Source organism: Triticum urartu, chromosome 4A (assembly GCF_056163025.1).
Source record: "Triticum urartu cultivar PI428250 chromosome 4A, HENAU_Tu73, whole genome shotgun sequence".
Classification (NCBI taxonomy): Eukaryota; Viridiplantae; Streptophyta; class Magnoliopsida; order Poales; family Poaceae; genus Triticum; species Triticum urartu.
The window spans coordinates 15,489,872-15,561,960 of record NC_141876.1 but is presented as its reverse complement, the minus strand read 5'-3'; the positions used below and the strand labels follow the sequence as shown (position 1 = coordinate 15,561,960).

The 72,089-nt window shown below is 47.7% G+C and overlaps 1 protein-coding gene and 1 pseudogene across 1 annotated transcript; both read left to right on the top strand.

Annotated features, from left to right (window-relative positions):
• Positions 1–20,353: 20,353 nt before the first annotated feature.
• LOC147974467 (uncharacterized) lies at positions 20,354–52,498 on the top strand (annotated as a pseudogene).
• Positions 52,499–58,683: 6,185 nt separating this feature from the next.
• On the top strand, positions 58,684–62,627 carry LOC125554514 (protein FAR1-RELATED SEQUENCE 5-like). The gene is made up of 6 exons (XM_087519480.1): positions 58,684–59,559; positions 59,915–61,492; positions 61,663–61,797; positions 61,963–62,070; positions 62,234–62,275; positions 62,407–62,627. The coding sequence occupies exons 1-6, from the start codon at positions 58,725–58,727 to the stop codon at positions 62,625–62,627; spliced, it is 2,919 nt and encodes a 972-aa protein (XP_087375606.1). The 5' UTR covers positions 58,684–58,724.
• The last annotated feature ends 9,462 nt before the right edge of the window (positions 62,628–72,089 follow it).

The following is a 72,089-nucleotide window of genomic DNA, read 5'->3' as shown; positions in this document are numbered from 1 at the left end:
GATTTGATCGTCGGTATCTCAATACCTAGTTAAATCTCATTACCGGCAAGTCTCTTTACTCGTTATGTAATGCATCATCTCGTAACTAACTCATTAGTCACATTGCTTGCAAGGCTTATAGTGATGTGCATTACCGAGAGGGCCCAGAGATATCTCTCCGACAATCGGAGTGACAAATCCTAATCTCGAAATACGCCAACCCAACAAGTACCTTTGGAGACACCTGTAGAGCACCTTTATAATCACCCAGTTACGTTGTGACGTTTGGTAGCACACAAAGTGTTCCTCCAGTAAACGGGAGTTGCATAATCTCATAGTCATAGGAACATGTATAAGTCATGAAGAAAGCAATAGCAGATTACTCAACGATCGTGTGCTAAGCTAACGGAATGGGTCAAGTCAATCACATCATTCTCCTAATGATGTGATCCCGTTAATCAAATGACAACTCATGTCTATGGCTAGGAAACATAACCCTCTTTGATCAACGAGCTAGTCAAGTAGAGGCATACTAGTGACACTATGTTTGTCTATGTATTCACACATGTATTATGTTTCCGGTTAATACAATTCTAGCATGAATAATAAACATTTATCATGATATAAGGAAATAAATAATAACTTTATTATTGCCTCTAGGGCATATTTCCTTCAGTCTCCCACTTGCACTAGAGTCAATAATCTAGATCACATCGCCATGTGATCAACATCAATAGTCCACATCATTATGTGATTAACACCCATAGTTCACATCGCCATGTGACCAACACCCAAAGGGTTTACTAGATTCGGTAATCTAGTTCACATCGCTATGCGTTAACACCCAAAGAGTACTAAGGTGTGATCATGTTTTGCTTGTGAGAGAAGTTTAGTCAACGGGTCTGCCACATTCAGATCCGTATGTATTTTGCAAATTTCTATGTCAACAATGCTCTGCACGGAGCTACTCTAGCTAATTGCTCCCACTTTCAATATGTATCCAGATTGAGACTTAGAGTCATCTAGATTAGTGTCAAAACTTGCATCAACGTAACCCTTTACGACGAACCTTTTTGTCACCTCCATAATCGAGAAAAATATCCTTATTCCACTAAGGATAATTTTGACCGCTGTCCAGTGATCTACTCCTAGATCACTATTGTACTCCCTTGCCAAAATCAATGTAGGGTATACAATAGATTTGGTACATAGCATGGCATACTTTATAGAACATATGGCTGAGGCATAGGGAATGACTTTCATTCTCTTTCTATCTTCTGTCGTGGTCGGGTTTTGAGTCTTACTCAATTTCACACCTTCTAACACAGACAAGAACTCTTTCTTTGACTGTTCTATTTTGAACTACTTCAAAATCTTGTCAAGGTATGTACTCATTGAAAAAAACTTATCAAGCGTCTTGATCTATCTCTATAGATATTGATGCTCAATATGTCAACAGCTTCACCGAGGTCTTTCTTTGGAAAATTCCTTTCAAACACTCCTTTATGCTTTGCAGAATAATTCTACATTATTTCCGATCAACAATATATCATTCACATATACTTATGAGAAATGTTGTAGTGCTCCCACTCACTTTCTTGTAAATACAGGCTTCATCGCAAGTCTGTATAAAACTATATGCTTTGATCAACTTATCAAAGTGTATATTCCAACTCCGAGATGCTTGCACCAGTCCATAGATGGATCGCTGGAGCTTGCATATTTTGTTAGCACCTTTAGGATTGACAAAACCTTCTGGTTGTATCATATACAACTCTTCTTTAATAAATCTATTAAGGAATGCAGTTTTGTTTATCCATTTGCCAGATTTCATAAAATGCGGCAATTGCTAACATGATTTGGACAGACTTAACATAGATACGAGTAAGAAACTCTCATCGTATTCAACACCTTGAACTTTGTCAAAAACCTTTTTCGACAAGTATAGCTTTGTAGATAGTAACACTACTATCAACGTCCGTCTTCCTCTTGAAGATCCATTTATTTTCTATGGCTTGCCGATCATTGGGCAAGTCAACCAAAGTCCATACTTTGTTCTCATACATGGATCCCATCTCAGATTTTATGGCCTCAAGCCATTTTGCGGAATCTGGGCTCATCATCGCTTCCTCATAGTTCGTAGGTTCATCATGGTCAAGTAACATGACCTCCAGAATAGGATTACCGTACAACTCTGGTGCGGATCTTACTCTGGTTGACCTACGAGGTTTGGTAGTAACTTGATATGAAGTTACATGATCATCATCATTATCTTCCTCACTAATTGGTGTAGGAGTCACAGGAACAAATTTCTGTGATAACTACTTTCCAATAAGGGAGCAGGTACAGTTACCTCATCAAGTTCTACTTTCCTCCCACTCACTTCTTTCGAGAGAAACTCCTTCTCTAGAAAAACTCTGAATAAGTCTTGCCTTCGGATTTGTGATAGAAGGTGTACCCAACAGTCTCCTTTGGGTATCCTATGAAGACATATTTCTCCGATTTGGGTTTGAGCTTATTAGGATGAAACTTTTTCATATAAGCATCACAACCCCAAACTTTAAGAAACGACAACTTTAGTTTCTTGCCAAACCACAGTTCATATGGTGTCATCTCAACGGATTTAGATGGTGTCCTATTTAACGTGAATGCAGCTGTCTCTAATGCATAACCCCAAAACAATAGTGGTAAATCGGTAAGAAACATCATAGATTGCACCATATCTAATATAGTACGGTTACGATGTTCAAACACACCACTACACTGTGGTGTTCCAGGTGGCGTGAGCAGTGAAACTATTTCACATTGTTTTAATTGAAGACCAAACTCGTAACTCAAATATTCTTCTCCATGATCAGATCGTAGAAACTTATATTTTCTTGTTACGATGATTTTCCACTTCATTCTGAAATTATATGAACTTTTCAAATGTTTCAGACTTTTGTTTCATTAAGTAGATATACCCATATCTGCTCAAATCATCTGTGAAGGTCAGAAAATAATGATACCCGTTGTGAGCCTCATATTCATCGGACCACATACATCAGTATGTATGATTTCCAACAAATCTGTTGCTTGGTCCATTGTTCCGTAGAACGACGTTTTAGTCATCTTGCCCAAGAGGCATGGTTCGCAAGCATCAAGTGATTCATAATCAAGTGATTCCAAAATCCCATCAACATGGAGTTTCTTCATGCGCTTTAGACCAATATGACCTAAACGGCAGTGCCACAAATAAGTTGCATTATCATTATTAACTTTGCATCTTTTGGCTTCAATATTATGAATATGTGTATCACTACGATCGAGATCCAACAAACCATTTTCATTGGGTGTATGACCATAGAAGGTTTTATTCATGTAAATAGAACAACAATTATTCTCTAAATTAAATGAATAATTGTATTGCAATAAACATGATCAAATCATATTCATGCTCAACGCAAACACCAAATAACACTTATTTAGGTTCAACACTAATCCCGAAAGTGTAGGGAGCGTGCGATGATGATCATATCAATCTTGGAACCATTTCCAACACACATCATCACTTCACCCTTAACTAGTCTCTGTTCATTCCGCAACTCCTGTTTCGAGTTACTACTCTTAGTAACTGAACCAGTATCAAATATCGAGGGGTTGCTACGAACACTAGTAAAATACACATCAATAATTTGTATATCAAATATACCTTTGTTCACTTTGCCATCCTTCTTATCCGCCAAATACTTGGGGCAGTTCTGCTTCCAGTGACCAGTCCCTTTGCAGTAAAAGCACTTAGTCTCTGGCTTAGGACCAGACTTGGGCTTCTTCACTTGAGCAGCAACTTGCTTGCCGTTCTTCTTGAAGTTCCCCTTCCTCCCTTTGCCGTTTTCTTGAAACTAGTGGTCTCCTCAACCATCAGCACTTGATGTTTTTCTTGATTTCTACCTTCGTCGATTTCAGCATCACGAAGAGCTTGGGAATTGTTTCTATTATCCCTTGCATATTATAGTTCATCACGAAGTTCTACTAACTTGATGATGGTGACTAGAGAATTCTGTCAATCACTATTTTATCTGGAAGATTAACTCCCACTTGATTCAAGCACTTGTAGTACCCAAACAATCTGAGCACATACTCACAAGCTGAGCAATTCTCCTCCATCTTGTAGGCAAAGTACTATCAGAGGTCTCATACCTCTCGACACGGGCATGAGTATGAAATACCAATTTCAACTCTTGGAACATCTTATATGCTCCGTGGCATTCAAAACAATTTTTGAAGTCCCGGTTCTAAGCCGTAAAGCATGGTGCACTGAACTATCAAGTAGTTATCATACAGAGCTTGTCAAAACGTTCATAACGTCTGCATATGCTCATGCAATAGGTCCGTCACCTAGCGGTGCATCAAGGACATAATTCTTCTGTGCAGCAATGAGGATAAACCTCAGATCACGGATCCAATCCGCATCATTGCTACTAACATCTTTCAACTTAGTTTTCTCTGGGAACACATATAAAACATAAACGGGGAGTAACATCGCGAGCTATTGATCTACAACATATATAAGCTAATACTACCAGGACTAATTTCATGATTAATTAAAGTTCAATTAATCATATTACTTAAGAACTCCCACTTAGATAGACATCCCTCTAATCCTCTAAGTGATCACGTGATCCACATCAACTAAACCATGTCCGATCATCACGTGAGATGGAGTAGTTTCAATGGTGAACATCACTATGTTGATCATATCTACTATATGATTCACGCTCGACCTTTCGGTCTCAGTGTTCCGAGGCCATATCTGTTATATGCTAGGCTCGTCAAGTTTAACCTGAGTATTCCGCGTGTGCAACTGTTTTGCACCCGTTGTATTTGAACGTAGAGCCTATCACACCCGATCATAACGTGGTGTCTCAGCACGAAGAACTTTCGCAACGGTGCATACTCAGGGAGAACACTTATACCTTGATAATTTAGTGAGTGATCATCTTATAAAGCTACCGCCGAACTAAGCAAAATAAGATGTATAATAGATAAACATCACATGCAATCATAATATGTGACATGATATGTCCATCATCATCTTGTGCCTTTGATCTCCATCTCCAAAGCATCGTCCTGATCTCCATCGTCACCGGCATGACACCATGATCTCCATCATCTTGATCTATATCAATGTGTCATCACATGGTCGTCTCGCCAACTAATGCTCTTGCAACTATTGCTATCGCATAGCGATAAAGTAAAGAAATTATTTGGCACTTGCATCTTATGCAATAAAGAGACAACCATAAGGCTTCTGCCAGTTGCCAATAACTTCAACAAAACAGATCATCTCATACAACAAAATATAGCATCATGTCTTGACCATATCACATCACAAAATGCCCTGCAAAAACAAGTTAGACATCCTCTACTTTGTTGTTGCAAGTTTTACGTGGCTGCTACGGGCTAAGCAAGAATCGTTCTTACCTACGCATCAAAACCGCAACGATAGTTTGTCAAGTTGGTGTTGTTTTAACCTTCGCAAGGACTGGGCGTAGCCACACTCAGTTCAACTAAAGTTGGAGAAACTGACACCCGCTGGTCACCTGTGTGCATAGCACGGCGGTAAAACCAGTCTTGCGTAAGCGTACGCGTAATGTCAGTCCGGGCCGCTTCATCCAACAATACCGCCGAACCAAAGTATGACATGCTGGTAAGCAGTATGACTTATATCGCCCACAACTCACTTGTGTTCTACTCGTGCATATGACATCTACGCATAAAACCAGGCTCGGATGCCACTGTTGGGGAACGTAGTAATTTCAAAAAAAATCCTACGCACACGCAAGATCATGGTGATGCATAGCAACGAGAGGGGAGAGTGTTGTCTACGTACCCTCGTGGACCGAAAGCGGAAGCGTTAGCACAACGCGGTTGATGTAGTCGTACGTCTTCATGATCCGAACGATCAAGTACCGAACGTACGGCACCTCCGAGTTTAGCACACGTTCAGCCCGATGACGTCCCTCGAACTCCGGTCCAGCCGAGTGTTGAGGGAGAGTTTCATCAGCACGACGGCGTGGTGATGATGATGATGTTCTACCGACGCAGGGCTTCGCCTAAGCACCGCTACGATATTATCGAGGTGGATTATGATGGAGGGGGGAACCGCACACGGCTAAGAGATCAATGATCAATTGTTGTGTCTTTGGGGTGCTCCCCTGCCCCCGTATATAAAGGAGCAAGGAGGAGGGGGCCGGCCAAGGGGAGGAGGCGCGCTCAAGGGGGGAGTCCTACTCCTCCTTTCCTCGTTGGAGTAGGAGAAGGGAAGGGAGAAGGAGAAAGAAGGAAGGGGGCGCCCCCCTCCCTAGTCCAATTCGGACCAGCCCATGGGGAGGGGTGCGGCCACCCTTTGGGGTCTTTTTCTCCTTTCCCGTATGGCCCATTAAGGCCCAATACGAATTCCCGTAACTCTCCGATACTCCGAAAAATACCCAAATCACTCGGAACCTTTCCGATGTCCTAATATAATCGTCCAATATATCGATCTTTACGTGTCGACCATCTCGAGACTCCTCGTCATGTCCCCGATCTCATCCGGGACTCCGAACTACCTTCGATACATCAAATCACATAAACTCATAATATAACCGTCATCGAAACTTTAAGCGTGCGGACCCTACGGGTTCGAGAACTATGTAGACATGACCGAGACACGTCTCCGGTCAATAACCAATAGCGAAACCTGGATGCTCATATTGGCTCCCACATATTCTACGGAGATCTTTATCGGTCAGACCGCATAACAACATACGTTGTTCCCTTTGTCATCGGTATGTTACTTGCCCGGGATTCGATCGTCGGTATCTCAATACCTAGTTCAATCTCGTTACCTACAAGTCTCTTTACTCGTTTTATGTAATGCATCATCTCGTAACTAACTCATTAGTCACATTGCTTGCAAGGCTTATAGTGATGTGCATTACCGAGAGGGCCCAGAGATACCTCTCCGACAATCGGAGTGACAAATCCTAATCTTGAAATACGCCAACCCAACAAGTACCTTTGGAGACACCTGTAGAGCACCTTTATAATCACCCAGTTACGTTGTGACGTTTGGTAGCACACAAAGTGTTCCTCCGGTAAACGGGAGTTGCATAATCTCATAGTCATAGGAACATGTATAAGTCATGAAGAAAGCAATAGCAGATTACTCAACGATCGTGTGCTAAGCTAACGGAATGGGTCAAGTCAATCACATCATTCTCCTAATGATGTGATCCCGTTAATCAAATGACAACTCATGTCTATGGCTAGGAAACATAACCCTCTTTGATCAACGAGCTAGTCAAGTAGAGGCATACTAGTGACACTATGTTTGTCTATGTATTCACACATGTATTATGTTTCCGGTTAATACAATTCTAGCATGAATAATAAACATTTATCATGATATAAGGAAATAAATAATAACTTTATTATTGCCTCTAGGGCATATTTCCTTCACTGTCATCGGTGGCGACGTATGGCACCAGCGGTTAGGGCACCTGAGCAATAAAACTGTTTCCATGTTATCTAGTCATTTCCTTCCAAACTGTAATAAGGGTGTATCAAACACTTCCGTTTGTACGGCATGCCAACTGGGCAGGCAGCCACGGCTGCCTTTTCCTCATTCACATTCCTTTACTAGTGCCCCCTTTCAATTAATACATTGTGATTTGTGGACCTCTCCTATTAGTAGCTTTTCTGGTTTTCAATATTACTTAGTGATATTAGATGACTACTCACACTACTCCTGGACGTTTCCCCTACGCCACAAATCCGACACCGTCGACATGCTTCACTGCTTCCATGCATACGTCCTCACCCAGTTCCACGCCTCCATACAATGCATGCAATGCGATAACGGGGGTGAATTCCTCACCACCTCCCTCCGTGATCTCTTCTCTCGCTATGGTGCATCCTTCCGTCTATCGTGCCCCCATACCTCCCCACAAAACGGCAAGGCCGAGCGCCTCATCCGCACCACCAACGACATTCTGCGCGTCCTCCTCATCCACGCCAATCTACCCCCCACATTCTGGGTCGAGGCCCTCCACACTGCCACCTACATCCTAAACCGGCGGCCGTGCTCTTCCATTGCATCCGAGACGCCCTATCATCGTCTCCTCGGCAAACATCCTACCTACGATCACATGCGCATATTCGGGTGCTTATGTTTTCCCAACACCGTCGCAACCAGCCACCACAAACTCTCCCCTCGCTCCTCCCGGTGTGTTTTTCTTGGCTACCCCCTCGAACACAAAGGGTACCGATGCTTGGACCTCTCTACGCGCAAAGTCATCATCTCACGTCACGTTACCTTCGACGAACACGTCTTCCCATATTTCTCTGGCGACACACCATCTACAGCCCCGCGTCGCACGTCCACAGAAAATCCCAGGCTAGATATCTTTCCCAGATCCCGAACCGCGCCTACCTCGTACCAGCTTCCTCCACTTTCGGTGGCAACCAATCGGCGTGAACCCGCTGGACCCGCGCCTTCCAACCCAATCCCACCACCCGCTCCGGGATCCCCGCCCAATTCCGCCCGCTCGCCGCGCGCGCTACCGGCCACCGCTCCCCGACCCCACGCGTCCCCCACGCGCTCCCCGCTGCATGCCCGTACGCCACCACATGCACGTACGCCATCGCCCGCTCGCACGCCCCCGCCCATCTCTGCGTCCCCGCACCATGCAGATCACGCGCCCCCCAATACTAGCGGCCCCACGCCACCAACCTCCCATGCAGACTCCACGCCTTGCACGTCTACAGTACCCACGCCACGCCAGTCTCCTGCCGCTCCGCATGTACCCGCGCTGCCTCCTCGTGCCATCCCAGTTAGGCCTCCGGTTAACCTTCACTGCATGCGCACGCGAGCTAAAACCGGGTTTGCTCAGCCCAAGGCTCTCACCACCTCCTCTCCACCCCCGACCACCATCAGTCCCATCCCATCTTCCTTCCGGGTAGCTCTTCGAGTCCCCAATTGGTACAACGCAATGAAGGAAGAATATGATGCACTGATGCGGAATAACACTTGGAGTTTAGTGTCGCGCCCTGCAGGTACCAACGTTGTCATGGGCAAGTGGATCTTCCGCCACAAGTTCCACTCCGACGGCTCGCTTGCTCGCTACAAGGCGCGATGGGTACTCCGTGCCTTCACTCAGCGCGCTGGCGTCGACTACGACGAGACTTTCAGCCCCGTCGTCAAGCCGGCGACCATCCGCACGGTTCTCGGTCTCGCCACCGGGAAGGGTTGGCCTATCCACCAGCTGGACGTCAAGAACGCCTTCCTTCACGGACATCTCGCGGAGACAGTCTACAATGCCCAACTGTCCGGCTTCGTCGATGCTACATCACCCTCGCACATCTGTCGGCTGAACCGTTCCCTCTACGGCCTCAAGCAGGCGCCGAGGGCATGGTTCTTGCGCTTCACCACGTACCTGCGCTCCATCGGCTTCGTCGCGTCGCGGGCGGACTCGTCGCTGTTTATTCTCCGCCGTGGCGGGGAACTCGCCTACCTCCTGTTGTACGTGGACGACATCATCCTCACCGCCAGCACTGTCGCCGTTCTCGACTCTGTCATCCAGGCGCTCCATCGCGAGTTCGCGATGACTGACCTCGGCGCGCTCCACCACTTCCTCGGGATCAACGTCACCACCTCCTCATGCGGCTTGTTCCTTTCTCAGGAGCAGTATGCGTTGGAGATCCTCGACTGTGCCGGGATGCTCAACTGCCGGCCACTCTCGACGCCCGTGGACATGCTCGCCAAGCTCTCCGCCGACTCCGGGCCTCTTTTCCACGATCCATCACTCTACCGAAGCCTGGCCGGCGCGCTGCAATACCTCACGTTGACACGCCCCGATCTCTCTTACGCCGTCCAACAGTGCTGCTTATTCATGCATGTGCCGCGTGACTGCCACTTTCAGCTTGTCAAACGCATCCTCCGGTACCTGCGAGGGACGACGCACCTCGGGCTCCAGCTCCATCGGGACACCTCCACCGAGCTCATTTCCTACTCCGACGCCGACTGGGCAGGTTGCCCCGACACACGCAAGTCGACCTCCGGCTTCTGCGTCTTTCTCGGCAGCAACCTTCTCACATGGTCGTCGAAGCGGCAGAGTACCATCTCCCGGTCCAGTGCCGAGGCCGAGTACCGCGCCGTGGCAAACGCCGTCGCCGAGACGGTGTGGCTACGACAACTACTGGGCGAACTCCATTAGCCTCCCGCGCGAGCTACGGTGGTCTACTGCGACAACGTCAGCGCCGTCTACATGTCCAGCAACCCGGTGCAGCACCAACGAACGAAGCACATTGAGATAGATCTTCACTTCGTTCGTGAACGCGTCATGCTAGGCGAGCTGCATGTTCTTCACGTCCCCACGAGCTCTCAGTTTGCGGACATCTTCACCAAGGGGCCGCCGACACGCGTCTTCAACGACTTTCGGTCCAGCCTCAACGTCGGCGAACCCCACGCTTCGGCTGCGCGGGGGGGGGGGGGGGGGGGGGGGTGTTCGACGGCACGTCTACAGCAGCTCCCAGGTGGCTAACCCACCTCGCCGAGTCTCTAGCTAGGCCAACTGCCCACGCTCTTCATGCGCCTACGTGCGCCCGCACGCCCTGCATGGCAGGGGTGCCGTTGTACACTCTCTCCCTCTCTCCATGTACTCCTCCTATATAAGCCCGTCGTGGCCAATGTAATCAGTGTGCGAGAGTAATACAACTTAGCTATGACGCCGGTCTAGATCACCACCTTGCAGCCAACCTCGTCGAGCTGACCTATAGAGATAATGTTGCTGCGCAGACTCGGAATGAAGTAGACCTCGGAGAGTGCATGCTGGTGACCGCCCTGCCCCTTGAAGACGACAGCGCCGCGGCCACGAATCGCAACAAGCGACCCATCTCCAAACTTGACAGAGCCATGCACGCTCTCGTCGAGCGTGGCGAACATGTGACGTTCTCCTGTCATATGACTACTTGCACCAGTATCAAAGTCCCAAGTTCCATCAGGCGAGGGGGACTGGGATTACCTTCTCCTCATTGAGGAAAACAGCTTGCGGTGCCACTACTTCCGTGGATACTGAGGTGGTGACCACGGCCATCAGCAAGCCCTGCTCATGCTCATCTCCTGGACGTACAAGATTGGCCTGCTCTTGTCTCCCCTTCTGCTCTTGTTCACGAAGCCACGTGCGACACTCTTTCTTCCAGTGGCCTTGTGTACCACAGTGATGACATTTGCCTTTCTTTTTCTTGTTGCCCGAGCCGCCCGTGCCGCCCGCGCCCGCGCTCCCGATGCACCCTTGCCACCGCCGTGAGGCTTGGCCTTGGCGGGCGATTTGTTCTTGCCGGTGTTGCCGCTGCCGCCGCCCGACGATGAACCGCTGCCGCCGCCCAAGTTCTCGCGGGCCAGCCACTCCTCATGAATGAGCAAGAGGCGCCCGACATTCTGCGCGTCGTCATCGAGGTCATAGTGATCCTCACAAGTAGAGAAGCGGCCGACGAGCTCCTCAATGGACATGGTTTTCAGATCAAGAAGGGACTCAATCGCCATGGCCATTGGGCGGTACCGGCGTGGCACCACTCGAAGAAATTTTTGAACGGCCTTGTGCTCGGTGACGGGGTCGCCGTACAGCTCCAGATCGGCGACGAGGGCGGAGAGCCGCAGCCCGAAGTCCTCGACGGACTCCCCATCTCTGAAACGGAGATCCTCGAACTCCCGCCGGCACACCTGCGCCTTGGCTTCACGGGCGCGCTCACTGCCCATCCGCATCGTCTTGATGGTCTCCCACGCCGTCTTCACCGTGTCCTTCGCGGCCAGCACACGCAACATCTCCGACGGAATGCCGGTGAGAATGATCTGCAGCGCGCGCCGGTCGTCGTTCTCGTCGGCGGCGGCGTCGGTCACCGCGGACCAGACGCGGGCGACCTGCAGCTTGACTTGCATCACGAGTGCCCACTCTTGATAGTTCGTGCGTGTGAGCATCATGGATGCCCCCGACTCCTCTCGCACGACGCGCTCCACCACCCGGTACTCGCCGTTGCCGTTGCCGGTGAGGCGCGCGAGCGGCACCTTGGATGAAGGCGTCTTCGACGGCGACTTTGTCCCGCTCTTGTTCTTCCCGTCTGACTCGTAGCTCAACATGTGCGCCGCCACGGATCAAACACCGCCGGCCACCGGAGCAGGATCAAACACAAGGCTCTGATGCCAAATGTAATTTTCGAACGATCAACAGAGAAAGGAACTAGCGTGAGGAAGACGAACAAGAACGAGTTACCGAGAGAGTTGTTTTGTGCTGCCTCAACTGCGCAGCTTTTTCTGTTCTGTTATTCCTTGCTTTTAGCGATTACAAAGCCGAAGCTAACTACCTCCCGGCCGGGCTACTCTGATCCGTGACTGTCGCTCCATCCAACGACTGGATCACAAGCAAAAGCCAACGACCGGGAGAAGAGAACGCTAAGAAGAGATGCGTGCTAGCCACGACTCCCCACTACGTACGTGCATGCCCGGGTCACATCCCAACCCATGCATACACATTATTTTAAACAGAAAGAAAAGCTCACACGTTGCATGCATGAGATAAACTAGGCCTAACACTGAGCATGGCAAGACCACATGACTGAACTACACCTGCCAAGGTTCATCAACAAATGCCTGAATTGCTACAATAAGGTGACTTACCCAGTCGTGTCAGGATAGCATGCAATGATCCACTCCTTGTATCATGCTCCAATACAAGTACTTGGTCGACAAAACGGTTGATGTAGTCCAAGAGTCCGTTGCGGAGGGTCCATGTCACGTGAGTTCAGATTGCTTAAAATCTTCAAAATCTTAACAACGTTGAATTGAAGGAAGAAGACATGGGAAAGCTCGATGTCCCTCAGGCACCCGGTTCTCCCTCTCCATATGGCATATATGAACCTGCCATTCGTTAAGTATACTGATGCACGTACATGTACACCTAAAACAACCTTTTCATCTCCTAGTAACTCTTACAAAAATGAGAAAACATATATCAGATTCAGTGACGTTGTATAGTACTCTTTAGTAGTTTCGTGCCCAAATGGTAAAGTATTTAGACGCAAAAGGATTTTGCATACTACTAAAATGCATAGCCATTCCAACAGCAAATAAAAACCATGGAGAGCTAAGAATGACATGTACATCAAATAACATTTATAAATTAGCTGTGGAATATAGTGTGTTTTGTCGCTCTGTTCTATCGAACTACGTAGTATGCCATAATTTAGAAATTCTAAAAACCTGAATGAAATCATGCTATTTATATTACTACTGTACTTAACAATCTGCCTATGATACTACTCAAACAGTAACCATTTGTGTACAGAAATGAGAAATATAAATCAGTGGAGGAGCTACAAACAAAAGGCTGGTCGGGCCAAGCTAAAGGACTATACTTTTTTTTTCAAATTATGAACCATAATCGATACTCATAATATATATTCTATTTAGTGGCGGTAAAGTTCCTTCGTAGCTCGTCCTACAAGGTACCCTTTATCTACGCCGTTCGTCACGCTATGGAGATGTGTGCAAAAGAGAAGCATCATGAGAATGTTGCAGTGTCATTAGCAGTTGTCCTTTTAAGTAGTATAGGCCTGCTAGTACATGGGGCCCACCCAAAGTTGCATGCGTCCTGTCATACGCAGCTCACTGGTCACATGCAGGATGCAGCTCATTATTCACTGTTCACCTTTCACCCATCACATGCAAACTCAGTGCCTCGTCTCTCTCTTCCTCTACAGCGCAGCGAACAACAATCAACAGTTAGAGAAGATAAGAAGAGGAGTAGTTTGTAAAAATGGCGCAAAAGTCAAACCCAAGTGAGTCAGAGTTGCCACGTGCAAAGGCTTTTCTGGAAGTTTTTTTAGTCTTTTTCATAAATAAACTGCATGCACATTCAGAGACGAGGTATTGTTCTTGCGTACTCTCTCTCATTTTCTTTTCGCATGTGATGGGTGGTAGGTGAGGGAAAAAAGAAAGAGCAAGCAAATTTTATGAGAATGAGAGAGAACGTGGCTACAGTAGCACTGCAGCATGGTCTGCCATAGATGCCAGACTTTTGCAGGTCGCATATGAGTGCTTAAGATTCCCCTGACACGGCTGCACATTTTCAAAGCTTGCACACATCCTCATGCATCTTCCCACGGTCTGAACGGTGAAGATAGTGGGTACTAAGGAGCTCGGGCTACAGAAAAACACACTCATTTAGTGGCCAGAATCAGTACTCATAACATTTTTAAATTGGGTATGAATCAAAGAAAATTACCTATGCAGATTGTAGCGATTCAAGGAAAATTGGACAGAAGGAGCTGCGTTGCTTGCTTGCTTGCCGCTGCTAGCTACTTGCGGTTGCGCTTCACGGAACTGAAACGTCAAACCAACTTGTGGCATGACTCTATCTCCACGTGGTAAAACACACAAAGGATAATTTCACAAAGGATTAAGCAGAAAGGTAAATTTCACCAAGGATTAAAATAGAAAGGAGAATTTTTAGATTGTTTTCAGTCCATGAAGCACACCACAAAGGAAGCATTCCGCAGTTCAGGAGCTACTTTGAACACAGATACACATGCTTATGGAGATACCGTGGTTTTAATCACACAAGTGCACTGACCTGGTATACATCACGTAGACAAATAACACATGCACCAAATTCTTAGATTTGATAGAAGAAGCACAAAACTTACAGACGGGATGAGCTTAGTGGCTTGAGGCTAATATCAGCATGACTGAATAACAGCACAGACGTGGTGGCACGACGGCACGGTCCTCGCTGCTGCCGGCGCGAGGTCAACCCCCAATGAGCCTACAGGACCGCTCCTCTCCTCCATCTCCGGGCCTGCAGTTGGAGGAGAGCGGCCTCATACTTCACATCCATAATATTTAGAGACTAACGACTCTTGTGGTCCTCTTGTACCTCCTCTCGACCTTGTTCCTGATCTTGACCAGTCGGAGAGCACCCTTCTCAAGCTCGTCCAACTATAAGCAACCACCACAGAACAAAAATTTCAACTAAGATGTATATAATGAACTAATAGGGATTAAAGGAGTTGATGCATTGGTATGGAGTACTACATCAATTATTTCCTCTTAGCATTTTCAAGAACAAGCCTATAAAATTATATTCGGGAGGTCTAATCGAATATCTGATTTGGAGTGTATAGTCCTTACATGTAACTACTCAGCCTAGTTCAGTGTAAGAATTTTGTACTCCCTCCGTTCCTAAATATTTGTCTTTCTAGAGATTTAAATGGTCACCACGTACGGATGTATATAGACATATTTTAGAGTGTAGATTCACACATTTTGTTTCGTATGTAGTCACCATTAGAAACCTCTAGAAAGACAAATATTTAGAAACGGAGGGAGTAGTTTCTACTCCATACATGTAACTAACCTAGTTCAGGGTAAGATTTTTCTGTCAAGAAGAATCAAGCAGCTACGTGAGAAGAAGAAACAGCTTGGATGAGTTTGCGCAGACTATACCTTTGTGATTCTCTGCAATTTGTAAGTATTTCTCAAATCTCAGCAGGGTGTAATCATCAATGTTGAGCCTCCTTCGTTATCTGCTCCATATATGTTCACAAGTAATTGAAATGTACAGTCAGAAAATTCAAGATAATATGGGATCCAAACGAGCTTACTCCTCCTCTGGCAGCCTTGCGGAAACATCCCATCCCGTCCGCTCCTTTCGCCACTGCCATTGGAATCTGTGCCACTGCCATGGGGTTTGAACTGCCCAGCGGTGTGGCAGAAGACCCATCCGCAGCCGTAGCAGGACCTCAAACCGCCTTGCGCCATGCTGGCAGCAACGTCGGCCAAGAAGAAACCCATCGATGTTATAAGCGTGGCGACCTGCTGCGCGAACAAGACACATAATACTTTAGCAACATAAGAGGAACAATAACATATTATTTGAATTTTCAGCACCATTTCATTTGCATGTGCAACACAAACAATTATAATGTACAATTCTAGGAGACATTATTTCTCATTGCAAAATTTGCAAACATCAAATTTGCTTGGGATTCATAACTACTTATTTTAAATCGATTCATTACATAGAATCTGCATTACCTCTGTACCATACTGAGCATCACAATACAAAATTGCATCAAGTCACTATATACAAACTACATATGCATTGCATTGTTTGTACTAAGCACCGATTCAACAAGCTACACACAGTCGAGTGAGCAGATGAGGAGCAACACCTTGGGTGGCGACGGAGAGAAGCACAGGTCTCGCCGATCATGTGCCTGTAAGGATGCCCATCAATGATCGCCATCGCGCCCCCTATAGCACCGCCTCCGCAGTCCCGCCAAATCTGGACCCAACATGAATTATGAAAAGGAAAGAACTGTATTATCAATGCACCGATGTGATATGGAAGGGGATGTGAACGAGGTGGTCAGTTGGTACTTGGTAGCGTCGCCTCCATACGACAAGATAGTGGACGCTTAGCCGATCCCTTGAACCAAAATGTAAGATGCAGTCAAAGACATAGTTCACTTGAGGAGCCAAGACAAAATGATGTTAGAGCACATATTTTATTTCAGAATAACTTGGTTATTTCTTTTCATTCCAGAATAACTTGATCAATAATGTTGGCCAAAACATAATGATGTTGGCCCACTCAAGTGCACGACAGTCTAAGCTAGCTAGACTAACGTTTTTCATGTACACTTTTTTTCATGTATACATCGGCGCATCAAAACTTTCTGGAGCATTGCGTCTATGTATCGCTCGAGAAGGTTGTACTCCTAGGAATAGAGATGAGCAGAAACAAGGGAACCATTTTTTCCGTAGCCTGAGCGTTTCAAGGGATCGAGGGATTCTCATAATCAACGGATTGACAGCCTGTTTGGTAAACACTCGGGCAGGGGAATGGGAGGTTGCACAAGGGTGTTTATGAAGGGATTAGGCATGGGAAGTAGATTTTTACTCCCATTCCCTTGTTTGGTGTATGATGGGAATTGGCGTGGGATAAAACTCTGCTCACGAATTAACAGGGTACCCCCTGGGATGAAATCGGTGGGAATTGGCTTCTCCAACTCCCATTCCCCTTCCCACTTAAACTCCCACTCCCTCTAATCAAACAGTGGACTTTTAATCTCCTCACCTCTCAACTCCCATTCCCCATCTCTAATTCCCCCGAACCAAACACGTTGTGAGGGATGGTCCAAACCTGTCTTCCAAGGGATCAAGGTCAGGCCGGCGCCTCAGATGTGACGGCGGCAGCGGGGCGCGGAGGAGTCGCCGATGTCGGCCATGGCTCGGGGCGCAGATGAGATGGCGGCGGCGGCCAGGGCAAGGAGGTCGAGGGATGGTCCAAACTTTTCTTCCAAGGGATCCAGGTCGGGCTGGCGCCACGGATGTGATGGCGGCGGCGGGGCGCCGAGGAGTTGCCGGCGTCGGCCAAGGACCAGGGTGCTGAGGAGATGGCGGCGCCGGCTAGGGCGAGGAGATCGAAAGAAAGAGGAGGACGGCGGCACGAGGGTGGCAGTATAGCAAGAGATCCAGCGGGGTCTTCTCTGTGAGATTGGCGGCGGTGGCGTGTCCTCAAGACGATCGATAGGAGAGGTGCGTATGCTCACGACGACGGCGGCGTCTCCTCCTCGAGGGGATCGGTAAGACATGTGTTTGTGCGGATGAATTATTTTTTGCGGTGGGTGTGGGGGTGGGGTGGGGGAGGGGACAAAAAAACCAGCGAAAAAACGGTTGAAAGGGGTGGGACGAAAATAAACCGTGGATACTATTCGACCAACTCAGACATTAGGAGTAGAGATATCTATATCTATATCTATACTACTTAAAAAGAACATAAGATTCCCATTTCACCTTTCTTCCTATCACCCTTTCATCCAACCTTTCATGTATATGATATCAATGACCTTAATTTACTTATCTTCACTACAAGAAATATGTCAACTTGTGACCTTCTCTTAGTGACCCCAGCTGAATTGGTTGTAAATCCACGGCCATTTCGCTTGGAGGGCTCAAACCCTGAAATTGCCTTACACCAAATGGTCATAAAGTAGACAAGAGTGGTCCATGACCTTATTTCTACCTGATTACGATCAATATAAGTGATCGTGAGGTTGTGAACGTGGATGCATTGGTATTTATTGCTATGACTAGGTGCCACCTCATCAGTTTTGCCTATGTGTCATGTACATGTGTCAATTTTTGCCCTAGGTTGTGAAGCAACCTATATTTCTGTCATTTCTAAAATTCCCAAAAAAATCTCATAAATTCTTTGGGTCATATCTTCGTCAAATATGTAAAAATCCTTCCTTGCCTAGTTCAAAACTAATTCAACAATATTCATTTTCCTATTCTGTTCAGAACACCACTTTGTGAAGGAAGTGCTATTTATATATTCTTGATTGCCCTCAAAATTGTTGGGCACTCTTTCCTATCCAAATCATTGCCTCATAACAAAATTCAACTCCATTTGCCTAGCAAATCTTCCTCGGCAAATTTTCAAAGGTTTTGTCCACCTAGAAGCCTTGTGAGGGAAGTACCTTTTTTATATATATCCAAATGACATGAAATTTATACAGTTCCTTCACATGCCAAAATTATCACCCTCCTCCAAATTGCAGCTCAGTCAAATCATCTATGCGAGCCCAGGTTCAATTTATATTTTATGGCCAGATTGGCACGTTGCAAAGCAAGTGTTTTCTAGACCCCTCCTATTATCCTCAAACTTTTTGGGCACTCTTCCATACCCAAATCATTGCCACATGATAATATTCAGCTCCATTTTCCTGGTAAATCTTTCTCAGGAAATTTCCAAAGTTTCTACCTCGAGAGAAGCTTTGTGAAGTAAGTACTAGATAGGCTTACCCAAATGATCTAAAAACTTACCAGCGCATGACCATACCTATGTAACTTACCTACACCATTGAGCTCATTTCATTCATCCAATCTCTCTCACTAGTTTTCCCAAGTTTCTGTCCATAGAAGAGCATTGTGAAGGAAGTACTACTTTGGCATGTCCAAATGGTATCAATTTTCTGCACTGCTTTCCTATGCCCAAATAACCATCCTCCACCAAATTTCAGCTCAATCCATTCATTATTTTGAGCCCAGCTTCAACATTCATATTTTTGTCCAGTGTGGTACTTTGCAAAGCAAGTACCACCTAGGCTCCTCCTTTTGAGCTGAAAATTTGTGAAGACATTCTCCTTAGTAGATGATCATCCTCAGCCAAAGCTCACGCCCATTGGCCATGTGAATTTCCTGTACCGCTAATCAAACACTTGGCTGCTAATTCATCTTTGAGCATAGGTCAGTCTCCTCATGAGATTCTTCTGTTGTAATTTTCTTCCTAGCACCTACTTGGGGAGTGCCCAACCCACTAGACATTCTTAGGCCTCCCAGCACTACTAGGAAAAGGGCTATAGATGAAATTGATACTAATGGCGCACCAGAGAAGTGGTGCGCCACTACTATATACTAATGGCGCACCATGTGGTGATGCGCCATTAGTGTGGAAGACACTAATGGCGCACCAGACACAAGGTGCGCCACTAGTAACATTTTTTTCATTTTTCCAAACATACTAATGGCGCATCCAGGCAAAGTGCGCCATTAGTAGTTCTAACTAGTAATGGTGCACCAGCCATAGAGAGCGCCACTACTGTATTTTTTTATTCTTTTTTTTGCAAAACTACTAATGGCGCACCGTTGCAAAGTGCGCCATTAGTATATATATATATATATATATATATATATTTTACTTTTTTGCAAAACTACTAATGGCGCACGGCCAGCAGGTACGCCATTAGTATGTTGGGTTACTAATGGCGCATTGCTGTGTGGTGCGCCATTGATAACCTGGGACCAGCTAGATATTTTGGACAGCCACACCTACACACTCACTTTTCCCACTTCATTCCCTCCACCTCCTTCTCCAAGCTTGTCGGCTGCCTCCTCCTCCTCACCTCATTTGCACCATAGATTCATCAAAATTAAGTGGTGAAATTACCTTTTTTGATAGGTAAGTAAGGGGAAAGCTATCTTCATGTTGTAGATCTACTTTTTTTCTCCCTAGCTCGCTCCAACAACGTGCACATGCACTTTTTGTGGCCTATGTAGATCTATGTATGTTTGTGGTGTTGCATATGTTTGTGGTGTTGCATATATGTTTGTGTTTGCAGGTACCGGTATTTGAAATGCGATAGTTGCCAATATTTTGCCGGAATGTTGATTCATTTCCGTTTCGGCGAGAATTTTGGCACTATGCATTCTTTTTGGTCCTATTTTTAGGGAAAGTCATGCCAAATTTTTTTTGGTTCTAAAATATCGTTTTGCTCTACCCCGCAGGCGACCATGGTCCACACGATGACCGAAGGCATCGTGAATAGGTTTTTGAGCTCCGCGAAGGCCGAGATGGTTCAAAAGAATGAGATGGAGATAAGATGTCTGTGTCGAAGATGCAAGTTGAAGAGCCTTATTGTGGACCCGGATTCCGGGTAGGTGCGGGACCACCTGCTCTTGCGTGGTTTCATGGATGGCTATTGGTGGCAAGGTGATGAAGATGACTATGAAGTCGTCCATGGGGGCCGGGCAGGAAATGAGGAAGGGCAGCAAGACAACCACCGCGGCTCGGGCGGGCGAGAAGACGAAGAATCTCCAGGACATGATCACGACGGTGATGCTATACACAGTCATCATGTAGAAGATGCCGGACATGATGATGAGGAAGATTCTGGAGCAGACGAAGGGCATGATCATGAAGATGAAGATGCCGGCGGAGCAGACAACGATGGACCATCGATGGGCTGGGTGCAGGACCCTCATATTCAAGAGTTGCTTCTCAAGCAGACGGATAACGCAAGAGCTGCCGCCCGAGAGAAAGCCAAGCTGGATCAACTAGAGATAGACGCGGTTACTCCATTGTATGAAGGATGCAGACCCGAGGATACCTGCGTGAAAGTAACGCTCATGGCTTTGGAGATGAAGGTAAAACACAAAATGACCGACGTATGCTTCGACGAGAACATGCCATTCTGGCACGAACGTCTTCCCAAGGGGAACAAGTGCCAGACCAGTTTCGAGGAGGCGAAGAAAGTCGTGTGTCCTCTGGATTTACCGCACGTGAAATACCATGTGTGCATGAACAATTGCATCATTTATCGGGGCGAGCACGCGGAGTCTACCATATGTCCGGTGTGCGGCGTCACTCGATACAAGAAGAGGAAGAAAGCTCCTCGAAAAGTGGTGTGGTACTTTCCAATCACTCCTCGTCTGCAGCGGTGTTTCGCGGACCCTAAGGTAGCAAAGCTCCTGCATTGGCACGCGGATAGGGAGGAGAAGAAGCGAGAAGATGACGCAAATGATCCGGAGATAAATAAAAAAGACAAGATGCTGAGTCACCCTAAGGATGGGAGCCAGTGGCAAGCGTTGAACTTCGAACATCCAGAATTTGGGAAGGATCCAAGGAACATCGTGCTGGGCGCGAGCACCGATGGAGTCAATCCGTTTGGCATCCAGAGAAGCACACATAGCACCTGGACTGTGTTTGTGTGGATGTACAACCTTCCCCCCTGGTTGTGCATGAAGAGGAAGTACATTCACATGAGTATGCTAATTGAAGGGCCGAAACAACCAGGGAATGACATCAATCTGTATCTGGGGCTGCTAAAAGAGGAGCTAGACACGCTGTGGAAAACGCCAGCCAATACATGGGACGCCGTAGAGAAAGAATATTTCCCTATGAGAGCCGCACTACTCACGACAGTGCACGACTATCTTGGTTACGGATATCTCGCGGGGCAGGTGGTCCACGGATTTTCTGGATGCGTCAGGTGCATGGATGACACAACGTATCGCTAGCTAGATAGAGATCTCGGGTCTTCGAAAACTGTGTTCATGGGACATCGAAGGTGGCTTCGCGACGATATGACCCATGGAGGAAACGCAAGGATCTGTTCGATGGTGAAACCGAACCCCGAAGACGCCCGCGTACGAGGAGCGGCGAGGAAATAGATGGGTTGTTAAAAAATTGGAAAGATTGCCCACTGCTGGGAAAAAAGCAAAAGGCGCCAGAGCTGCTGCTGAATGTATGGAAAACGAGGTCTGTTTTCTGGGACTTGCCGTGCTAGAAGATCCACCGTGTGCCTCACAGCCTTGATGCCATGCATATCACGAAGAACATGTGCGAGAGTCTGCTTGGTACCCTGCTCAACATGCCAGAGAGGACCAAAGATGGGCCGAAAGCAAGGGCAGACTTGAAATCAATGGGCATCAGGCAGGAGCTTCACGCTAATGATGATGATGATGATGATGAGGCAAAGCAGGACACAGAAAGTCGTCGCAAAGGAAAAAAGGCCAAGAAGACCGGAAATGACTACCCTCCCGCGTGCTTCACTCTAAGTCAGGAGGAGATCGAGCAGTTTTTCACCTGCCTCGTAGGAGTAAAACTTCCTTAAGGTTACGCGGGGAACATAAGCAGATACCTAGACCCAGCGAAGCAGAAGTTCAGCGGGATGAAGTCTCACGACTGTCACGTGTTGATGACGCAGATACTTCCAGTTGCAATCTGTGGGATCATGGACACGCACATCCGTGAAATGCTATTTGGCCTATGCAACTTTTTCGACGTCATCTCTCGGAAGTCGGTTGGCGTGAGGCAACTCAGAAGGCTACAGGAAAAGATCGTGGTGATACTATGCGAGCATCAGATGTACTTCCCGCCCGCATTCTTCGACGTTATGGTGCATCTGCTGGTCCATATCGTGGAGGATATCATCCAACTTGGGCCGACGTTCCTGCACAGCATGATGACGTTCGAAAGGATGAATGGTGTCATCAAAGGATACGTTCGCAACATGTCACGTCCAGAGGGAAGTATAGCCAGGGGCTTTCTGACCGAAGAGTGCATCTCCTACTGCATGAATTATCTAGGCATCGAGAACCCCGTTGGTCTGCCCGTCAACAGGCACCTCGACAGGCTCGCTGGATGGGGTAACCGTGAGGGTCGCCGCGAAATGCATGTCGACTTCGAGGGTCGACTCGCCGACTTTGAAAGAGCAAACCTAGTCGCGCTACAACACATAGACGTGGTCGATCCTTGGGTGGTAGAGCACAAAACCTTTATTGAGAAGACGTACAATGACCGAGGCCAACAGAGGACGGACGGAGATATAATCAAAGAGCACAACTCATGTTTCACGCGTTGGTTCAAGCAGAAGCTTCTGTCGTACCCTTTACATGAGGATTCTTCCGCGGAAGAAGAACTCATATTGGCCTTGTCACAGGGCGCCGAGCACAACCTGATGACCTATGAGGCGTATGATATCAACGGCTACACATTCTACACCGAGGACAAGGACATGAAGAGCGATGGTTATCAGAACTCCGGCGTAATGATGGAATCCTACACCGGTAACGACAAGGACAGATACTATGGAAGGATCGAGGAGATCTGGGAGCTGAGCTACGCTGGAGAGAAGGTCCCGATGTTCCGTGTCAGATGGGCCATGAGCATCTTAAAAGAAGACCGGTATTTCACCACCATGGTTATACCCGAAGCCAAATCCAAGACCGCGGGCGCAAACGTCACCGCGAAAAATGAGCCATGGGTACTGGCTTCCCAAGTGGACCAATGCTTCTTCATTACCGACCCGTCAAAGCCCAGTCGTGTTGTCGTGAGGAGAGGCAAAAGGAAGATCATCGGAATGGATGGAGTAGCCAATGAGCAAGACTTCGACAAGTACGGCGACCCGAAGATCGAACATGACGACGACGATGAAGTAGCAGCATACACCACAAGAAGAAGCAGGACCACCCTACCTAAAGGACGTCCGTTCCACAAAGGAACTCCATTTGCGAAAAAGAAGGGCAAGAAGATTGTGAACAGATAGCTAGCTAAGATCGATTGTATTTAAATCGTAGTCTTCATTTCTTGATTGTATTTCATGGGCACTTTTTGATATCATGAATATTTTTAAATTTCATGGGCACTTTTTGAATTCATGAGGACACTCGATCTCGATCCCCCTCCATCTCGATTTTGATTCCCCCTCCATCCCGATCTCGGCCCCCCTCCATCTTGATCGCTATCCCCCTCCATCTCGATCTCGATCCCACCCGCACCCTCCCCCGCTAGCTCCACCACCGCCGACGACCCACCGCACCCTCCCCCGCTCCACCGCCGCCGACGAGCACCCCCCGCACCCTCCCCCGCTCCACCGCCGCCGCCGATGATATTTTCAAATAACAAATTTCATGATATTTTTAGAAAAATTATTACTGTTTTTATAAAAAATTATTACCGTTTCATATTCATATTCATTTTCTAAAAAATAATAAAAAAATGTAGACTACAATTGTTGTTAAACAACAATTATTACTGTTTTTATAAAAAAAATATTACTGTTTCATATTCATATTCATTTTTTAAATAATAATAATAATAAAATAGACTAATGGCGCACCGGCCTGGTGGTGCGCCATTGCTATCTAAAAAAAGATTTCTAATGGCGCACCGAGGGGGGGTGCGCCATTGCTATCTAAAAAAAAGATTTGTAATGGCGCACCGACGGGGGGTGCGCCATTACTATCTAAAAAAAGATTTCTAATGGCGCACCGCCACGGGGTGCGCCATTACCTCTCCCTCGCGAGATCCCCTTCGTCCCTCTCTCCCTTGCCAGATCCACCCGCGCGCCCCGACCCACGACGCCGCCGCCCCGACCCACGACGCCGCCGCCCCGACCCCCGCCGGACTCCACCCCCGCCGCCCCTGCGCCCCCACCCCCGCGCCCCACCCCCGCCGCCCCGACCCTCAACGTCTTCGCCTTCCTCCTCGCCGTCGGCGCCGAGCAACGACGCAGCACCGTACGCCCCCCGACCCTCCTCCTCCCCTTGCCCCTCCTCCTCCCCTTGCCCCTCCTCCTCCTCCCCTTGCCCCCCGCCTGCGCCAGGGCTGACGGCCCCTTCTCTGTCTCGCAGGGCAAGGTCTCTGGCGCCTCTACGACACCGACGCCTCCACCGTCTACGGCGTCTACGCCTTCTTCCACCTCCGGCCACCGCGGCCTCATCATCGATCCACATCACCTCGTCAACCTTGGCCCCGCACGAGCTCGCCATCGTTTTCCTCTCGGTGAGCTGCACCGTACGCCCCCCCGACCCTCCTCCTCCCCTTGCCCCTCCTCCTCCTCCCCTTTCCCTGATTATAGTTAAAATCGACATTATTGCACTAGTGACTGAGTGCTTCTGCCAAGTTTTAGTTGAGTGCTTCATAAAATTCCCGCTCTTCTTGCCTTCTATTCCTAGTTTTAACAATATAATGCTTGCAACCCTGCTGTGCTTATCAGACATGTTATCTGTCAAGTATTAGTGCCCTAATTGGACTGCTGCTGGAGTGCTTAGTTATCAAACTGTTTCTTCTCCAGCCCTGCATAGTGTTGATTCCAAACAGTTTCTTTCTCCAGCCTGAGTTGTTTTCTAGGGTATTGGCCGGGTCCAGTAGAGTTTCATGTTTTATCTATCTGCCCTCATTCTCTTCATGTTTTTATTTCTGAACCACGTGAAGTTACGAATGTTATATGGGTACATTTCATAAGTCTACCTACTGTATGGGGAGCCGTTGTGGCCTTTTTAATGCCATAATTTCGCTAGAGAAGCAAGCATACCCAGCTCAAAGTTTGCCTGACAAACAATGGTGCCACTGCCATTGTTGTGGAGAGAAAACCTATGGGGACGTAGCAAAGGCCATCGCTGCTGAGGGATGAAGGACGTCCATCCGGCTCCTATGAAGGGGCCTGGAAGACTCGGATCCCTCGCACTCAGTTCATTGCAGCAGTAGCATAATTCTTGATGCTTCTCAATCCCATGCAGCTCATTCAGGTAGGACGTGATCACTACTTGAATATGTGGATGATCTTCATTCATTCATAACTAAGGAACATGACACAGAGTTTTGTTAAACTTAAACATGCTGCCAATCTTGTGGCCATGGTAGGTCATGTCATTGCGCTTAATTAGAGTTGCATTGTCTTCTTTTTAGTTTGTTGATTGATTGGCATTTCTAGTTGTGCACTCACCTTAACTAATCTTGTATTTGTAGTTGAGGAACAATCTGCTACAATGCATGCTTCAGGCCCTATTAGATTTAAGCGGTGTGTTATATTTAAGCAAGTTCTTATAGTGATAATGTTGTTTATATATGTTGTAAAGTTTGTGAGATGTTGCTCCTACCATCCATTATGCAAGGCTTGCCAATTTGGCTTGAATTGAATAGGAATGATGTTGTGTTGTGGTTGTTATAGTTGAGGGTCAAAAGTAGGGGTTAGCTTTAACATGATTCGCTAGTGCTTTCATCACAGAACACATTCTTTGAAAAGGGGATATTCTGAAGTCGATGCTTTCTCGGGATGGGAATAATAGTCTGAAATACACATGATGGGAACCTTTGTTGATTGTGATCTCTGCACATGTTTAATGTCTATGCTGTTGTGCGGCTGTTATGTGTGTCTATGTCGGTGAGCTTGTGTTATGCACTTCTGCATTTTGATGTCCCCCCTTACCTTAGTTTTTTCATCTCACTGGTGTTTGATACCGGTGATTATCTTAGTCCTTGCTGGTGTTTTCCCCATTCCTGGGTTTTTTTAGAATCCTGCGAGTAAAAGAGGCCCCGAGTTCTCTCTTCACTTGTGTGGTGATTGTCTTGGTCCTTTTCATTTTTGTCATGGCATTCTTGAGGTGCTGATGTGTGTGATGGCATGAACCATGATCAGGTTGAGTTCAGATTTCATTAGATTAGATGGATTATCATGCCTTGTGTCCTGATAGTGTAACAGTAAACTGCTTTACTCTTTGAACCATTGCTCGCAGCTGATAGTGTAACAGTAAACTGCTTTACTCTTCACTTGTGTCCTGATATATTTTTTCAGTGTCCTTTATTGGTGGTTCTATGATGTAGTCCAGATGAAACCAATTGCATGCATTGAGAAATAGAGTATTAAAACAGAAATTGACGTGGTTTTCCACTTAGCTGAAGAATAAAATAGACCACATATCTGGGAAGTAGATTGATATAGGACAGCTTATTTAGGGGCTCGAGCTTGTATAGGACATCTTACACATGATATGCTTGTGCTAGGTTGTTCTACAGTTCAAGATTTACTCCTTAACTGAATTCTGTAACTAACAAACCTAGCTCTTGCAAGTAACAACATGTTCAAGATCAAGGCTGACAGTATGTTCGGACAGTATAAGAGTAGGAATTCTGTGTTGTTTCTAAAAGCTCTACAATATCCAAATTTTATGATATTTCTACATCCAGTTTTTGTGGTTAGATATCTGACAGTATAAGAGTATGTTCTGATAGTATAAGAGTACACTAGTGCAGAACCGGGCAATAGCACCGGTTCGTAAGGCCCTTTAGTGCCGGTTTAGGAACCGGCACTAACGTTTCGGCACTAAAGGCCCCCCCCCCTTTAGTACCGGTTCAGCACGAACCGGTGCTAAAGGGCAACCACGTGGCACGAGCCAGCTCCGGGGGCCGGGAGCCCTTTAGTACCGGTTGGTAACACCAACCGGTACTAAAATGTTTGGGGGGTTTTTGGTTTTATGATTTCTTTTTCATTTAATTTTGTGTTTTCCATTTTAATTCTTTTTCGTTTGCTTGTATTTTACGGTACTACACATTGTACACGTTATGCATATATATATATATAAATAAATAGAATTTCTAGTAGAACCAATCATATATATATCATCAATGTCTCACAAACCATATTAATTCACACATACACACATGTATAGCTATATACAATTTCTCCTACATATGCATGTTGCCTTCGGAGCCAGTGGCATTAGCCTAATTGGTGCCTTCGGAGCACGATGACAATTGGAAGTGGTTCATGGGGGCGGTAGCGGGTAATAGTATTCTTCCTTCGGATTTATGACCTGGTCGAGCAAAAATCCCGCTATTTCTTCTTGAAGTGCTTCTACGCGCTCCGTTTCTAGGAGCTTGTCCCGCACCTCTTTGAACTGTTAAGAAGGAGATCAATATGCATGTGTATTAGTTGTGTGACTAGATATCGATAATGGTGTAAAAATTGTGAATAGTGTTCTGACAAGCGTACCCATTCCTGTCTTTGAGATTTGCTCCTTTCGGACGCCATCATGCGAATGTTCTCGCAAACGCAGAATGCACACAGATCAGTCCCCTGCACCTGCTTCAGGGCCTTTATTACGAGAATGGAATTTAATTTGATCAGATAATAATTAATCAAGCATGATAATTAAAGAGATGGCAGCTAGCTAGCTAGCTAGTACTACTTAATTACTTACCTTGAATCGAAACCATTTCAGCTTTGGTTTCCATTCGCCTTCCGTGACGCTGATGAACCTTGCCCAAGCCTTGCCCGCCGACAAAGAAAATGAATAAAGGGGTTATTAAATAGTTCATATCATGAAATGACGAATTACTAAATAGGCCGAGATATATAGTTAATAATGATTGAAATTACATGTTGACTATCCCAAACAAGATGTTATAGTCACTTTGTTTTTTAAGTAGCGAGTCCAGTATTTCAACTGTTCCGGCGTCAACTTTAATGATACACAAGATCCAGTGAAATCTGCATGCACACACGTTTGCATGTCTTGATTAAGCGGGCATATGTAAGCAAAAACATGTAGCTAGCTAGCTAGTAGGCAAAAACAGAGAATTTGTAGTACAAGAAAGTGTGACTCACTGGAAGTTGTAAGGAAGTAGTATATCTTCATTGTATTTGAGGCGCTTCAAGAACTCTAGCATGTTGTCCTCTACCTCTTTTTCTTGATGCTTGTTTATTTTCCATGTGTATTCATTAACGGTGTTTGGGTCAATGAACCCAATGCCATAGCGTCCACCTTTTCTCATTTCATACATCTTCATCCTGCATAATACCATAGAAAAGAATATAGTGAGGATAATTACAGGTAATGATTGATCAAAAGGATCACTACAGCTAGCTTGAGACTTAAATTACAGAAAGAAATCACTTACAGACAATAGCAACTGACGATAGATTTGTCGAGTGCGTCTTGATTGTATAACTGAAACAGTTCAGGATACTCAACGGCCACAGCTTTCTCATGGTAGTAATCATCCTTCTTGACATACACCATGAGGGACTCTCGATTGGATCTCTTGGTAATGTCCATGTACCATTGATGCAATTCATTCATTCTCGTTGGGAGCTTGTTGACATCTTCTGGCTCGACCAAAGGTTCGCCCCGGACATATTTCCGTTTTATTTCCTCCTCTGTAATCCCAGGCATGTCCTCGATCTCGAGGAGTTGTCCAACAGTGATCTTGAGTTCTTCAGCCTGCATTATATGCTCCTGGGTTATTACCACATCGCCCACCTCGGGAACGTAAATTGTTTGGCCACAATAATATTGGGCGCGCGTACTGTCACGTGTAGTTGGCGGCACAACAAGCGGGGGCATCGATTGCGCCGCCTGTTTTCCCAGCTGGGCAACGGTTTTCCCGCATTTTTTGATAGCTGCTTGTTGTTTGCTCGAGCTCGAGCTCGCCTCCTTCTGTAGACGTCGTCGATGTAACTTCCTGATGTGGCGCTCATAGTCTGTGTCAACAGGCTTAGGAGCTGGTGGTTGAGCCATACGAATGAAGTGGTCAACTACTTCCACAGGCACTTTCTCCCTTGGAGGCGGTGGCGGTTTCGGTCCAAAATGGGCGTCGATTTCTGCCTGCACTATGGCATTGGTTTGCTCCTCTGTCCTGTCATAAGCCCTCACAGGAAGAGGAGTACTGAGGTTTGGACCATATTTATATCGCTTGCCTCCGCCTGTACTTCCTGTACTATGACCTCGACTCGTACCGCTACGCACCATAGCTGCGGGGTGTCTCTTCTGCGATTGCTGAGGCGGCGGAGACGGCTGACGGGGCTGAGTTGGACGAGGAGGAGTGGCCTAAAGCTGTGCCGGACTTGCAGTGGCCTGAGGTTGTGCCGGACTAGGAGGAGGAGTGGACGTCTGACGCTGTGTCGGACTTGGAGGAGGAGTGGCCTGACACTTTGCCGGACTTGGAGGAGGAGTGGCCTCACGCGTTGGTGGACTTGGAGGAGCGGGAGTCTGCTGACTCGGTGGCGGACTTCGAAAGATGATGCAATCCTTTCTCCATAGGATGACACGATGTATGGCCTCTCCCAATGTGTGCGTGTGTGTGTGTCCATCATGCTTGTGTGTGTGTATGGGCTCGGGGAGGGGCGGCGCCCATGGTGGCCACCGGGGGCGAGGGAGAGGGGTTAGAGGGGGAGAGCTCACAGCGGGGCGACGACAACGGCGAGGCGACGGCCCGGGGCGGCGACGGGCCGGGGCGTGACGGGGCGGCGACGCGGGGACGGCGCGACGGGGACGGGCCCGGGCCGGCGACGGAGACGAGGGCGGCGACGGCGACGGGGGCGGCGACGGGGACAGGGGCGGCGACGGGGATGAGGGCGGCGACGAGGATGGGGGCGGCGACGGCAACGGCGCGTGACGGGGGCAGCGTAGGACGGGGGCGGCGACAGCGTCGATCGATCGGGAAGAAACAGAGGGAGAATGAAATTTTTCGAAGTGATGTATATATAGAAGGCACCTTTAGTACCGGTTGGAGCCACCAACCGGTACTAAAGGCCTGTTTTGGCCAGGCCAAGCGGCGGGAAGCACCCCCCTTTAGTACCGGTTCGTGGAACCAACCGGTACTAAAGGCCCCCCCTTTAGTACCGGTTGGTGCCACGACCCGGTACTAAAGGGTGTGTGCTGCCAGGCGAGGGGCACAAAAGTTTAGTCCCACCTCGCTAGCCGAGGGGCACTCGCACCTGCTCATAAGCCCCGCCGTCGCTGCTGTCTCGAGCTCCTCTCTTAAGCAGGCCTTCTGGGCCTACCTCTTCTGCGATGCCCTGTTGGGCCTACTGGGCTAGCGGGCCTACATCCTGGCCCAACTTGAATTTGGGTTTCTAGTCGTATGCAGGCCGCTGTGGCCCAATAGGTGGGCTTTTTTTCTTTTTTTTTGCTTTATTTATTTTTGTGAATAACTTAACTTTGAAAATAGATTTTTCAGTGATTCTTTTTTCTTATGTTTAATATTAGTGTGTTTTATCATTATATTCAATTTGGTAATGCTTAGGTTATTTAAAAAATGAAATGCCTTTGTAACGGCTGAGTTTTCGTCCGAAACCCTGATACTTCGAAACAGATTGTCCATTTTGTACACGAAGTGCATCCAGTTTTTGCGGTAACCCTCTCTACTTTTTTGCACATGCTATGTGGGTCAAATTATGATACCATGCCAACTTTCATCCTTTTCTGAGTTCATTTGAAATGCTTTTCAATTTCAGGGTCATTTAGCTGAAAAAATCAGTAAATGCATGAAAGAATTTGCTTGCACATAAAATTTCTTCGCGTTTCAAATGCCAAAACACATAACTAGCTACCCTAACTATTACAGAGATTCCCTCCTGGGTGTGAAACACAGAAGAAAGTGATGATAGTTAAGCCGATCACATCCCAGATCTTTGGGTGTGAAACTTTTTCTTCGCGTGTGTCCTTTTGCGTCGTAGCCATGGAAAATCTTCATCATTTAACGGGATGCTCGGGTCAATATTCACTGTGAATGGAGCAATTTCATCAAACTTTTCATAATCTTCTGACTTGTCTGTCTTGTCATCCACTCCCACGATGTTTCTCTTCCCAGAAAGAACTATGTGCCGCTTTGGCTCATCGTACGATGCATTCGCTTCCTTATCTTTTCTTTTTCTTGGCTTGGTAGACATGTCCTTCACATAGAAAACCTGTGCCACATCATTGGCTAGGACGAATGGTTCGTCTGCATACGCAAGATTGTTGAGATCCACTGTTGTCATTCCGTACTGCGGGTCTTCCGTTACCCTGCCTCGTGTCATATTGACCCATTTGCACCGAAACAAAGCGACCTTCAAACCACGTCGATAGTCAAGTTCCCATATGTCCTGTATATAACCATAATATGTTTCCTTTCCCGTCTTGGTTTCTGCATCAAAGCGGACACCACTGTTTTGGTTGGTGCTCTTCTTATCTTGGGCGATCGTGTAAAATGTATTACCATTTATCTCGTACCCTTTGAAAGTCATTATATTCGAAGATGGTAACTGGGACAGCAAGTACAGGTCATCTTCAATAGAGGTGTCATGCATGGTACGTGCTTGCAACCAGCTGGCGAAACTCCTGGTTTGTTCACGTGTAATCCAGTCATCAGACCGCTCCGGGTGTTTGGAGCGTAGCAAATTCTTGTGTTCATCCATATACGGAGCCACCAAGGCGGAATTCTGTAGAACTATGTAGTGTGCTTCAGTGAGAGAATGTCCGTCCATACATATTATTTGTTCCCCTCCTAGCGTGCCTTTTCCATCCAGTCTGCCCTTATGCCGCGATTCAGGAACACCAATCGGCTTAAGGTGAGGAATAAAGTCAATACAAAACTCAATGACCTCCTCATTTTGACGGCCCTTGGAGATGCTTCCTTCTGGCCTAGCACGGTTATGAACATATTTCTTTAAGACTCCCATGAACCTCTCAAATGGGAACATATTGTGTAGAAATACAGGACCCAAAACGTTAATCTCTTCGCATAGGTGAACTAGGACGTGCGTCATGATGTTGAAGAAGGATGGTGGGAACACCAACTCGAAGCTGACAAGACATTGCACCAAATCATTCTGTAACCTTGGTATGATTTCTGGATCGATTACCTTCTGAGAGGCATGCATGTATCTTCTGCACCTCTAACCCTAGAGGGCAGACAACCTTCTTTGCTTCGTACGTACTCTCGGGCAATTCGTTGTCCTTTGGAAGCATATCCTTTATCATTACCAGCAACTTTCCAAATCCCTTGTCAGATACACCATTCTCTGCCTTCCATTGCAGCAATTCCAGTGTGGTGCCCAGCTTTTTCTTGTCACCTACGCAATTCGGGTACAACATTTTTTTGTGATCCTCTAACATGCGCTGCAACTTCTTCTTCTCCAAATCACTTGCGCAGTTTCTCTTTGCATTGGCAATGGCCCGACCTAGATCATCAACGGGCTCATCTGATGCCTCTTCTTCAGCTTCTTCCCGCATTGCCGGCTCAGCTTCTTCCCGCATTACCGGCTCAGCTTCTTCCCCCATTGTTGTATCATCGTATTCAGGGAACCCATGGCTAGGATAGCTGTCGTCGTCCTCTTCTTCTTCATTGTCTTCCATCATAACCCCTCTTTCTCCATGCTTGGTCCAAACATTATAATGGGGCATGAAACCGGACTTAAACAGGTGGACGTGAATGGTTCTTGACGTAGAGTAATTGTGACCATTCTTACAGCGAGCACATGGACAAGGCATAAAACCATCCGCCCGCTTGTTTGCCTCAACCGCAAGCAGAAAAGTATGCACGCCCTCAACGAACTGGGGAGAGCATCGGTCATCGTACATCCATTGCCGGCTCATCTTCATTACACAACACCGAATAGACCAAATTAATACAAGTTCATACATAAAGTTCATACAACACTTAAATGCAACAAACAAATAACTCTCTAGCTAAAGCATTTAAATGCAACAACAAATACGATCAAGATTGCAACTAAGGTAACAATGGATCCAACAGCATAATGATACCAAGCCTCACTATCGATGGCATATTTTCTAATCTTCAAGCGCATTTTCTCCATCTTCATCTTGTGATCATCGACGACATCGGCAACATGCAACTCCAATTCCATCTTCTCCCCCTCAATTCTTTTCAATTTTTCTTTCAAGTACTTGTTTTCTCTTTCAACTAAATTTAACCTCTCGGCAATAGGGTCGGTTGGAATTTCCGGTTCACATACCTCGTAGAAAAAATTTCTATGTCAACTTGATGGTCATAATTTGTCATCAACACGAAATGCAACTAGTTTTAAAAGAGAATATACATACCACATCCGAATCATAACAAGGACTAGGGCCGACGGGGACGGATATCAAAACCATGGCACTATATGTATAACAAACAACGTACGGGTAAGATAATTATACGAGTAACTATATATCCAAATCACACAAACATCAATTTTTATATAAAATTTCATGAACTAGAGGATCACCACAAGGTGGTGCCGGCGACGGGACGGTGCGGGCGATCGACGGTGGCTACGATGGAGATTTAGAAGGCACTAAGTAAACCACACCTACATATGCAAACTAAGTGTTATTTTTGACCTCAAATTGCATATAAATCAAATACTAGCACATATATATATATCCTCCCAAATTACTAAACTCACAAATTAATCACTATATAAAGCATTGCAAGAGCTAATCTAGCAATGAGAGATGAAAGGACAAAGTTGCTAACCTTTGTGATCATTTGAATGGATGGGGGCCTTCAAATCTTGACAAATTTTGGGCAAAATGTGTGATGAGCTTGAGAGGAATAGGGGAAGAACAGAGAGGAGAGGGGAAAGGGGAAGAACAGAGCGAGCTCGGGTGGATGAAGGGTTTATGTAGGACGACCTTTAGTACCGGATCGTGCCAAGAACCGGTACTAAAGGGGCTGGAGGGGCACCTGTCTGACAACATCCTGCCACCACTCTCATTAGTACCGGTTTGTGGCACGAACCGGTGCTAAAGGTTCGCCACGAACCGGTACTAATGAAAGCGGCCCGGCTAGCCGTTGGAACCGGCACTGATGTATACATTAGTCCGGCTCAAATACAAACCGGCACTAATGTGCTTCACATTTGACCCTTTTTCTACTTGTGGTAGTATATCCAGTTTTTGTGGTTAGATATCTGAATTGAGAAGAAACATAGCTTTTGCGGTCTCTGAGGCAAAACTTGCTACTCCATATACAACTAATACTACTACTAGACAAGATACTACTCCATATACTACTAATACTACTACTGTATTTCATTTCAAAGTTCAAAATGCTGGTACTGAGATTTTCATTTCCAATGAGAGATGTTTTTCCTAGTAGTTGAAAAAACATAGCAACTTCTCTGATTTTATAAAGTTGTTCTTATATGGGTGAAACTTCACTTGTTTTTAGGCTAGTGCAGGGTGTTGCTTCTTCTATATGGGCCAACTATGTCACAAATAAATTGTTCCTTCTTCTGTATTTGACAAGTAATGACTTGCAAAGCTGATGATCATCTTGCTAGTTTGCTGGGTTTTGTCTCCGACCATTGTGTCGTGGTGAATTTGCAGGTACCCCAAGAGGCCCTTGAGTTTTCCGGAATGTCGATTAACTTCCGTTCCGGTAAATTCGGGTACTCCATATGTCCTATTTTCAGCAAAGGTCATGCCGAAATTTTCCATGAATTTTAGCATGACTTTGCTAAAAATAGGACATATGGGGTACTTGCGACTAATGCATGGGCCGGGGTATCTTAGTACTTAGTTAAGTAGGATCAACTGCCCCGCCATTCTTGCTGCATTAAACCATAGGTGGCAATAGAGCCAAGTGATTAGGCCCAACTTAGAATTCTCCTTAGCATCAATAAACCCTAGATGATAAACCCAACATAGGTGGCAATAGAGCCAAATGATTAGTGCCAAGTGATTAGGCCCAACCTAGGGTGCCTCGGCATCGATAAACCCTAAATGATGAAAACTTAACTTGGCTTCTATATAGGGTGCCTCGGTGTCGATGAGAACCTAAATGATGTACGCTTAGGCTTTTAGGGTGCCTCGGCGTCGACAAACCCTAAATGATAAAAGTTTAGCTTTTAGGATGCCTCGGTGTCGACAAACCCTAAATGATGAGACCATGATCTTGTTCCTTGAAAATAACCAACTTTTTGACCAAACTTTTTTCCTATTTAGAGCGAAACATGGCCCACAACGATGAGGCTGGCGGTTCGGGCGGCAAGCCATTCTGGGAGCTGTCCCAGGAGTTGGAGGAAGAACCTCACCGCTATGAGGACGCCGCGGAAGACACCGATCCTGACTACACAACCACTAGTGGCGTTGGGGATGACACCACTGATGGCGCCGCCGAGGATGCCACCACTGATGATGGCGGCGCACGCACAGATGGCAGCCAACCGAAGAGGCAACGGAAGGACCGGCGCCCGAGCGTGCTCGGCACCGTCAGGGAGGAATTTACTGAAGTGAACTCCGACGGGCATCCGACGGCGCCCAAAAAAGTAGTCAAGGGGTACTCGGTTCAGCTCGGGTGCATTCTCCGGAGCACCGTCTCGATCAACACCGAGAACCTAAGGCATAAGGACCGAGGGAATTTGTGCAGCCTCCTCTTCACGAAGCTACACGAACGATACAAGTTCCCTGCTGAGTTTGCAAACACACGCCTCTCAGGGAATAAAGTGAACAGTGCCGCCCTCACGAAGATGAGCACGGCCCTGTCTACTTGGAGAAGCACGGTGAAGGCAATGATTGATAAAGGTGATAGTTATGACAAGATCAAGGCGAAATATCCTTTGATGAGCGAAGATGACTACAATGAGTTCAAGATCAAGTGCGAGAGCAGCGCAACCTCCGAATCAAGTCAGTGGGGCAAAGAAATGCGGCAGTTGAACTTAGGGGTCCACCAACTCGGTCCCGGCAGTTACAGAGTGGCAGAGCCTATATGGGACAAGGAGGACGCGGAGCGTGCCGAGCAAGGCCTACCGCCCAGCTTCAAGAAATACAGTGACAAGCAGACCAGGAACTTTCTCAGGGCCCGGTACAAGGAGGACCCGGTAACAAAGGAGCTTACCATGGATCCAAAGACCAAGGAGCTTGAGCTTGTTCTGGTAAGGAATACACCCTCGCGTAATTAGCTCCATATGGTTGCATTCTAATTAATCCCCAATATTTCTAAATGGTTCACGTTCCTTCTGCAGGACAAAGAAAGCAGTAGCGCGGGGTCGTCTCAGAGCTCCCCTTTCGACACCCCTTTGAATAGGGCGTTGAACGTAATGAAAAATAAGGATAAGATCAGTGAGCCGACGTCAGCTGGTCGTGTGGCCGGCAAAGACTTGTCCACAAAATGGTCGTCATACTATACCGCTGGTGGGTGAAAGGAGAAAAAGACCAGCTCGGAAAGCCAGTCGCGCGAGGTTGAAGCACTCAAGGCACAAGTGGCACGGATTCCGGAGCTTGTCCAAGAGCAAGTGGAACAACAACTGGGAACGAGGCTCAACGCCATGGTGCCTACGTTGATTCATGGGCTGACGACATGGATTGTGGGTGGCCAACAGGGGCCTCCCCCGGTTCCCAGCTTCACGGCCAGCAACTCGCACAGCGCGTAGGCGGCGCCATTGGTGTCTCCGGCGGCGCCATTGGTGTCTCCGGCGGAGGCGGTATTCGTGTCTCCGGCGCCGGCACAGGCATTGGAGCTTAATGCACCCGGGTGTACGCCGGCCGGCACCTCGCCAGCAAGCGGCCCCTCCGTCAATTGCACGCCCGCCGTTGGCGGTGCCTCGACATTAGCCGAGCTCGACGGCATCACGGTAACTAAGCCTCTCGGCCGATGACTTCATCTCCTTGCCTTTGACTGGGCATCCCTGACGCCCTACATGTTTTCGCAGGGCGCCGCTGACGTTCCTTGCACTCTCCTGCACTTCGTGGGCGGCGAGTTGGTCGATGTCGCCAAGGGCAGAATCGTCCAACTGGGCAATCCCGTATTCCACGGTAATCCGATGCCACCCATAGTGTATAGGGTTGAAGTGGTTCGGGTGCTGCCAGGCTGGGACGAGCTGTTACCTCCGATTCGACCCGCTGGGGCCGACGAAGAAGATGAGATGACCCTCGGCGCCTGCGTAAGCTGGCCCCTGCTTTGGCCGAAGAGCCAGTTTCATTTGGGGGCGGGGGACACCACCCCACAGGCAAGACTGCCAGTCATGCCGGCGTGTCGGTGTACTAGAGTAGGGGTACCCTTGTACCCCGAACTTGTGCACGGGCAGTCGTAGCGTCCCGCGGCAAGGCCTGCCAGGTCGCCGCCAAGATTCCTTGTGGTCCCTCTGAAGACCATTCAAGAACAAAGTACTCAAGACAAGACCCCGGCAAGAGGAGCTTGCCGGGAAGAAGGCAAGACCCCGGCAAGAGGAGCTTGCCGGGAAGGCCATCAGAAGCGTCCCAAGACCCCGGCAAGAGGCGCTTGCCGGGAAGGCCGTCCGAGGCATTCCAAGGAACTTGCCGCGGAGCGCTACGCGCCCCGACAAGGCCCGGCGAGCGACAAGCTCCCGGAAGCGACAAGTCGACGGCCGCGGCAAGGCGCTTGCCGCGGCAAGCCCCCACTCCACGCCCGCGCTCCAGCACATCCACCCACATGTCGCTCCGGGGCCCCTCCCGAGCGCACGTGGCAGGAGGCTGTGCAGCTAGGGGCGTGCGGTGGCACGCAGGCGCTGACAAGACAACCATCGTGGCAAGACGGTGGCGTCCCTAGCGGTCCCTTTCGGTGCTGTCTAGGCGACACAGACGGGCATTTAATGCCCTTGTCCCCTGCCGTCAGGGTTAGGTATGATAACACTATAGCAGCTAGTTGTGCCTACTACAGCACCTAGCTGTGCCTACCCACGGCACCCTTTCCATTTTTGCCCTTGGCCCCCGTTGCTCTATGTCGGTAACCCCTTGAGTATAAAAGGAGGCCCGTGTGCAACGTAGAGGGGGTCAGCCACCTCGAGAGGTCTCGCGAGGTTCAGCAATTCCACACACTCACGCTCGCCCTCGAGCTAGAAATCAATACCAATCCACAAAGCAGGAGTAGGGTTTTACGCATCCTTGCGGCCCGAACCTGGGTAAATCGCTCGCGTGCTTTGCCTCGGTTTACTCCTCGCACGACCAACCGCCCGCTTGCTTCGCCTCGATCTGCTCTTTGCGCAACCTCCGCCCCCCGCCGAACCAAAAGGGACCCGGTCCGCCGGTCCCATAGGTGCCCGTGGATCAGAAACCCCGGCATCTCTGGCGCGCCAGGTAGGGGGGCGTCGAAGTTGTGCGAATCAGATCCGGCGTTCTTGCGGGCTAGATCTTCATCTTCTTCATCGATCTTCACCATCTTCATCAACATACCGCCGAAGAAGAAAGTTTCGGAGGCAGCTGCTCCGTTCGCGCCGAGCCACCCACCACCGGAGCAAACGGATGGTGGGGCAGGCGCCGGCGGAAGGGCACGCATCGACGAGGGAACTCTTGGAGCTGCCAGGTCCCAGGACAAGGCTGCGCTGCCCATCGGCGGCGTGGCCGGCTCCCACGACGACCGGGCGCACTCCAAGACCTCGGCGTCCGTGCATGCACCGCGCCCATCCCAGGAGGCGCGGGACCGGCAGCGTCATGGTACTCATGGTACCATGCGCTCGCTGGATCAAGATCGAGCTGGTGGCTCTCGGAGCGCCCAAGGTCACCATGCACGTCAACACACCCAGAACAGATAAGTTGCCAAAGCCTGAGCAACCAGATCTCTAATTTTTGAGTTGTCTCCCCTGGATCGGCTCACCTTGTATGAAAAGCCTGTGCGCGGAGGAGCCGACTCGTAGCTGGCTGCGCACTTGCGTTGTTTCGAGCTCGCTCAACAACATTAGGTGAGCTGCGGCTGGTTGCTACACTAGCCGCGCCCTTGCATTGTTTCGAGCCTGCTCAACAACGTAAGTTAGCTGCGGCTAGTTGCTACACTAGCCGCGCCCTTACTTTGCTTCGAGCCCCGCTCAGCAACTTAAGTGAGCTGCAGCTGGCTGCGACAAGGTTTCTTGCCGGTAGCGGCACTGCCAGTTCCGCGCTCAGCGCTCGCGGTCTGGATGCCTGCGCCGGCAAGTTCCCTAAAAGCGTGGGTTAAAAACATACAAAGTTGACGCCGGAATGGGAAGGCCCTTACCGGGTGAAACGAGTCACTGGGCTCGGCGCCGGCCGCCCTGAGACCGAAGATGGCATCCTAGTGAGCAACTCCTGGAGCATCGAGCATCTTTGTGAGTTTTACCCGTAAGGCGCGGTTGCCGGAACCCGTTCCGGCAACCACCTCTTGTACAAAGTCTTGCCGCTGTTGCATGTAATCCTTTGTATGAGGCCGGGCGCAGATCCCGTGCGCAGCAGAGCCCGCGTGCTCCACACATTTTGTCGATTTTATGCTTTCTAATTTGTGGCATATATGATCTGACATTTGTGCAGCACCAACACCACGGCAAGCGTTGACGAGCTGCTAGGCTCTCTATCTTTATTTTCTCTTCTTTCTTTTCTTCTTCTAAGGAAAGAATGGATCCCTCGCCCACAAGTTTGCCGGGGGGGGGGGGGAAAGGGGAGAAGAGAAGGGTATGGACCAGGCGTCGTTCAAGAATTTCGTCTTGCCGGGAAGCAAACGACAGAAAAGCTAAGTTGCCAAAGTTTGAGCAGCCAAATCTTTTAAATTTCAAGTTATCTCCCTTGAACGACTGCACTTTGTATGGGAAACCTGTGCGCGGAGGAGCCGACTCGTAGCCGGCTGCGCCCTTGCGTTGTTTCGAGCTCGCTCAACAACATTAGGTGAGCTGCGGCTAGTTGCTACACTAGCCGCCCCCTTGCATTGTTTTGAGCCTGCTCAACAACGTAAGTTAGCTGCGGCTAGTTGCTACACTAGCCGCGCCCTTACTTTGCTTCGAGCCCCGCTCAGCAACTTAAGTGAGCTGCAGCTGGCTGCGACAAGGTTTCTTGTCGGTAGCGGCACCGCCAGTTCCGCGCTCAGCGCTCGCGGACCGGATGCCTGCACCGGCAAGTTCCCTAAAAGCGTAGGGCAAAAACATACAAAGGGAGGAGTCAAGTAAAGGGAATAACATTGCAATGGCTATCCAGAAGAAAATTATATTACAAAATAGCTTGTCGCAGCTCTAATAAATGTTTTCTATAACATAGCTAGCAGCGACAAGGAAAGAAGGAAGCCGGCGACCTAGTCGACGCGGTCGCCCTCGACCCTCTTGATCCCGCTCACCTTGTCCACAATGGGTGCGACAAGGGCCTTGAGCTCTTCCTGATCGATATCAGGCGGCAAGGATCTGAGGACGTTGTGGAGGCGGAGGCCTGGATTGCGGAAGGCAACCTTCATCAACACCTTCTGAAGGGCTCCCGCACAGATCTCGCGCGACTCGTCGGCCAGCCGCTTCGGGATCTCATCTCGGAGCCGCTGGAGTGCCGTCGCCACGCCTTGGAAGAACATAGTGAGCTTGGCGCTAGGTTGGAGGTTCTCGTCGGAGGAGTACCCGAAGTCCTCCACCCCCAGCTGCGCCAGCTCCTTGTCGATGTCCCCAGCGGCGTTCACGAGGCTCTCTGTCCAGTGCTCCACCGTATCCCTAAAGGCGTTTTGGGTGGTGGTAGCACTCTCTAGCAGCGCCTTGTCGGCATCGATCTCCTTCTTCAAGGCCACCTCCCGCTCCTTGGCGCCGTCCAGCGCCCTGGTCAAAGCGACCAGCCTCGACTCAAGGGCGGCGTTGGAGTCCTTGGCGGCGCTGAGCTCTTCGCCATATGCTTTGCGGTCAGCCTCCAGCTGCACCACCTTCATCTCCAGCACCTTCTTGGCGGCCTCGGCAGTGGCGGCAGCGTCCTCCGCTTGCTTGAGGGCTCCGCCCAGCTTCTCCTCGCGCGCGGCAAGCTCCTCCTCGTGAGCGTCGAGGTCGACCTTCCGCTGCGCCTGCTCGCCCACCTCCGCGACTAGCTTCACGGCGGCAAGTCGCTGCAGCTCTTCGGCTTCGGCCTTCTCGAGGAGAAAGGCCTTCTTCGCCTCAGCGAGCTGATCCCGCTCCTCTGCCAAGGATCAGACGGCTTCCCGGTGGAAACCCGCGAGCTCGTCTGTGCGCTTCTCAATGTCTGCTCCCGCCTTCGCGACAAGCGCCTCGCGGGACTCCAGCTTGGCTTGTCGCGCGCGGTAGAGCGACATCAACCTGCGCAGCAGCCGCTCCTCTTTGGGCTCATTGCTACTGCTGCTCGGCGCGTCGGCCAGCTTCAGACCCGCGGAGGCAAGCACTTCCCCGTCGAAGACCTCCCCCTCGACCGGCGCCCTGGAACTTGATGCCCAGGGGAGGTTGATGAAGACGCCTTCGCCGGCTTTCAAGTAAACGCCCGGCTGGGGCTCCTCGATGCTTGGCGCTGCGGCTTTGGCGGACGGGTCGGCGGTCGGTGCAGCGCCTGGCGCTCCTGCGGCCTCTGAGCCGTCAGTACGATCGCCAGATCCCTCGCCAGCCGCCGCGGCGCCAGCCTCGGCGGCCTCGGCGCTGGCGGCGTCACCGCCACCGGCTGCGTCCTCAGCAGCGACCTCGGTCTCCATCTGCTCCGCAGCAGATGGGTCTGATGGCCGGCAAAGGGGGAAAGAGTCAAACAAGATCCAGCCAAAAACTCAAAGAGACCAGAAGAAGAAGAACCCAAGGGAAGATTTGAAGCAAGGAGATTACCTGCGCTGGGCTCGGTGGCCATGGTCTCTGCCGCTGGGGGGATGCTGGCGTCGTCCCTTGGCGGAGAGCTCCCCCTTGCCGGAGAGCCATCCCCTGCCGGAGAATCTCTTGCCGGAGAATTTTCCCTGGGCGGCGTAGTTGAAGTAGATGGCATGCCGGGGGTTGTCTCCGGACGCTCCTGGTGAGGCTGCTCTGCTCCTACGCAAGGCAACAAGCGGATATCAGCAAAGACAAGTACCCATGCGCGCCTCACCGCGGCAAAAAGTTCACACACTTACGCTGGGGGCTGCCATGGAGGAAAGTCGCCAGGTCCGGCAAGGTTGTCTCGGGCGCGCCACCTGTTGTCGCAGTGGGCACGTCCTCGACGATGACCACCGGGGCCTTAGCTCTCTTTGCCGCTCTCTGGGCCAGAGTCCTAAAGAGGAGCAGGCTCAGGGAGAAGCAATTGAGAAACAAGAACAACAACAAAAACCGAAGAAGTGCGAGTGCAGCAAGAGAAGCTTACTCTTCTTCATCCTCCTCGTCGGAGCTCAGCGCGGAGAAGTCGAAGCCCGGCGCGCTCCCAGAGCGAGGAGGCGGAGGGGAAGCTTCCCTTGGCCGCTTAGCGGGTGCGGAGGTGGCGGTCTGAGAAGACCCCGCTCCGGCTGGCGGCACGGCACGGGAAGCGGCAGGGACCGAAGCGGTAGTTCGGGTGGACCCCGCTCCAGTTGCCGTCGTAGCATGAGGTGCTCCCGCGGCAACGGTGTTTGCCGTGGTCGAGCGTGTCACGCGGCGTGGCGCCTGTTGACCCGTTTGCCGCCCTGCCTCGTCGCCAACCTTGTGGAGACGCCTCCTGGGCGGCGTTGGGGCCTCTGATTCTGGTGGGCCGTCCGGAGGCAAGGAGGAAGAGGAGTCGACTTGCCGCGAGCTGCCCGTATCCTTGGTAGGCTCGCTCGGCTCGGCGTCTTGCCCGGTAAGCCCCTCCTTGCCGGCGGACTCCCCTTGCTCGCCACAGCTCGCCACTTCTGCCGCGTCTGCTTCCGCGGTGGTGAACCCAAACTCGCCCGCGGTTGCGGCTGCCGCCGCCTCCTCCAGCCTGGTGGCGATGCGCGCCATCTCCGCATCAGTGGTGTCGCGGGTGAGGCCGTCTTTCTCGTCGAGGCGGACAGCCACTTCCACCAAGTTGTCGAAGAAGTGCTGCACGACCTCGTCGGCAGGCTCCTGCCAAGTTGGCACAATCCCGTGCGAGTCGCATTCCGGCATCATTGCACGGATGCGGTCGAGCGCGGAGTTGTTGCACAAAGGCACGACGCCCCCCGGCAACCTGAACACCTCGGGATGCTGGGGGTCATACCTGAACAGCTCCTGCAGCATTGCGTGGAGTTCCAGAACTCTGAAGTTGTAGTTGAGGCCCAGCCGCAGCCTCATAATGTCTGCCGCGTTCTTGAACTCCCAAGTTGGCCTCCCCCGCTCTTGCAGGGGGGCGATGCGGCGGCGGAGGACGGAGCGCTGCTCTCTCTCTGCTTTGGGGAGGCGAGAGGGCGGTAGAGATTTCCGAGATTGGGAACGGCAACGGGCGAATGGACCAACTGCCCCCGCTTCCCTTGCTCTTAAAGGGGGGAAGTCGGCGGACGTTCCGCATTTCGAGAGAAGGAACCCCCATGACCTCCCCCACGACGCCGCATTCAACGCGTGCCATTCGAGGGGAGGGCGCGGGGGAAGCAGAGGAAGGTGCGGCGTGACCTAGGCCGCGCATGCCCGTGCACTGTTTTGGGCCTGGCCCAACAGCGCTCGGCACCGTGTCTGGCCCAGGCCCGGGGGCTCCTGTCGGTGTACTAGAGTAGGGGTACCCTTGTACCCCGAACTTGTGCACGGGCAGTCGCAGCGTCCCGCGGCAAGGCCTGCCAGGTCGCCGCCAAGATTCCTTGTGGTCCCTCTGAAGACCATTCAAGAACAAAGTACTCAAGACAAGACCCCGGCAAGAGGAGCTTGCCGGGAAGAAGGCAAGACCCCGGCAAGAGGAGCTTGCCGGGAAGGCCATCAGAAGCGTCCCAAGACCCCGGCAAGACGCGCTTGCCGGGAAGGCCGTCCGAGGCATTCCAAGGAACTTGCCGCGGAGCGCTACGCGCCCCGACAAGGCCCGGCGAGCGACAAGCTCCCGGAAGCGACAAGTCGACGGCCGCGGCAAGGCGCTTGCCGCGGCAAGCCCCCACTCCACGCCCGCGCTCCAGCACATCCACCCACGTGTCGCTCCGGGGCCCCTCCCGAGCGCACGTGGCAGGAGGCTGTGCAGCTAGGGGCGTGCGGTGGCACGCAGGCGCTGACAAGACAACCATCGTGGCAAGACGGTGGCGTCCCTAGCGGTCCCTTTCGGTGCTGTCTAGGCGACACAGACGGGCATTTAATGCCCTTGTCCCCTGCCGTCAGGGTTAGGTATGATAACACTATAGCAGCTAGCTGTGCCTACTACAGCACCTAGGTGTGCCTACCCACGGCACCCTTTCTATTTTTGCCCTTGGCCCCCGTTGCTCTATGTCGGTAACCCCTTGAGTATAAAAGGAGGCCCGTGTGCAACGTAGAGGGGGTCGGCCACCTCGAGAGCTCTCGCGAGGTTCAGCAATTCCACACACTCACGCTCGCCCTCGAGCTAGAAATCAATACCAATCCACGAAGCAGGAGTAGGGTTTTACGCATCCTTGCGGCCCGAACCTGGGTAAATCGCTCGCGTGCTTTGCCTCGGTTTACTCCTCGCACGACCAACCGCCCGCTTGCTTCGCCTCGATCTGCTCTTTGCGCAACCTCCGCCCCCCGCCGAACCAAAAGGGACCCGGTCCGCCGGTCCCATAGGTGCCCGTGGATTAGAAACCCCGGCACGGCGCCAAGCCATGGCAAGAACGCCGCAACGCTACCGGACATGCCGGACATCCCTATGGCACAGGATCCGGACATGCATATGGCACAGGATCCGGACGACGACGACAACGACGACGGTACATTTACCAACGTTGATAAGTACTTTGCCGAACATGGGTATGGTGACGAGTTCTGCGGGCCTCCTTCTCAAGAACCCAACCAAGATGACCGCGATCTAGCTGTTACGTCGGAGAAACCCAGTTGCAACAGGCGTCGTCTGGCGTTCAGTTCTCAGGAGACGCCTCCAGCTGCCGCCTTCACCGAGCCTCAGATAGCTGAGGTGCAAAATATTATCAGCCCCAACACGCTCAAGAAGGCGGTCTGTGAGCAGAACTCGGTCCCATTACAGCAAATCAAGAAGAAGAGCCGGAAACGGAAGACTAAAAAGGGCGCCGGTGCGAGCCAGCTGGCACCGAGTACGATCCGTGCTCAGGACGGGCCACCTTCACCTAAGGATATCTTGAGGAGGGTGCATGTGGCGGGTAGGGCGATGCTACCGACAAATATGCTCAATGCTACAACCGGTGCTATGCGGAGTCTGCACGACAGTGTTCTTTCTTTGGAGAAGCGGCGTCTCAGAGAGAATGATGTGGCATACCCGGTTTTTGTGGCCAAGGTGCCAGAGGGCAAGGGCTTTGTGGATGGCGACATCGGGGGTACGATCGTCCTGCAGTTTGATGACATCTTTGCTATGTTTAACCTTCATCCGCTGCACTACACCTTCGTTCGGTTGTCTTTGCTGAGTATGGAGATGCGGATCATTAGAGACAAGACCCCGGACATCGTGATAGTCGACCCCTTCTACATGCGTGCCAAGCTCTTGAGTAGCGCTGGGGACCACCAAGTCGCGAGTTCACACCTCGAAGGCGTCATTCTGGCAAACCCAGATAAGGATAACTTCCTTGTGGCTTACTTTCCCGAGTAAGTCATCCCTTAACCGTCCCGTAACATATGATTTCTTAGATTTCGATAGTTCTTTTTTTTCTAACATTCCGTGTTATGTGCAGTGACACACATTGCACACTCATCCTCTTAAGCCCGAAATATTCCATGGCCACGTATTTCGACCCGAACCGTGACTCCAAGATAGACTACACAAATATCAACAAAGTTCTTGATGATGTTCTCCCCGGCTACGCCAAATCTGGAGGCACCTTCACCAGGGCAGTTCGTAAGTACGGCAAGCACGTGTTCACCCACAATACGACGTTTTGCAGCATCAAGCAGCCTCCTGGCGGTCAGAAGGATGCCTACTACGCCCTCCATCACATGGGGGCGATCGTAAGGGACCATCATCACCTTCTGCTACCAAATAATCTCAAAGATTGGGCCGCGAGCTTGTCGGCAATCCAGGACACGGACATCAGACAAGAATTCTTTCGCATCCAGTCGGAGTTTGCGGACATCATCCATCAAGACGTCCTTCATACCTCGGGGCAGTTCTACCTCAGATATCAACCGTCCAACAGTGAGATAGATGGAACGCTACAAATGCAGGCTGACAACGCCCGCAATTTCATGACCATCACGACAGACGGCGGCTTCATCCACGCTCCTGTCCCATGAGTCGAGTCAAAAGTAGTGATGTGTAGTTCTAAAACATTGATTGGCTCATGTTGTAATTAAACTTTAATGAATTGTATGTCTCTTTGGTTTGGACAGTCGTTCAACTTAGATGTAATCGATGCTATTTATTAGTAGGACCATGAATCGTGCTATTAATGTCTTGCTTTTCTCTTCTGATCCTTTTGTTGCATACTTATATATTGCTTATGTATTGTCTGTTGTTTGGCTTGTGCATAGGGATGCTGTCGTATGTCGTGTACAAGGGTAAGGTTCCCAGAGTCTACGACGACTGGGAGGAGTGTCGAAGACAGGTTCACCGTTTCAGCGGTAACAGTTACAAAGGGTACACCACTAGGGCGGAGGCGGAATCTAGATACGCCCGCTATCTAGCGGGAGAGAGGAGGGAGCGTTGGAGGAACCGGATGAAGACCAATTTCATCGCGATGATGCTCATCGTGACGACCGCAGCTCTCTTCTATGTGATGGTAGTTTAGATGATCGATATCGACTTGTAATGTGAAGACAAACTCGATACTCGCGGTCTCGAGACTTGTAATATTTTATCTTTGTTCGGTCTTTTGAATTCGGAGACTAATATGATGAATTGTATTCGGAGACTAATCTTCTATTGTATTCGATGAATCTGCTATTGCTGTGTTTTGCTGTCTATATTATGTCCAATAATATATTTTGTAACCTGTGCAAAAATCAGAAAAGTAAAAAAACCTAATATTCATACTAATGGCGCATCACATCAAGGTGCGCCATTAGTATGCCAAAGGATACTAATGGCGCATCACTACAGAGTGCGCCATTAGTATGCCAAAGTATACTGATGGTGCATCACCCCACAATGCGCCATTAGTATGCCAAAGCACATGGTTAAATATGCCCCCCTGGGAGGCATACTAATGGCGCATGGTGTTCTATACTAATGGCGCACTATATGGTGCGCCATTAGTATACCAGATACTAATGGCGCACCAATGGTGTGCCATTAGTAAAAAATACTAGTGGCGTGATACTAATGTCGCACCAGTAGTGCGCCATTGGTAGGCAAAACTGGTGCGCCATTAGTAGGCCTTTTCCTAGTAGTGCAGAACACATGTCAACGCCAAGGTCACGCGGTGACCACGCGGCGGGCATGCGAGTTTACACGCTTTGGAGTTGGGGCCCTGGGCCACATCCAAACCTCGACATATCGCCACCAAACCATGTATTTATGATTGAATAGATACTTATGTACCTAGAAATGATTTTTAAAAAAAATAAAGAGCAAACTATGAGACAGCTGCAGTTCAAATTTGACCCGCTTCCTACTGAATCGGCGGGAATTTGTCTTTTTCACCAGAGGTGGATCAAGGCTTTTGACACCCAAACATTTGGTCAATTGTGAATCATATATGGCCTACTATTTTAGAAAAATGATTTGGTCCAATTTTGCAACAAATATATGGTAGGTCCTTCACAAAAAGAACTCAATTCGGGCACTCGGAAAATAAAAATGAATTTTCCGTGCAAAGAAAATGAAAACTCCCTTAGGCAACATTGTTTGGAATTCCAAGATGCACCCTTGTGAACAATATGAGATCATTTGAACAAAATTTCATAGGGCTTTAAAAAAACTCATTTTGAGCATTGAAAACTGAAAGTGGTTTTTTCTGAAAAACTTATCTTTGATTTCGACCAATTTAGATGGTCATAAAGTCTCCAAATTGTTTGCTACGTTCTGATTGGTCCATGGCATATCACACGGATCATGGATCATACACCGTCGGATGCTCGAGGATCCAACGGCAGTCATCAGCCCTTCCACACCAACCCTAGTTCTGTCCTCGTGGTCATTTTGCATCCACCTCGCCTCCTTTTTCCCCACGTCCATTCCAGATCGAGAGAGAGCTCGTCTCCTCCAGCTCCCTCCAGATCGAGAGAGAGATCGCCGCCGCCACCTCCCTCCAGCGAAGCTCGCCGCCGTCCATGGCCTTCCCACGCCCTCCTGCTCCGCCCGCTCCTCCTCCCTCCACGCCTCCCGCGCACCGTTCCTGATTTCCCAAACCAGACTGCCTCGCCGGTTCATTCCTTCCTCCCCTCCCACGCACCCGCCTCGGCACCGCCACCCAACTCGCCGTCGACCTTACGCATCGCTGCCGGCCTCTGCTCCCTCCCCTCCCACACGCCCGACGCCCCATCCTCTCCACCTCCCCTTCTCCCCCAACCCCCAGTAGCAGCCAGGCCCAAGAACACATGCGGCGGCCAGATCCCAGATCCAGCACACCGGCCTGTGCCTCGCCGGAGGCGCACACGCGGAGTGAGAAGGGTTGCCCGCATGCACACGCCATGGACCTCCGTCACGGGACGCCGACGCGTCTCGTCTGCCCGGCCGCGTCACCAGACGGCTGCCTGCCTGCTCCCTGCCGATGCCATCCCATGCTCGGGATGCCGTGCCTACCATGCCCCGAGGACGCTCCTCCGGGTACTCTCTCGCCCATCTTCGATTTGCTCTTCTTCCCCTCCCTCCTCCCCTCCCCTCCATCACGTGATTTTATTTTCCGTCCTCTCGCAGGTGCGCGCATCGGACACCCCCGGCGCCCAATCCTAGCCGCAGCGCACACCATCCTTGTTGCTCATGGACGAACCGAACACGATTGGCTGCCAGAACCAGCTCCCTCACTCGCTCCATGGTTCCCGCATAGGTGGTGGTTCCTCTCCTCTCCTCTCTCACCCTCACGCTCTCTGTGCTTGAGGTTTGAAGCTCTAGTACGCTTAGAGTGACTGGTTTCATTAATCTCTTAATCGACAAGTTAACTGGACTATTTTGCTATATTTCCATCATCCTGAAATCTAAAAAGTGGTCGCGCACTTTTTAGTCGAACCGAGCGGCCGGCTCTCACAGCGCATGCATGTGGTAATTTATTTGTCTGCTAGTGCATGTAGGCGTGGCATTAAACCTAAATACTAGAAAGTGCGCACACGCTATCTAACGCTTGCGAGCGGCCGCACGCTGGCCACACGATTTTTGCCCGAACCGCCGCACGCTTTGTCTGCTGAGGTTGCCGCTATCCACCCACGTCTTCATCCCCACCTCAGTTCGCTGCCACGCCATGGAGGTGGTCGCTCGCCGCCCTTGACGCCCGCGCCCTCTACTCCCCTCCCATCGTCCTCCCCCTCTCCCTCCCCTAGCCCCCGCCTCGCCGCCCACATGCTCACCGCCTCCCCCGCCTTTGCAGCCACCATCCCCAAGCAACACTTCCTGACCCCCATCTCGGACCCCATCTGGGCCGCGGCGCCTGGGATGGCGCCGCGATGGTACGAGGAGCTAGGCTTGGATCTGCTCCCTGGCCGAATTTGCACCATGGCCCATCCAGCTGGGTAATTTGATTGCAATCTTCTTGCTTGGGAGGTTATCTCGTTCCCAGGGGAACAACGTTTGAGCAGCCGTCGCCGGATTTGGTCTTGTTCCTTTACAACAACAGGATCATGTACCCGACCGTCACCAGGATCCTCATTGGAGCGCCCCATTTGTGCCTAGATCCGATCCTCCCTCACCTTTATTTCTCTGATCTATATGTCTGCCTGAGGGCATTTGATGGCATTAGAGTTTGTCTAATCCGGTGGTGGAACTGCTCCTTCCGAACGCGCCTCCGAATGGGGTTCATCATCGTTGCCCTGACGTCTTCTTCCCCCCGCGTCTTCAATATGTTGATTGAAGTATTCTGTAGACGGCAGTTAAGAAAAGAAGCATAGTTCGAGCAAGTAGTATAGCATAAAGAAGGTCAGATTACTTTGACTTTCCTGGGTCGACCAATCTGCGAGGGATTCCGGCGTAGTGTGCCCAGCCTGGCATTTTTGTGATTATTTTTGCTACGATTTGAATTGGAATAGAAGGAAAGAAGTGCATAAGAGTATTGAGAGGATAGTTTCCATGCTTTTGCTCAACCCTCAAAATGCATCTGTGTGGTTTCTCTGTTTTCTCTTAAGTTGCATGCATATAATTAACCAGTTGGCTAGTTTGTTGTAACAGTTGCACATGCACACAAATATAGTTGGATCGCACATATACATATCTTAGTTGGCTAGCCAATTTATGAAGTTGCACACTAAGGGCTAACCGGTTGCACGATCGATGATATTTAGATGGATATACTGTGTAAACCATGTTGAAACAGTGTGTGTGGTTTTTTGGTTGCACACTCATGTGTGCCCTATTGCCAAGGGTATGTGTCAATAGTTTGCAGATCTAAGCAATTCATATCCTAGTTGGCTTTGCCACACTTAATTATGCAGTTGCACAGGGAGGGCTATCTAGTTGCACGGTTGACGGCTAGTTTAGTTTTGGCTCCAGTTAATCATCTCCGGGCAGTGTGTATGCTGAATTTTTTGGTTGCACACTAATGTGTGTCCAGTTGGCCATACAGTGCATCAAGTTGCACAAATTTTTGTTTGGTAGGTGTGCTTTAAGAAATCAACATGAGTTGCTTACCTCATGGCACTCTTTGATATCAATTGTTTTTGCTCATTTTTTTCTTTTATATATTTGGTTGTTGCAACTAATTTGTTCAATCACTTTTTGTTCATAGAAAAAAAATGGTTGTACAAGGAGATGCTACAAGGAGTCATGTTTGTTTTTTCATTGTTTTTCAGTTATCCTTCTAGCAGTTTTGTTTTGCAATTATAATAACTATTTGTTGGGTTTTCCGACCATGTTTTGTGTTTTGTTTGTTTTATGCAGGGGTCTACAAACCGTTCTTCTCGGCGGAACTCCAAACAGCCCGCCGAGCGGCAGTCGCGCTGTGCTGATATCTATGGGGAGGCAAAGGATGATGAGGTAAGTATCGAGCAAGCAGTGTGGGTGCATTTCCCTTTTTTGCATACACACACAAGTAATTTTTTCCATGCATCCTTTTAGGTTGCTGTCCGATTCCGCATTGTGAAATGGTGGAAATGGAAGGCGACCTCGTAGGTGGGAGTTGTATATGGAGCTGGCACATCATGTGCAGCAGGTGTTGAGGTAACATGAAATGGTATTAGGCATTTTTATTTTCTTTTTTTCTACACAAAGTAACCTCGGATATGTTTTTTTTACCCAGTTGCACAAGAACCAGCTAGGTGTTGGCATCATGAACTTTATAGTTGCACAAGAATCAATTAAGAGTTGGTATCCTTAACTTTTCAAATATTTGCACAACAATAGCATACGAGTTGGCATCCTCAACTTCCATAGTTGCACCAGAACCATTTGGGAGTTGGCAGTCTCAACTTTTTCAATAGTCCCACAACAATATCATATGAATTGGCATCCTCAACTTTCATAGTTGCACCAGAACCAATTGGGAGTTGGCGGTCTCATCATTTTAAATAGTCCCACAACAATATCACATGAGTTATCCTCAACTATTTTAGTTGCATAAGAACAAATCAGGAATTGACATCCCCAATTTTTTTAAATAGTTGCACAACAGTGCCACCTGAGTTGGCATCTTCAACTTTTATATGAGTTGAACATGCCAACTACTGAAATTCAATCCCCACAAGTAGATGGATCTGGGGGTGTTGTCAGATGCACTTGTGTTGGTTAAGTTGCGCAGATACGCCCCAGATCTGGTTCATTTTCTCTAAGGCTTCATTTTTGCATCATGTGCAGGTTTTACAGGTTATGGAGGTGGAGGAGCTGTTGTAGCTTTGTGCACACAATTCTCAGCTACGAAGTCACATATACAATTGTGTGGAAAGATCAAAGGAAAAAACGCCTGCAAACCATATTCAGTAGTTGGCCAGTTTGTACTAAATAGTTGCACACATACAAAACAGGGATTGGTTCAGTGTTTTTCTCACAAATTGTGTTTTAATCTTGTCCAGGTTTATTTTGGTCAAGGAGTTGATGTAGATTCTGCACATAATTTGATGCTATACTTCTTATACGGTGCTATTGGAAGTACAAAGAAGATTTAGATGATATTGTCTTTAGTTGCACACATCCAGGCAAAAGTTGGCTTGGATTCATGTTTAGTTGCATAAATATATGTTTTTTCATAGGAACTACATCATGTCTATTTTTGCATCTGCAACTACTCCCTTTTGTTTATTTGCACGCATCCAGGCAATAGTTGGCTTGGATCCATGTTTAGTTGCACAGGAAAGTGTTTTATTATACAGAGATCAGATTCAATTGTATTTTGTTGCTTCATGTTCCTTCTTCCTCCTACTATGAAGAAGATTTGTGCTAGATCCAGAGGGAAAGTGAAAAGGCCAGAGGGAAGTTACCCAATGGTGCTGCCTTGTATGGCTCTGAACTCCCTCTTCTTAGAACTGAAGCTTTTTCACCTAGTTGTGCTCTGCCATGGCAGCTCTATAGGGTTTGGATCCAGGCCTGGGATCCCCTTCTTTCGTGGAGAAGAAGGGTGACCCAAGGAGGGAGGAAGTGTGGGTGAGGTGTGCGTGGGAGGTGTGGGGAGGTTGTGGTTGGGAGCTTGATAGCGATGGGGAAGATTTTCTATTGGTTGGGAGTGTGGGACACGGGCCGGAAGGAACTTTTCTTCTTGGGGTCAAGGGGGGACAGAAAGTTACCTTTTTGGCTAGCCGCTCCATCACGCTAGCGGGCAGTTGGCCGCCCACTAGACGCCTCCGGCATTAAATACGTTCACACTGCTCCTTTAGTTTAAGAAAGACAGATCCATCTGCATTTATTTCGGGTTTTAAAAATTCAAAAAGCTATATCTTTCAAACCGCGCGTCGGAATTCAAATCCGTTTTCACCATTGAAATCCTCGCGACGAGATCTTTGAAACTAGATCCCGCATGGGTATATTTTGACGAATTTTTTTCGATGCCAACTTTGGAGCTATATAGTGCAACTCTATTACTGCATTGTGCAACTTTATTACTACATCGTGCAACTTTTTTCCAAAACTAATGTTTGGAGCTGCGCCTTCGTATGAGGTTACAACCTAGCAACCACGACAACTTTGATGTGCGACTAGTCTATTGCCTCGACGAAAGTCGATGTGCAATCTCCTCTTGTAATGTAGTCTAGTCGCACACACATTGATGTTTAGTTGGCTTGTAATGTAGTCTAGTTGCACATACATTGATATTTAGTTGGCTTGTAATGTAGTCTAGTTGCACACACATTAATGTTTAGTTGGCGGGAATACTAATTGCACAAGCATATGCTTAGTTGGCTTGTAATTTAGTCTAGTTGCACACACACTGATGTTTAGTTGGCAGGACACTAGTTGCACACACATATGCTCAGTTGGCGTGGCAATCTAGTCTAGTTGCACACACATTGATGTTTAGTTGGCAGGACTTTTTTGGCACACACATATGCTCAGTTGGCGCGGCAATCTAGTCTAGTTGCACACACATTGATGTTTAGTTGGCAGGACTTTTTTGGCACACACATATGCTCAGTTGGCGCGGCAATCTAGTCTAGTTGCACACACATTGATGTTTAGTTGGCAGGAAGACTAGTTCGTCGAAACATCCCCATGCGGGATATAGTTTTGAAGAGCACGTCGCGAGGATTCCAGCGGTGAAAACGGATCTTAATTCCGACGCGCGGTTTGGAAGATATAGCTTTTTAAAAATTTGAAAACCGAAACAAATGCATATGTGATCTGTTTTTTCCAACTGATTGTGACCGGTGTGAATGTATTAAATGCTAAAAGATACATGCGCTAGCGGACAAAAATTACACACATGCATGTCTATGCAGAGCAGACGCTAGCGGATAAAAAATTTCTATTTTAGGCCGGCCGCTCGCGCATGCCAGCGAGCAGCCGGCCGCTACGTAGACTCGTCCCATCATACACCTTTGATTTATTTAGTGACTGCAGACTGGGAAAATGCACTTATATTGTAATCTTTGGCTTTTCTAAGACTGAACTTGAAGACTGCTTCTGGGTAGTAATTTTACTTGGTAGATGCTCCAGGCCAAAAACACACACATTATGTACTAAATGTGGTCGCGTAAGCTTGTGCTTAGAAATCAAATCTTTTTGCTGCAAACATTTTACAATGGTACGAGCATAAATCTCTGGTGGACCAAGCCTTTTTTGCTCCAAACATTTTACATACCAATGCTTGGTGGTAGCCATTGTCCAAAAATAAACGAATTGTTCAGACTTCAGGCTTATTAGGGGGTGTGTTCTTCTGATTTGCGATTCTGATAGGACTTCTGCTCGTACCATTGGTCAATTCTATCCAACGGAATTGATGATACAGAGCATTAAACACTTAGGAAAAGTACTTCGATGTGTGAAAAATTTGCTTTTACAAGAATTAATTCGTTTTGTCTCTAATTGATGCTGACGACAAAAGCTATGTTCTGTCTTTGATTCATGCTGATGACATCTTCATTCATTTCATCCAGTGAGCAAACATGGCACCATCCATGAGTCTTGCAGTGAAAGGTCTGCTCCCCTTTGCATATGGCGGAGGGCTGCAGGCGCTAGGAGTCGGATCCGCTCTTCCCCATGTCCGAGTGCGTGCAGAACTCCGCTGACAGGTTCGACTCCTTCTCTTCATCTCTTTTTGTGATCTGCTGCCTGCCAGTACAAATTCCGCGTGTGGTTTCGACTGCTTGTCTCGCGGGATTCGCCGCCGCATTGTGGAGAATTCCGTGCGGGTTCTGAGCATGTGGTGCCAGTTCCGAAGCTCGGGTACCTCTCGGCGTGATTGTTTCTGCCTGGATTGGCATTTGCGACCAATAGGCTAGGTCTTTTTTATTGCTGAAATCCCAACATATGATGGATGTCTTTGATGAGAAATTACTGGCAGGTTTCTGTAGCTTATCTATTGAGTTAGATACACCTGCAACTGTTTATTGCTGTCAAATTAGGCTTTGGGGCATGCCTTCTGTTTGATAGTATATAGCTTACCTTATGACAGAATGCGAAATAGCTTTGCTAATGTGGTACAAGCTAGCCATCAGCATGTATCTCCATGTTTACAGAGGTTCAGTAATGTTCTCTAGTATTTTTTTAGGATTTCTCTTGATAAGTACTTCTTTCTCCATAATTCCATGCGCTTGTTGCATATGCTGCAATTACTGTGTATCACACTGATCTAAAGAAATTAATAATAAACTAATAGTTACAGTTTTCTAGTTTTTCTAAAAAAACATGATATTTTAAGTATGGCCTCTTAAAATATAATATCTGAATTTCCATGGATGGCCTGTTCCAGTTAGCATGAGAGCAGCTGGTAATCCTACACTTAGCATGGATGGTCTGTTCCACTTAGCTTGTGCATCAGTACCCAGTATATAGTCTCTACTTTTGTTTGTACAGAGCTCACTACTTAGTTCTCCTCGGCTTGAACAAGCACAAGATTCATCGGCAGCACTGAACAAAATTCAGCTTAAACTAGCACAGTAGTCAGTACATAGTATCTGCAGTATCTACATTTTGTCAGTACTGTTAAATTTTGTTTATAGTGCTAAACTTGCACGGTACAGTCTCTGCCTTTTGTTTATACCATTAGATTTTGTTTATAAATCCAGTTTGTACTGATAAACTTGCACATTCTCTGTCTTTTGCTTATACTGTTAAATTTTATAAATCCATTTTATAGTGCTTACCTCTTTGTCACATTGGGTTTGGTAGCAGTTGCTAATCAGTTTACAACATGGATGATGACTGTTGCAAACATCAACTGCAGCTAACAGAGGACTGGGGGGAAGCACTCATCTCCGTGCTCAAGCGTGTGCATGCTCAAGTGTATGAGGGGACTGTGTGTTCTGGAAGATGGAAGAGGAAGAAAACTTAGTTTTGTTGAACTAAATTTTTTGTATTCTGTTTTGTTGTACGTATCATTTGATAGTTTTGTATAGGAACAAGTGATACTATTTTGTAGGGCTTTATGGCCTGTGATGTAAACATATTTAGTGCTGAAATATGAAATTATTTGCAAAATTTGTTGAAACGGAGGATCATATGTATGAATATGTGAATGGGCTGAAAAGAGTATTGGACCAACTCCAGGATTGAATTATTATTTGAATGTATAAAAAGGCTGAATATAAACCAGAAATGAGCTGCACAAAATTGTACATATATTCTTAGAAGGACGCGTCTAGTGGGCGGCCGGCCGCCCTGGGATCTCTAGCCAGCGGCCACCCGAAAAAGGAAACCACCTGGTCCCCCCTCGAGCGAAAGAGGAAACAGTCCCCCGCTCGCCCACGTGGTCCACCTGGTCCCCGCCCGTCGGAGCGAAAAAGGCAACTGCCCCGCCCGCCAGCTGGCCGCGGGATCACGTGCACCCTCCTCGCCAAACCATGCCCCGCGGGATCACGTGCACCCTCCTCGCCAAACTGCGCCCTGGCTATCTTCTTCTTCCTCACGAAAGAAGGAGGATCTGCCCAGGTTGCAGAATCCACGCCATCGCTCGCCCCCACGCCTCAGCCCCACCGACGCTGCCTTCTTCTTCTTCTGCACGCCAGAAACAGATCCAAACGCAATCGCCCCCAGCCCTTCTTCCTCCTCCTACACAGCCGCCATGGGAGCCCCAAAGTAGAAGGAGCTGCTTCAAGATCTAAAGGGCAGGGTGGTCAGAGCCATACCAGGCAGTAAGATCGAGCAGGTAAGCCCCCTCTCCACTTCACTTCCCCCTTCTCCATGGATCCATGGAGAATCTGCTTCAAAAAAGAGGTGAATCTGGCACATCACACCAGATGTTAAACATGCTGGATGTGTTAAACATGCCAAAAACTACCACCTGGATGTGTTAAAACAAGCCAACTAAAAACGAGTTCTCTGGCCAATTAAAACATGATTAAAGCCAACTTCTAGTTATTGTTTGCAAAATGAACAAAAAATTGACTGCCCAATGCTTTGTTGAACATGTGCAACGAAAAATTCATAAATGTGCAACTGAACATGCATCCCAGCCAACTGAACATGTATCCTGGCCAACTAAACATGTATCCTGCCAACTAAACATATATTTGGCAATACATGTTTCTGAGTGAACACTTTGGAAAAAATGTAGTATATGTGGAAATAAAAAACACGTTTTCTGGCCAACTAAACATGCATGTTGGCCAAAAACTGATGACCAACTAAGACATATATTCTAGGCAACTAAGACATCTATTCTAGCCAACTGAATGCATTAACTGTCCAACTGAACATGCATGTTGGCCACAAACTGAAAAAAATGCAACCTGGCCAGCTGAGACATCTATTCTAGCCAACTAAAAGCATTGAATGTCCAACTGAATATGTATGCTGGCCAAGTGGAAATCCTGGAAATTGAGACGTCTATTCTAGCAAAAACCAGAAATCTGTAGTGCAACAGGAAAAACATAGGAACTTTTGTCCATGGCTAATGAAGCCACAAACCATATTAACATATTCACACACGTAATCTTGTCCCACGCATACATTCTGGTCCCACACCTATTGCAAACCATATTAATATGTTTAAATATACCAGATCTAGAACCATATTAATTATAATCTGTCCTCCAATTCTTCTTTCTTCTTTCACCTGGATTTTCCTTCTCAAATGTAGCATCCAATTATGTGCAGAAAAATCTGAAAAGAGCTCCTTGCGAAACAGAAACCTATAGATCATTGCAACAAAACAAAAAGGGAAAAGGTAAGAAAAACTCTGTAGCAAAAAGAAGTCATGCTCTTGCCAGTTATTTACTGCAAACTGTGCAACTAACACAACAACTCTGTGCAAACAAAAAAATTCATAATTGTTATAATAAAAGATTATGCTATGGTCATGTTGCTTTTAGGTTGTTTGAAACACAGTTTTTCTGTGGTTACCAACTGATGACATCAATTTCTTCTTTTTTTATATGTGCAGGGAGTGTGTGGCAGCATCCAAAAACAAAGGGAAAAAATTCTTGATCTCAATGAGTTGCCTCCAGATCTGAATGAGCTTCCTCATGATATGGATCAGCAGCAACCCAGCATACAACAAGGAAACTGGACAGAAAATGGTCGATCTGTTTACTACACGCAGGCAAGTCGTGATGGTAACCCTACGGGCCATGACAATGTGGCAGGCCAGTCATCAGCCCATGGTGCCCCTGTAGTGGTGTCTTTGCAGTCAGAGAGCCATACTCTTGATGACACAGGAACCGAGGCAAATGTTCCTGGTCCAACCAGGACTGGGCTAGGAGCTCGGGCTGTTGACGGAGCTGTGCAAGTAGAAGAAGGAGAGGATGAGGCTGGTTCTCAACCTATGGAACCCTATGTTGGCATGAGGTTTGACAGCCTTCAAATTGCTAAGGATCACTACAACAGTTACGCACTACGGATGGGTTTCTCTATCAAGATGAACACATCTAGACGGACACACCGCACCAATGAATTGATAAAACAACAGTTTTGCTGCAACAAGTTCAAGAAGCCCAAAGCTGATGATGGAGGAGCTGAGGCTCCTCCTTACCTGGACCCTATTCCAGATCCAACATCTGTTAACAGTGATGAGGAGATGGAAGAAGAACCTCCAATATTTGCTGAAGAGGAGGCTGGTACTAGTAAGAAGAAGAAGAAGAAGAAGAAGAAGCGCAAACGCGAGACAATAAAGCAGACTGAATGCAAGGCGAAAATGTTGGTGAAGCTGATAGATGGGCGATGGGAGGTGACGCACTTTGTTCGTGACCACAATCATCCGCTCGTGAACAAACCTTCATTGTCCAAATACTTGAGATCCCACCAAGGCATCTCACCTGATGAAAAGGAGTTTCTGCGCATCTTGTATAACTGCAACTTGACTACAGGTGTGGTGTTTTTCTATATCCCTTGAAGAATTAAGTTTCCCTCTAGTCAGTCCAGTGTGCAACTGTTATGGTACTACTGTGCAACTGAAATGGCTTAACTATGCAACTGCTGTCCAACTTCCCATGCTTTTTATATTTCACTTTTGGTGCTTCTTGTGCAACTAGATTGTCTTTACTGTGCAAATACACAATGTCCTGTATGCAAAAACTGCAAAGTGTTTTTAAAAAGGTGCAGCTAGGTGTCCATTTCCTGTGATTATCTTCTGTGCCAACACGTGTCCTATTACTGTGCAGCTGGATGTGCGCATTTGTGCAACTAAAAAAAGGATATACTGTTTGTTTTTGTATTATGCAGGACGAATGATGCATGTAATGGCAGAGTTCTATGGATCTGAGATGATGGTGCCGTTCGGACCAAAGGCAATAACAAATCTTTGTACAAGTTTCTGTAGAGATGACACAAAGGAGGGTGATCTGATTGAGACAATTGCGCACTTCAAGGATATACAAAAAACCGATCCAGACTTCTTCTATAAGGTGAAATATGATGAAGAGGACAGAGTTGTCAACATATTTTGGGTAGACGGCTTAGCTCGAAAAGCTTATGCGGAGGCGTACCACGATTTCATATCGTTTGACACCACCTACATGACCAACTTGTACAATATGCCGTTCGCGCCCTTCATAGGAATAAACCGACATGGCCAATCTTTCATGCTGGGTTGCGCGTTTGTGAGGCAGGAGTTGGCATCGAGCTTTGGTTGGGTCTTTGGAGCATTCCTAGAGGCTATGGATGGCAAACCTCCTGACAACTTCATCACCAATCAGGATGGTGCAATGAGGCAGTCAATACAGAGCATCTTCCCAACCACCGTGCACCGTTGTTGTCGATGGCACATCATGAAAAAGGCTCAGGAAAAGGTTGGTTGGTTGCTGTGCCGGAATCCAGGACTCTCTGATGATTTCAACAAGTGTGTTGACTTCAGCTTCACTATACACGAGTTTGAGCAGAATTGGGCTAGGTTAATGATGAAGTATGAGGCTATGGCACACACGCACTTTGAGAAGTTGTACGAATACAGGTCAACTTGGGTGCCGTGCTACTTCAAACACAGGTTCTTTCCCTTCCTCCAGTCTACACAGCATAGTGAGGGGTTCAACGCCGTCCTCAAAAGATATGTGAACCCACACAACTCAATGCTGAACTTCGTCAAGCAATATGAAAAAATACAGAACCACATCCTTGCCAAGGAAGGCTGCAATGATTACAGGACACAACACCTTGAGATTGAGTTGTGGTCCAACTTCCCAATAGAGAAGCAAGCTTACAATACCTATTCTAGAGACCTTTACCGCAAGTTTAGAGAAGAGTTTGAGCTGATTGGACGTTATAATGCATTCCAAGTTGGTGCTGATGCATTTGAGCTCAGACCGAACCAGGAATTTGTTGCGAAATATGGTTCTCGAAACTACTTGGTGCAGGCAAGGGTGGAGGAGGGTTCCTATTTGTGTGAGTGTTGTAAAATGGACAAGGACGGCATCCTCTGTTGCCACATCCTCAAGGTGTTCACCCATGTTGGCGTTGATGTCATACCGGAAAGGTACCTGCTAAGACGGTGGACACCTACTGCTGTACCTAGTGCGCCAGGGACTGGTTATGAGCAACCGGATGAAATGCCTCCTCAATCAAAGAAGCAGATAAGGGAGAGGAACATGATATACGATTTTCGGAAACTAGCAAAGTTTGCGAGTGGTTCTGATCCAGCACAAGCTATTGTATACAAGCATATGCGTGTAGCACGTACCGAGATCGGCCACCTGAACAAGTCCAAGAAAAAGAAAAAACCGACTGCTGCAACGGGGCCATCAGATGATGGCAACCCTCGAGGACCTCCTCCACCTCCAGGCAGCAATCAGGGGGCTCATCATCCAGGTAATTACCTGCCCCAACTCCTGATCTAACTAGGTGTGTAACTTCAGTTGCACACATCATTATGCCCAGTTGCACACACCATGGTAGCCACTTGGACAGAACATACTGCCTAGTTGCGCACGCTGTGTTAGTTCAAGCATCAAGATAACACAGCTAACTTATTTTTCCAGTTATGCATATATGTGATGTCAACCCTCAAGGACCTCCTCCCCCTCCTGGCTGTACACGGCATCCTCCGCCACCTCCTCCCCCGCATGCTCCTCCCAATGGCCCTATAGGCAGCACTCAGGGGGCTCGTCGTCTAGGTAATTACCTGGCCCCAACTCCCCATCAAACTAGGTCTGTAACTCCAATTGCACACATCATGGTGCTCAGTTGCACCGAACAGGCTACCTAGTTGCGCATGCTGTGTTAGTTCGAGCATCAAAAAGATAAACACAACTGACTTGTTTATCCTGTTCTGCCTATAGGTGATGCCAACCCTCAAAGACCTCCTCCCCCGCCAGGCCCAACTAGTAGTGCCCTTTGTGCTACTCCCAATGGACCTATAGGCAGGACTCAGGGGGCTCATAACCCAGGTTAGTACCTTCACCGACTCCAAAACAAAAACTAGGGTGAGTGACTTTAGTTGCACATATCATAGTGCCCAGTTGAACAGAGACATGCTTCCTAGTTGCGTGCGCTGTGTTAGTTTGAGGATCAAGCTAAAAATCTAACTTGTTTTTCATGTTCTGCCCATAGGCGACTACAATCCAAGTACCATGACAGGCTGTGCTACTGCAGGTGTTTTTTTCAACTTAACTTGCACACAGCAACCAGTTAGTTGCACAAAATGTACTGTGTGGTTGCACAGAACATCAGTGCTGGTTGCACAATAACAAAAATACTAAACTTTTTATATGATTATTACACAGGTGATCGTGACGGTCCTACTGCCCCGTTGGAGGCTGCATCCCTTGCACAAGCTTCTGATGATTTTGTGCCCAGGGATCCTCCAAGGTCTACTACAAAGGGTAGGGCAAAGAGTCGACGGTACAAATCGGCGCTGGAGCTACACCCAAAGAAGAAAAACAAATGCAGCCAGTGCCAATCTACAGAGCACACTGCTAGTGTGTGTCCACAGAGGCTCCTGTGATTCTGTTTCCTCATTTGTAACTTTGGAACAAAAAAGGAAAATAATGATGTCTTTTTTAGCAATGTTGGGACCAAGTGGACACATTCAGCATCTATGATTCCTCTTTATCTAATTTATGCTTCTTGAATTAGTTCATGCACTGTGTAAAAAAAGTTGCTATTTGTGCCTTTGTTGGCAACTGGTTAAATATTTAGTTGTTGAACAATTGTATATCCAGTGCTCCTAATGTATCAACAAAAGTGATGATATTGAGTTGCAAACGCAATTACTAGCAGTGTTCAACTACAAAATCTACTTAATAAAATTGTACAAACCAGCAACTTCCTCCATGGAGCAGAAAAAAAATAGTACTGACCTACTCCTTGTCGTATCTCAGCAACATCCTCCATGGGGCGGTGTTGTGCACGCTGGTGACCCAATCATACGTCAGCTTGTTCCTGATGTTGAGTACTTCCTTGGGGTCGTAGTTGGGCAGTTGGCTACCATTCCACTCGGTGGCGTTAAGCAGTGCGAACAACCCACACTCATTACTGCAAAAAATGGGCAAAAAAAATTGTCACATAAAATTAAAACCAAATAATTGGGTCAACTACTTATGTCCTACTGTGCAACTGCTTGTGTTCTACTGCAACTCATTATGTGCCACTGTGCAACTACTTATGCGCCACTCTGCAACTAGCTAGATAATCCATTAGAAACTCATAAAAATGATAAAACAGATTGAAGACTAGTACTGTGTCTAAAAAATACTAAAGATTGCACATGTAGAAAAATTTAAAAACTACAAAATGATTGTATTTGATTGAGAAGGAATGAAATGCTTATTGTCTTACTTGCCAAGCTACTTTGGTACGTCAATGTCAATAATCTGGAAGTGCTCGATGCTGAACTTTGGGTAATGCTTCCTCCATAGCTGGCGTACTGCCCCCGCAATGGTAGAGGCGTTGTTCATCAGCTCAATGTTGTCCAGCGTCCTGCTTGAATCAAGAACTTCGAAGCGTCCGTACCTCAAGTTGACACTAAAGACCCAATAATGCCTCCCTCCGTCCTTATCGGTTACATCTGCGCACTCGAGCACTGGCAGCATGACCTGCAAGCGTGAACGATTTCAGACACAAATACAAGATGTAGCTAAGAAAAACAGTAAAAGACTTGGTCAAGTTAAAAACGGGTGGCAACAAGTATCTGCCAACTAACAGATGTGTCATGTGCAACTGGACATGCTGTGGGTGCCAACTAAAAAAAGATTGATGATGTGGGCACAACACTCACCAAGTCTTTCTTGTCGAGACGGTTCTTGTAATCAAACTTCTTGTTCATCTCATTCACATTGTGGATCCCTTGCTGTAATTTTATCTGCAGAGATTATAAAACATGGCTCAAAACTCCTTAGTAGGTGAAAGGCCTCCCTCAAATGGTCAATGAAAAAGTGCTACAGAACAAAGATGAGGGTAAAAAGAAGGTTTTGGAAAAACTTACAGAAAACCTCAGTGGCATAACAACCTTCTTTGACCCTTCTGGTAAGTTATCCATTATGTGTAAGATTCCAGTCTCAATAACAATTTTTGACAACCATTGAACTGGCTTCATCGAATCAACTAACTCCTTTAAAGAAATGTAGAAAGCACCACACCTGATTATCTCAGGGCTGATTTTTTTTGAAAGCAATAAAAAGACAAGTTCGCTCGAAGGGTCACAGCAAAAAAAATGTGCATGAAAATGAAAAAAGAACAGTGTGCAACTAAAAGCCCTGTTCTGTGCAACATACTATGCTTTCTGTGCAACTAAGTGGCTGGTACTATGCAACTGAAAAAGATATGTATGTAGGCTGTGGGGAGTTAGTTTACCTGGTAGCTCCATCATCTGCTCCTTTGTGATGCCTGACCCAATACAAGAGGGCAGCGTAAAGCTTGTTCACTACCTCATTGGTGCTGAAAGTCTTGTTCTTGTTGTAGTCGATGAATGGAGACCTTTGAGATGCTGCGGGCCTTCTTACCCTCCTCTGTCTTCGTGCAAGAGGTGGCCCCGAAGAACTTCTCGTGCCAAGTTCTGGTTCTGCGCATATCGGGGTGTGGCAATTCTCTGGTGAACCAACATCTAGTTCTTGAGCTATTGCCTTGCCAGCATCAGCAGCATCACATCCTTCAGTCACAGCTGCTGGGTCTAACTCACACTCATCGATGCTGATCACACCGGCTTCCGCTGTTTCTGCTGCTGGAGCAGGTGCTGGAGCATCACCATCTATGCCGAGGTCAAAAGATGGTGCATCGCAGAACCCGTCACCATGATAAGAGTTTGATCTTCGTAAGGGTTCAAGGACCAGCGCATCTCCTTGCGGCACAAACACGGGTGCATCATTCACTGACTTGGTTCGCAATAGTGTTGTAGTTGGCGGCCTTGGAGGCTTGCACCTACTTATAATGTCGAACACCTCCTCTTGTGTTAATGGTTGCTGAAAGACAGCTCTTGGGGACGGCACTTTGATAGTTGGATAACCTCCTTTTGTGTTTGGCATTGAAGCATCTCTATCAGTAGGCACCTTAGGACTTGCAGTTGCAGTGGTGCCTTCCTGGCCAGCTGTGGTGGTTTTGACTGTGACCATGCTGCTAACTGACACATCAGTTGGCACACTGGTATCTGTAGTTGGCATCTTTCCAGTCTGAGTTGGCAGCAACCTGGCAGAACTTCACACCCCTGCATCAATGGCTGCGGCTCGCCGCTCTCTCTCGTCTCTGAACCCCAAATCTTTTGTGGCCTGTTCCCCCTTTGCGCCCCTGGCAAACTTGACAATCTTCTGCTTAGGTGGTTTTGGTGGGACTATTGAAAGGGGAGTCTTCCCCTTGATCTGTTGAACTTCTCTGACATTGGTTGGCTCTCTGCTCACTACTGTTGGCATATCAGTTTGAAGCACAGATTCCTTGACCATATTTACTTCAGCATCTGCACTCACCATCTTCTCCTTGGTTTGAGGCAACTGCAGATTCTTCTTAATTGAAACTGCTTTACGCTTCTGAACCACGTGAGGGTTTGCCGTGGAAGCCTTGCTCTTGCTGGAGCTTAGGTCTGGGAGCTGCTTTAAATATTCCTTGTATTTTTCCTTTGAATGAACCCAGTCAAGACCCTTTCCTGCTTCCTCCATGTCAATTTGATTCTTTTCAGCATCAGTTGATAAGAACAGGCTCTTGTCAATGGCAAAGTTGATCTTCTCACACATATCTTTGTCGCTGAAATCTGGCACGGGAAAGGTGGTTGGCAAAGCTGGCTTCAAGTTGCAGAGCTTGAACATATCAATGCTGCCCTGAGACTCAGCTTCGTCATTTTTCTTTGACTTTGGAAAATCCTTGTCTTTCCAGTAAGTCTTGTCAATCAACATCTGTAGTGTGCTCCTGCTACTCAATGAATTGGTGCTGCTCGCAGGGTTGGCATGAGTGCTAGTCCTCCTGGATGTGTTGCCACCTGTACCACCAGAACCAGGGGCGTTGTCATCATCATCGTCATCGCTGCTGTCGCTGCCTCCATTGGATCCCCCTTTATCATCACCATAATCATCCTCGTCTTCTTCATCCTCGTCTTCTTCCCTCTCATTGCCATCAGCTGCTGCGCCTTTGTCTTCTCCCCTCTCACTGCCATCAACTGCTACCCCTTTGTCCCCGTCCCCCTCTCTGGCCTCACCTTCTTCTTCCTCCTCCTCTGCATCACTATCTTCTTCCTTGCCCTCCTCCTCTCCTTCGTCCTCTTCTTGTTTGTCCTCCTCCTCCTCCTCCTCCTTCTCCTCCTCCTCCTCTTCCTCCTCATCCTCCTCCTCGTCTGCATCTTCTTCATTGGCGTCCTCATCCTTGTCCTCCTCCTCTGATTCATCCGCATCTGTCTCCTCATCGTCGTCAGCATCTATCGCTGCTTCCATTTCCTCATCTTCTTCTGAATCATCCTCAACAAATTCTTCTTCTTCTTGTATAGTTGACCGCTGACTCTTTCTTTTTGGAGCACGACGTGATGCCCCAGTTTGCATTGATGGCTGCTGTACGTAAGGATCAATATCTGGTTCCTCGTCATCAATCTTGGCAACTTCTTCAATGAAGGTGCCAACCTGTTCAGTTACAGCCTTGCACAGCTCATTGACCACTTTCGCAATTTTTGCCTTTTTCTGCATCAACACAAAAAAGATTCAGTACTGATTCGGTTAGAAAAAATAATAAAAAGTAAAAATGTCTGTAACTGACCATGATGTGATAAGCAAAAACGACTAATACACACTTTCTGGCCAACTAAAAACATGATTCTAGCCAACTACAAAATGCACTGTGGCACAAAGTAAAAAACATGCATTTCTGCCAAAAGTTGATGACAATGGTTGTAAATGAACACTTTGACTATCCAAAAGAACATGTGCAACTACAAAAGCTTATATGTGCAACTGAACATACATCACAGCTAACTAAATTCTGTAATTTCGCAACTACAAAAGTTATACATGTCCAACTGAACATACATCCCAGCCAATAGAAAAAATATTAGTAAGTGATACAAGTTTCTGTATGCAGAACACTAACCTGCGGATTGTATGTTATTGGTAACTTGGATGCCACAAATGCTTCAGCTTGCAAAATTCCACCAAACAGTGGTGTCTGCTCCGTGCCTCTATACTCCTCTTTAAGCTGATGTGAAAAAAAAGTGAAACAGAAAATAACAAGGTTATCAAAATAGATTTGTGTGTTGAATGAAACCACACATTACAACCTATGCAACTACAACAAGATACTGGAGTAGACAAATTCAACTATACATATATGCAACTGAACAAAGACACAAAAACTGTGCAACACACATGGCACCTAAAAAAAGTTCCTACCAACTGATGCAACACATCTGTGCAACAAGATTAGTAAAACTGTGCAACTTAAAAAAGATGGTGTGCCAATTTAAAATGAACATGTGTGCAGATTGCCAAACTTAAAGCTATAATCTGTGCAACTACATGCATTGTTGTGCCAACTGATGACAGTTTTCTGTGCAATTTCCAAAAAAGAGTGACCAGACATCAAAAGAATATAGAAGGAAGACACTGTTGAAAAAAAACAAAAAAGAACTCACTTGTAATTTGCCGAACACACCAGGAGAGATAGTATCCTTCTTGATCACCTTGGCAATTAGAGTACTATCCCATGCATTCGATCGTATCGCGCAGTTGCTTACTGGGATGTCATGTACGAGCGCATCAAGGTATAGTATCTGCACCAGACCCAAACAAAAGAAAAAGCCAAGTTCAGTTATTGTTATGAGAATTTTAGCAAATTATAACTGCACAGAAAGAACAGGAACAGATGGAAAAAAGTGGTCGTTTTCACTAACCATCAAGTGATACAAGCAGCAGCAAACAGTTTGCTTCTCCTGGTCCATGTTCCGGAAAGCTTCGTTAATGTGTTCTGCTACAAAGAGGCAGATGTTTGTATTCTTTAGCATTTGATGATCTAGCACAAGTCCATAACACTTTGGGCTGAGCTTCAAGGCCGTGGTTGGTGCTAGAAAAGTGCTGAAGGCAACCGCAAGCCAGGCCATAAAGAATGTGTCATCCGTTCTTCCAGCCATATGCTCAATCATCTTGAGCCATGTAGTGATCTGGGGATGAGAATTTCCAGTTATGTTGAAAGCCTGTCTGAATCTCCTAGTGGCATCCTTGTCAACTAAATATCTGACTTTTGGACCCTTGTTTGGGAGATCAAATACCCTCTAAACACTGTCAGCATTGACACGGATCCTTCCCCTTCCTGGGAAAACCATTTCAGAGGTCTGTGGCTGGTAGGACTGCACCAGGAACTTAGTGAGGTCCCCTGGAAGTGTGTCTGATAAGTTCAATAGCCCCCCGACCGACCTCGAAACTAGCTCTGATTTCTGTAGTGGGGTTAGAGAGACGTTGAAATTTGCAAAGCGCGCTGGTGATGCCCTTATCCTACCTGCTTGTGATGGCCGCTCCACATCTTCCCCTGGAGGCACCTCAACTCCTTCACCGCTGCCCTGTTGATTAGAAAATGAAAGCATTACACAAACATTAAACACAAGAGAAAAAACAAGAATGAAAAAAAAACTAGCAATCATCATTTGAATCAGTATTAGAATGAGCTATATATTCATAAAATGGATCATGCCAACTAATATGATGTATTTGTGCAACTAATAAAGCTCATAAGGACAACTGCAAAGACTGCCAGTGTGCAACTGAATGTGCAACAATAAAACAGTAAATAAAAAAAGAACGAGACCTGGCAGCTACAAAAAGTTCTAGTGTATGTGCAACAATAAGAAATGATATTACAACACAAGAAAAAGAGTAACTAAAAAAAAGATTTGCAAAGAACTATTCAAATAGCTCATAAACACACAAAAAAAACCCACGTACCTCAGCATCTGTTGCGGAAGATGCGACAGCTTCTCCAGCAACTGCTGCCTGCACAAAAAAATGACCACTGATGTCAACTATGAAAAGATGCCAACTAGTGAACTACAAGATGCCAACTAATGCCAACTAATGTCAACTGTATTTAAATCAAAATGACTAGAGATGTCAACTACAAAAGGTTGTTATTGACAGACTAAAAACAAAAATATTGTTCGGAACTGCTGCATAATTTCATCACTATCTAAAAAAGCGAGAAAAACACTTATATTTGAGATTTTACTTACCCTAGAAGATGACTCAGCTCCCTTGCCAAGTGCTGCACGTCTAGTCCGCTTTACAACACGGAACTGATCAGCATCCTAAGAAAAAAAATAAAAAACATGAGCATGGGAAAAAATAAAAAAATGTTATATGACCCAAACAAAACCAAAAAATGGACTTGTGTCATCAACATGCCACTTACCTCAACATCCTCTCCCTGCTCAACACCCTGTGCAGGTCGTGGCTGGCGATTAGCAGGACGCTTCGAGTTCCGGTGAAGAGGCTGACTTCCAGAACGCTGATTAAGCAACCAAAAGAAAACATGAAGAAAAAGACATTAGCATACATGCATAAGTTGAAAAACAACTCAAAAACAAAAGAAAAAAAGTGAATAAAATACATCTCCTTGATTGCCACCCGCATCTCCTCCTATTATAACCATTTTTGCCCTGCGGCACGAAATACAACAAAAAAACATAGTTAGAAGATGTGGACAACCAACTACTACAATGATGCAGCCAACTGGGCAGTAAACCTTGTGCAAACTGGACATCAAATAAGCCAACTAACTTTTTTCTGCCTAATTATTACTTGCCAACTGCGACAAGTAATACCTAGACAGAAAAAAGTTAAGTAAAGGCAACAAGCTCAGTGAGATAACTTATTCTAAAAAAAGTGTCCCTAGTTGAACATGAAGGGAGACACATGAAAACAACCACATCCACAACAAAAGACTTGCACATTGAGAAAAATTAAAATGGAAAATTGGCAAGCATTGGTACTAATTTGCACAAATCAAGGGGTCCTAGTTGCACAAAGCAGGAGAATAACACATAAACCACCACAGCCACCACAATGCTGGTGGATTTGGTAGATTATATTGGAAAACTGGCAAGCATTGGTGCTAAAATTGTACAAACAAGAGTCCCTAGTTGCACACAGCAGAGGGGGAAACAGCCAACTAGTAAAAGTGTATAACATATGCAACTAAGTAAAACCAACTAAGTAGAGCAACTGGCACAAGTGTATAACATATGAATAGCCAACTTAGTAAAAGTGATGCAGCCAACCGAGCAGGCAACTTGTGCAACTGAACACAGTATAAACAACCACCTAGTACAAAAACAGTGAGCCAACTGACCAAAACAACTGCTGCAACTGCAGAGCATATGGACAGCCAAGTACTATATGGACGCAGCCAACTGAGGAGAATTTTGTGCAACTAACCACTTAAATCTCTGAACACCAACTACGAAATCAGCCAATGCATTGCACACAACATTGCGCACATCTAATACAAACTTACAGAATAACTAAGAATCATGAACAGATCTCAAATCTCTGCAAAATTGAATGGAACATGAAGTAAACAGCCAAATCGCCCTAAAATCGCGCAAACGGGGACTACACGTTGACCCTGTCCAGCCACCCCCGTGCCGTGAACTACGCCTCCAACGATTCCCCCGCGAGGAGAACCACCCACAAGCCGTCGCCAAACTGAGCACTCCGCCGCGACGCCCCGTTCGGTGGAGAGGATGGCGAGGAGGAAAACGAAGACGGAATGGGGAGAGAACTCGCTGTGGCGAGGGATTTCAGGCCACCTTGTAGATCCCGACCACCGTTGGGCGCGTGCTGCGAGATGGGAGAACGGAACTCAACGTGACCTCGCATTCCCCTCGCCCTAAAATCGCAAGAAATCGAAGATAAGCGGGGGTAGTTCGCGCTGTTCCCGAACCCTAGAGAGCATTCCCCTCGCATTTCGGCAACATCCGCGCTCCGCGAGATAGAGAAAGGGAGGAGAAGCATGTAGAAGTGGAGGGAGAGCATACCTCCGGCGGCGAGGAGCACCAGCGATTCCCCGGCGAGGAGAACCACCCGCAAGCCGCCGTCAAATCTGAGCACTCCGCCCGCCACGCCCCGTTCGGTGGAGAGGATGGCGAGGAGGAAGACGATGAAGGAATGGGGAGAGAGAGCACACTGCGGCGAGGGATTTCAGGCGCAGATTTCGAAAACCGCCGCCCACGACCCCCACTACTCTCTCCTCTATCACTTACAGGTGGGCCTCCCACATCCGGATGCAGACAAAACCGCCCACGACCGCGGTGCGCGACCAGGTGGCACCTGGCGGATCTGGGAGCGATCGCTCGCGCGATCGAATGGCCACGGGCCGGCCGCCCGTTTTGGTCAGTTAGTGGCCGGCCGCTTTTTAGATTTCAGGTTCTTAGAAAGGCCAAACGTGCATAAAAATTGATGGGTTGACCAGTTGGGCTTGGCCCATGTAGCTGACAAAAATTAACAAAAATAAATATACTAAATGGGCTGAATTGTTGGACTCGGCCCATGTAAAAGACAGAATCGGACCGGGCTGAATCTTGTGCCACATCAAGCTTGCCACGCTGGATGCCTACGTGGCCTGGGGAGGTTGCTAGTGACCAAAAATTTGGTCGTGGAACCAACGACCTTTTACATATCACAAAGAAGGTCAAAAATTTCAGTTTACGACCGCCAACTTTTGATCTTCTGTTTTTGGTCACAAAAAGATCGCAAATGAAAAACTATGACCTTTCAGCGCCCAATAGTGAGGGTCACAAGTTGATATATTTCTTATAGTGCTTCCACTTCTTTTTTAATTTACTTACCAAACTTTCTATACTTACTACTTAAAAAGAACGTAAGGTTTCCATTTCACCTTTCTTCCCATCACCCCTTCGTCCAACCTTTCATGTATATGATAATCAATCACCTTAATTTACTTACCTTCCACTTCTTTTTTAATTTACTTACCAAACTTTCTATATCTATATCTA

Bases quoted from the DNA above. Each gene is read 5' to 3' on its own strand.
- LOC125554514 (XM_087519480.1), top strand. From the start codon at position 58,725: ATGGATCAGCAGCAACCCAGCATACAACAAGGAAACTGGACAGAAAAT. The intron at 59,560-59,914 runs GTGTGGTGTTTT...TGTATTATGCAG, and splicing joins TAACTGCAACTTGACTACAG to GACGAATGATGCATGTAATG. The intron at 61,493-61,662 runs GTAATTACCTGC...TTATTTTTCCAG, and splicing joins TCAGGGGGCTCATCATCCAG to TTATGCATATATGTGATGTC.